The following is a 72,089-nucleotide window of genomic DNA, read 5'->3' as shown; positions in this document are numbered from 1 at the left end:
GTGTCTGAGTGGGCCTGTGACTTGGTGTGTGAGGGTTTGAGTGGGTCTGTGAGTGGGTGCATCAGTGTCTGAGTGGGTCCGTGAGTGGGTGCATCAGTGTCTCACTGGGTCTGTGAGTGGGTGCATCAGTGTTTAAGTGGGTCTAAGTGGGTCTGTGAGTGGGTGCATGACGGTCTGAGTCGGCCTGTGAGTGGATGTGTCAGTGTCTGTGTAGATCTATGCCTGGGTTCATGGGAGTCTCTGTAGATTTGTGAGTGGGTGCGTGAGGGTCTCAGTCAGTCTGTGGGTAGTAGCATGTGTCTGAGTGGGTCTGTGACTGGATCTGTGCGGGTCTGAGTGGGTCTTTGAGTGGGTGTGTTAGGGTGTGAGTGTGTCAGTCAGTGGGTGAGTCAGTGTCTGAGTAGGTCTGTGAGTGGGTGCATGATGCTCTGAGTGGTCTGTGAGAGGATGTATGAGTGTCTCAGTGGGTCTGTGTGTGGGTTCATCAGTGTCTCACTGGGTCCGTGAGTGGGTGCATCAGTGTCTGAGTGAGTCTGTGAGTATAACCTTCCAGGCACCTTAAATGCTGCACCTGTAAAAGGCCAATGGCCAATATACTGTACCAGAAAAAAACAATGTATCTAAGGTACTGCTCCCATTACTGCATGATTAACCACCCCCTACTAAATTGCATGCAGTTATCCTTTATCTTTATTGTTTGTGATAAAATAAAGTACATTATTTTCTAAAAAATCTAAGTAAAAGCTAGACAGTGATTTATTAGTTATCACCCGCTGACTTTTCCAGTGCCGTGGCATTAGCCCCACACCTCCTCCATGAGCAAATCTTGTACTGCTCAACTTTGCTACCCTGAAAGTCAAGTGCTAAATGTAAATGCTTTGTGATCAATTTGGTGTCTAACAGTAAGGGTAAGCCCTTTGACACCATGCCAAACGTTTCTGGTTGATATAATCTGAGGCCAATAACATCCTAATGCCCAGGGACTTCTGAAAAATGTCATAAACTCAATATTAATTTTACAATATTAATAAGAGTGACGGCTGCTAGGGCACATTTGATAAGTACCTTGTAGTCATTTGCACATGTAGGCCAGACCTGCAGGCACAAATAAATTAGACCCTAAGGAGCATATTTAAGAGCCCCTAGTGCCTTTCTAGCACCATATTAGTGCCATTTTTTTATGCTAATGTGGCGTTAAAAGGCCGGAAATGCTGCACCATGTTTACAAAGTAGAGCAATACATGCATTGCACCACTTTGTGACCCTTTGCTCTACATTATGCCTCCACCATGCATAATGAATGCAAAAGGGGCGTTCCCTCCCTTTTAGGGGAGCAAAAAAATGGTGCAAGAGATTTCCTTGCGTCATTTTTTTGGCACTTTTAACACCTGCTCAGAGCAGGCATTATAAGAAGGCTTCTATTGCTTACAATGGGTCTAGGGTGCTTTGCAGGATTACCTTCAGAATTTTTTACGTTAATCTTGCAAAGCGCCAGACTAGTGTAGAAAATTCAGACACTAGTCCCCTAACTAATGCCATGATGCGCCATATTTTTAATACGGCGCACACATGGTGTGCTAGGGGGACGCTAAGGGGTGCAAGAAAAGTGCCCCTAAGAATTTATTCCAGTTACTCGGCTGTCCTAAACATCTTCAATATGTTTCTATGTACCTTCTTCCTCAGAGTTGAATATTTTTGTCGCTGCTGGGTGATTTCTATGAAACTTTCTTTGAACCTATTTCTGTACATTTCTGTATAAACAGTATTGCTGGAGCTGATCAAATTCAGGAATTGGCCAAACACCAACTTGCTGACAATATTTCTTCCCTGACATCTTTCCATTCTGGCATCACTTGAGATAATAAATGTATGTTAGAGGGCAGGGGAAACTTGTACCACCATTTTTCTAATTTAAATTTGGGCGTACATTTATCAACCGTATGAGTCTTAAGCATCTAAAAGTAAATTGACAATGTTGGTTTGTGAACCTCAATGGATTCTGATGGAGACTGGTCTTATGCCGTAAAAATTATGGACATGTGTAACATGCTAAGCGGGGAGAAAAGGACAAATCAAAAGGAGAGATGGAATAAATCAAGGTAAACAGTCTCTGCTGTAAAACAAACATATTTCATTTTAACAAATAAATGTGTCATCAAATGTTTTCATATCTTTGGCCCTTTAGCAGCAGACTGAGCATTAGCCTTAAATCAATCGAGTCTGTCCTGAAAGGTCAATAACAAAGAAAGGTAGCTGGCCTTGGACTGCACCAGAACATCTTTAAATACTGGGAAAGCCAATTATGAAAGAAAAGTGGATTTGAAAGAATATTTTTTTCAAGTAGAAACTTTTTTTTTTTTTTTTTTTATACACAAAGGGGCATAGTTAAGAGTCCCTAGTGCCACCGGAGTGTCACTTTTCGTGAGGCTCCAGTGGCGCTATGCCCTGCACCATATTTACAAGGTGCTGTCAAGGCACTTTTTGTGGCTTAACGCCACCGTGTAATACGGCCCCTTGACAAGCAACACTTTGTGTGGAAGGGGCGTGCAATGGGTGTTGCTGTGGGTGTGCCACAAAACTCCTATTGCATTTTGACACTGCCCCAGATTTATGGGTTTTTGTAAAGCTGAGGCAGCACCAAAATCCAACGCCTCAACAGTGGTGACGTTAGCATGGTGCAACAAGGAAAAATACTTTTATTTCCCCTCAATTTTTCCTCTTTCTATGTGTCCTCATGCTGCAGCACACATAGAAATGGCAAATAACCATTTAAGAGTGTTTTTGTGTAGGAAGGTGTCTTTTCCTGCACAAAAAAAATCTCCCCCTCAACGCAGCCATCCTTGATCCATGGCTCAAGGGTTGCTGCGTTGGCTGCAGATTTAGCGCCGGCACAGGGGACAACACAAGGGTGCGCTATATTCAATTAAATATGCCGCATCCCTGCGTTGTGAAAATTATGGAGCTCAGCACTGCCAATTTTGTTGCAGCGTCAAGCTCCGTCATTTTCTGTTAATTATGGGCCAAAGTATTATTGATGGAACTCCATAACAAAAACAGCCGGACAGAAATATAGTGACCTTAATATCTTTTACAAAAATATCCCTGGATTGGGTTTAGAATTCCTACTATTAACTGCAATGGGGAGATATTTTTGTAAATTATATTTAGGACATATTTTTCTCAGGCGATATTTATGTGATGATATTCTGGTGAAATACCAAACATGACCCAAAATCTATACAGGGGCCTGAGTGCTGTGATAGTGAGAGCATGCAGGAGCAGGATTTTACACTCTCGTCCAATGGACGTTTTTACGATGATTAAGACAGACATGAGAATTACAATCAAAAACAATGTAATGTTCAGTGAAGTTCATATGGCCCCACAATAATAACTACCAGGAATAAACTACCTGAGGTTAAGTTGATTTATTCCTAATCAATAATCAACTGAATATATGTGCATGTCATGAAAATATTGAAAAGATATAGAATTGCAGCTGGCAAGCTGAAGTATTGCACTCTGTTCAGTCCATGTAAAAAAATGTGGAGCAATTAAACCACAGGAAAAGGGAAACTAAGAATTAGAAATAGGTCTTCCAAAAAGAAACTCCTGTTTTCTGTCTCTTAAACATGAAATAACTAATCTAGTGAGAATTTGAAGTAAGGAGTAAGGATGGTTCAGAAATTAATCTTATGAATAGTTTGAATAAAGGTGTAAGGCAATTTGGGAATGTGAGAAGGTGTCAGCATAGTGAAGAAGTCTTTCAGTTTGCAATGAGTGTTTAGCATAAAGCTTCGCACTCGCAAGAATAAAGGAAGCACAAGAAGAGAGGTCTGTACCTCTCACAGTCTAAGGAAATCTGCCTTCACTTCTAACAGTATAAACATTAATTGAAACAAACAGAACATCACGCAGGTTTCTCATCCCACAGAACTCGAGCAGTGTCTGCAACCTTGAACGTTCCACGTTTCTGATACACAATGAATAGGAGACTTCAGCTGCTCATTAAATCTTCAAATCTCATGCCAAGATTATTTATTCTCAGGCCTTACTTTCAGTGAAGGTAATATACAAGTTATACTCCTTTCCACTAGCTGCAGACGCCTTGAAACGCACCTGCATAGAAAGAACACACTAAGAAAACAGAATGCATTTCAGAATTAAGGCCTTTAGTCATGCTTACATTTAGGGCCAGATTTAAGAGAAAATGACAGTACGCGTTGCTGCACCAAATTTGGTAGTGTCACCAACCGTCATTTTCACAACGCGGGGATGCACCATATTAAATAGAATATGGTGCATCCCTGTTTTGCCCAGTGCGCCGGCACTGAATTTGCTGCTTACCATAATGCAAGGATGGCTGCGTTGAGGGGGAGATTGTTTTTGTGCAGGAAGGGACATCTTCCTGTACAAAAACAATTATAAATGCCGATTTGTTCTTTCTATGTGTGCTGTAGAATGTAGCACACATAGAAAGAACAAAGAATGAGGAGAAAGGAAAGCATTGCCATGCCCCTGGGGTGGTGTTAGAGTTTGGCGCTGCCTCAGGTTTCGTAAATCTAGTAAATCTGGGGCAGCATCAAAATGCAATGGGTGTTGCTGTGGCACACCCACAGCAACACCCATTGCACACATCTTCCACACAAAGTGCTGCATGTGAAGGGGCAGTATTTGCAAGGTTGCATTAAGCCACAAAAAGTGGCTCTACGCCACCTTGTAAATACGGTGCACTGGATGATGCCACCAGAGTGTCACTAAAAGTGACGCTCCTGTGGCGCTAAGGGTTCTTAAATATGGCCCTCAATGTCCATTTTAAATGCGTGTTTATACAAGTTGCACTTTTAGCTTTTCCTAATAAATGCAGATGTGAATATGAAATTACATTTTACTTCAACTAATATAACTTAAAGTGTAAGTGAAAAACGTGAATAATGAACACATGTAAGCATTTTAAATGAACATCAGTGTGCACATTTGTAAAGCTGCAGTCTCTCAGTGGGTACATTTCATGAACGTGTCAAGATAGGTACACATGTAAATAATATTAAACACACAGTAAGTATACTGTCAAATATGAATGCATATTTGAGCAATGAGTGCTGTGTAAAGTATGGAGTCTACATTTGTGCTACTCCAATAGTTAACATCACAAAGGTGACTCAAAGGTTATAACATATTAAGGGCCAGATTTACTAACATTAGGAATACCGATTTCCTAATTGCGATTCTCTGAGAATTACAACTAGGAAATCTGTATTTGTAATGCATGAAACTCCTTTGAGTTTGATTTGTGATTCTTAGTGGGTTACAAATGAACCTACCGCATGTATATTAGTGGGCCAAGTTGCAATTTGTGACCCATTATTAATTGAAGCAACCACAGGGATGGTGGCCTGCTAAGTTCATCTTTTTCAAATGCAGACTGTTTTTTCTTACAGGAAACTTTTAATTTTTAGTTTTAAAGCAATCTATTTAATTACCATAACCTTCAAAGTGTTAAAAAAACTTAAAAAATAACATATTGAAATCTGGTTATTACAAATATAGAACAAGCCATGCAATAATGGTAAAAGCAGTTTAATACAGCTGAGTAGTAGAATGTCAAAGCAGATCCTAATACAGAGATCGGTTTGTAAAGTTCAACAATATCATAAAATCAGCTAATCCATGCAATAACAGACTGAGGACCTGATTTAGAGTTTGGCAGATGGGTTACTCCGTTGCAAATGTGATGGATATCCCATCCACCTCATTACAATCTCCATAGGCTATAATGGAATTGTAATAAGGCAGACAGTATATCCGTCACGTTTGTGATGGAGTAACCCCATCCACCAAACTCTGAATCAGGCCCTTAGTGTGCGATGCATTGTTGTATGACCAGAAAAGTGCAATGTTTAATAAAATACTGATGATTGAAACTGTTAAAAACCAGAAATATTTAAAGAGTAATTCCCATAATGTGTACAAGTGTACAATTTATACATATGCTAAAGCTGGTTCCACAAAATATCACAGCATGGACAAGAAGGTGCAGCATTAATATAATGCAAGCGACTCAGACTATTAAATTCATAAGAACTTCTAAATTGAATTTCACAATTTATACTGGATCTTATTCTGCATAAGCTGATTGCAAACACTGCCATGATCAGATGGCTTGCTCATTTTTATGCCACTTTTGTTAATAAAATTGTTTCGAAATGTATTGAGTCAGATATTTAGCAAGAAACAACTGTCCGGGAATACAGCTGGACAGATGTGGCAGTTTATAAGATTCGCAGGACAATTAAGTAGCAAACAGCCCCCGAGATAAGGCACATCATGAATATCCATTTTCAGGTGCTATCTGTCATACTCTGAGCAGAAGAATAGAATATGTTCCTCTGTCTCAGGGGCCGAACCACAAGTTTGACACATGACAGAGGCCTGATCTTTTTCCATGTATTACTGAATAGCTTCAGGAGTAGGCTACCCAGTCTGTACCTTATGTATTATCTCTTTGAAAGGGGTGGTGTAATAGTGTTCCAAAAAATTCAACAGACAGACTTGGCTTGAATTGCTTAGTCAAACGCCTGTGAGACCCCCTTGTAACTTGTTGTTCCTAAACATAGGCCCAACAACTTTATTTCAAAGCTACGGCATCTGCCTTGCAGATTTTTCCTGGGTCTTTCCATAGTATGAGCAAGCCTTGCTTCTTGCACCAGCTAAAAACAAACCTCAGCCAAGGAACCTTAATAGCATGATCTCCTAGAGAATCTCTGTACTCTGATAACTTGGGGGTTGACCAAATACGAATCCAGAATGTTGATGGCTTCAATTGGGCCGCATCTAAGAAATGTTTTATACCTAGATCAAAGTAGAGTGGAGTGCTAATCGGAACAGAGATTAGTGATCTCATAAAGTTATTCTTGACTATTCCCAGCTTCTGAATATCTGTATAACCTCAGACTTCAGCTCCAAAAAGTGCACCACTCTGGGCCTTAGCATGGTCTGCCTCAAGTGCTGGTGGGATTGAACGGGATTAAGACCTCTGGTAAAAATGAAGTATGGCTTTTGATCTATGGTCTATTATAAGGGAACTTTTGTTGATTTGAGACTCCTATTTAAATGTATTAGATAATGTGATTCCCAAATAATCAAAACAAAAGACCCTTTCTAGTAGTTCATTCCCAACCTCTCCAGCGCTAATTGTGGTCTTGCCGAATACATATATTTTGTTTCAATTGCATCTAGTTCTAAACCTCTTGCTATACAAAATTCTAAAAACTTGTCAATCACATTTTAAAGACCTATTTGGGTGTTGAAGTAAGAAGCGAGTCATCTGTATAAAGGAGCACTGGAAATGTTTAACCATTCAAGGTGCAACTCTGTCAAACCCCTCGGGAGAAGGGAATACGATTCATCAGTTCGCCCCTGCTACCTCAACAAACCTGGGCATCATTTTTATCATGTAGTCTTGTAATGAGATGAATTAGACTTCCATGGGCCCCCATGTCTGCTAACACTCTCCAAAGATTCTCACAGGAAATGAGATGAAATGCTGCTTGCAAATTTAAGGATGCCGCGTATAGTCTTTGGTCACTAAACAGTGAGGTCCATATTTATACTTTGTTTTCACCGGATTTGCTTCATTTTTCTTACGCAAATCCAGCTCAAACTTAACTCCAAATTTATATTTTGACTCTAGATCCGTCTAGAGTCAAAAATATGAAATTAGCATAATTTTAAGGATACCTGAAACCCCCTTGCATCAATGAGATGCAAGGTAGGCCTTCCCGTCCAAAATGTGACTAAAGCAACTTAGCGCAATATTTATCCAACAGGGCAAAAATGAAGCACGGGTGGGAGGTGAACCCAAAAAATTATGCAAAACCCGATTTGCATCAAAAATTAATGCCTGGGTCAGGGCAGGCGTTAAAATGAGGCAAACACACCACTACTTAAGGAAAACACACACAAGCAACATCACTGACCAACAGGATAACAAGAAGGTGCTACTGATGTAGCTTGCAAGACGACACCGAGCACAAGACCAATGGCAGCAGCCACCACCACCCCAATGTGGCCCACAAAGGCAACGCAGAAGGCAGGAGAGGGTCTTCAGGAACAGGACAATTTTCCATGGCCTCAGGAAACAGGACATCATCCGGAGGCATTGACTGAACTGGGAAGCCATACAGCAGCTGCTGTGTCAAAATGAGCCACAAATAACAGCTAGCATGCAGACACCACACAATATACCACCGGTGACCAAGATGCTAGCTGTCCTGCATATGTTGGCAAGTGGCTCCTTCCAGACAACGGGTGCCCTGGTCACTGGGGTATCACAGTCCTCATTCTCAGCCTTCCTGCCCAGGGTCTTAGATGCCATAATCTCCCTCACGCCCGACCACATCAGCTTCCCCAACACACAGCAGAAGCAGCAGGAGATAAAACAGGGCTTCTACCAAATCCATTGCTTCCTGCATGTGCTTGGTTCAATTGAGTCCACCCATGTCCAGATCGTACCGGCTGCAGCAACAGAACACCTATTCCAGAACACAAAGCACACGCATTCCATCAATGTGCAGGCCATAGCTGACCACCCAGGATTGTTCACCAACATCTTGGCCAAGTATCCTGGGAGTGCACACAATCCCTTTCATATTCTGCCACAGCACGATCAATCAGCACTTCCAGGATGGAAAATATGGCAATGGCCTTCTTGTCGGTAAGTCCATAAACCTAGCAATATACAGATAGCACAACAACCCTGTAGGACACACAAAACATACACCACTACATTGCCACATGGGCAGGATGACACTGAGGTGTGTCACTGGTAGTAATGTTGTACACCCTGACACAATGGGACACACACCTATATACAAACGATGGCTGCCACAAACATTAGCTGCCACTCTAGAGCAACAAGGGACCAATGTCAAAGCCCACAGTGACAATGACATGGCCTGCACTGGAAGTACTACTTGGAAGATGAACCATTCACAATTACAATAGGCCACATAGTCAATCCGACACCCTCCCAAGCAGTATGTAGCGTGGAAGGGGTGTGCAATGTGTGTTGCTGCAGGTCTAACACCATGAGACACATAGCATGATGATGCTGACTCACATGTAGGTGACACGGAAATACTGAGGCCGTCTCAACATCATACATCACTCCTGGGGTGCCGTTGCCAGGTAGCAATAAGGAAGTGGACTGTGCTATGAACACATATTGATGTGACACTAATGCAAACTGCACACTGCTGCACACACTGAAAGAGCCAATTGTCGATCATAATAACATATGCACAGGTTGATGGCCCGTCCTGCACAGATACATCCACCTCCACAAGGCAGTTTGCAAGTTTGGTAGTGTAGGTGCACGGTTGCACATGAGCCACTGGCAAAGGGAACAACAAAGGTTTGCCTAGAACCAAGTCACGCATGGGACAATTATGCATTGTCAATACTGCACACCTCAGTGCTGCAAACTTATGGATATGTGTTGTGCATTGTCACCAAGCCAAATCAAAGGGCCTCACTGTTGCATTTCATCTGCAATGACATTTGTCTAATTGGATGGGATGTCCAGGTCATGTAGTGCAACTATGTTACCACCACATTGGAATCTATTGTGTGTGTGGAAGTATCATGTCTCATCCAGTGAAAGCACACTAAAACATGTAGGACACTACACAATGCATGGTACATACGTACTGATCAGCAGTTTGGAAACAAAATCATAGATCCCAGGTCAGTGAGCCAAACACAAGTTGTCAGGTCAAACAACCCACTGCAGAAAAAACCTCAGAGAAGCCTAGGATCTCACACAGATATGAGTCACAGACGACACAAGATGTCAACTGCCATGCTACATGATATTCCTGTTGCAAGCACTAACAAAATACTCACTCCTATTATCTTGTGCAGCAGATCAGGGTTACGGGATCCAGCCATGGATCATGACCCCATGCCCCAACCCAAGCACAGCAGCAGAGCGTGCCTATAATGAGGCACATCGGACGACACACACCATTGTGGAAAGGACCTTTAGCATCGTGAAGTCCAGATTCAGGGGCCTGGACATCACACGAGGCAGCCTCCTATATGTGCGCAAAATCATACTTACCTGTGCTATCTTGCAGAACATTTGTGTGAGGAGGAACAACCCTCTACATGAGCCAGAGCAAGAACTGTCTGAAGAGGAGGAGAAGGATGGTGCCAGGGAAAATGAGCGGAGCAGCAAAACATAGCTGCAGGAATGCGCCACTGACAGCTAATTGCACAACATTTTTTCAGCCAATATTCACTCTACACACCTTGTTAAGATATGTAAATAAACACCTTACTTGATCACACAGTCCTGCTCTGGTTTCTTCTTTCTCCATCACATGTTCCCTAGGAATGTGAGTATTACCTCAGGGAGCATGTTACAAAGACAAATCTGACTACCTCTGATGCAACATCACATGTGATGCATATGATTGTACAGCAAATATCACACACATCTAAGAAATACTCATCTTTTGAATTTCGCATATGAAGGACAAAGTCAATGGACTACAGCATATGTCACACATCCACATTGCCAACACGGTCTACTGTAGCTCATGACACACAGCTATGACATTCCAATCATAAGGTAAATAAGCGCCCTATAAATGGGGCAGTGGATGTGAACAGGAATGTTTGAACAGACCCCTGACATTAGTAAGTTTGGTATTTGCTATCTCCGCAATGAGCTTGTGTGACAAAGGGGGCATCATTTCTGAACATGGATAGCATGAGTGTCCCAGGTATGACAAGCAATGTTCACAACACATGCCATGCGCAGTCCATCTCTGGAAATTAGTCCTGCCACTGCCATGTGTTACGTCTTTGCTCTCCCATCTCTAGGGGGTGCTGTAAATGGACTATTTGTACCCTGGGAATCATCATTAACACTCACCCAGAGTCCCTTTCTGACTCCTGTTTGCTTCCTTTTTCCATATGGCATGCTTTAGAGGAACTACATTAGTTTTCATGCACTTTAGGTGCCATAATGTACTGCCTGGTAGTTGGTAAGACCTGTAATCTTCTGTCTATTGCTTTCTATGGGAAAAGTCTGGTTGTCCCTTTATACTGAATTCTCTCCTCCAGGACTTGTGAGAGACTGAAGCTGCACACACCTGTGACCTCTCTTGTGCAGCCCAGCCATGTGACTCTGCCTTGGCCTTGCTGCTGCCTGGAAGTGCTTAGAAGCTGCCATTCCCTGAAGCTCCTCGTCGTCCATTCGAGTACAATTCCTTTGTTCCTTGTTTCTCGTCCTTGTTCATGTTTGTTTCTGCCAGAGCCTGCTTTCTGTGTCCCAGACCTGTTCCAGCCTTTGCGTCAACCTGAGCCTGTTCCCTGTGCCTGCCTTTGCCTCCTAGTTGGTTCCCTCGCCTTCTGTTTCCTCTTGGGTAATCGTGTCTGGTAAGTGTACTATCAGTCCTCACCTGTCTAGAAGTATTTTCCTTTGTATTTGGGCTGACACCTGGTTTCCAGGAGGCAAATCCAGCCCCCATCCTTTGTCTAGTGTTGCATGTAGTCATTAGTGCCTAACAGTGATATTATGCTATGGCTGAATTCTAGGAATTGCCACTGTGTCTCCAGCTGGACACACAAGGGCTAGTCTCGTGTATGTAAGTACAATCCTTGTTTGTGCCCTAAGGGTCCAGACACAGAATCAATTCTGCTGCCTCCTTTCTATGGGGCTTGCGTGGTGACTATCTCTAAGATTAATCTTCACATAGGCACTGACGTTCCCTGTTGCTGTGGAAAGCTCTGAGCCCTACCCTTGTGGTTCTAAAAATTCTGGACCCATGTAATCTGCTTTGCCACAGCAGTACGATTTTAGTATCAAAAGACCGATAATGACTAGTACACTAAGCATGAGCATTTTCGCTCAATTCCAGCAGCGTTTTCACCTCGAAATCGCCATTTTCGTCCTGCACTCGTGGCTCCCATTTTATACACGACAGCCATTTTAAAAGTTGCCCTCACATAGGCTTATAATACAGTCAGATTTGATTCCAAGGACACGTACACCTTGATTGACTTTTCTCTGACCTGGGCAAGCTGGAACCATTGCCTCAGGCCAAACCTGTTTGGTCAGTCCCTCTCCCAGTGGCCGAATCAGATAGCATCAAGGCACACCAGGCCATAAAACCCTTATTATCGCTCACACACCCTGCCTAACTTGCTCACACCTGCACCTGCTCTTTTCTTCTTCTTACTTTACGAGGGGGAGGTGCCCGTTTTTATTGGGGGTCCACACTTATCTGATGTGAAATTCTAGGCCTTGCCGGGTAATTTATTATGGGTTGGATGACATGAAATATGAGGTTTCATCATGACACTGTTTTTTCCTTTGTAGTGAAAACATGTGAATGACCAACCAAAATGTCAAGAATGTTTGCCTGAAGCTTAAAAAACTGTATATAAGGAAACCTGACTTTGCATTGAAACACAGGTGGTCATTCTGACCCTGGCGGTCTTTGACCGCCAGGGCGGAGGACCGCGGGAGCACCGCCGACAGGCCGGCGGTGCTCCAATGGGGATTCCGACCGCGGCGGTAAAGCCGCGGTCGGACCGGCACCACTGGCGGGGTCCCGCCAGTGTACCGCGGCCCCATTGAATCCTCCGCGGCGGCGCAGCTTGCTGCACCGCCGCGGGGAGTCCGACCCCCCCTACCGCCATCCAGATCCCGGCGGTCGGACCGCCGAGATCCGGATGGCGGTAGGGGGGGTCGCGGGGCCCCTGGGGGCCCCTGCAGTGCCCATGCCACTGGCATGGGCATTGCAGGGGCCCCCGTAAGAGGGCCCCTACATGTATTTCACTGTCTGCTGCGCAGACAGTGAAATACGCGACGGGTGCAACTGCACCCGTCGCACAGCTTCCACTCCGCCGGCTCGATTCCGAGCCGGCTTCATCGTGGAAGCCTCTTTCCCGCTGGGCTGGCTGGCGGTCTGAAGGCGACCGCCCGCCAGCCCAGCGGGAAAGTCAGAATTACCGCCGCGGTCTTTCGACCGCGGAACGGTAACCTGACGGCGGGACTTTGGCGGGCGGCCTCCGCCGCCCGCCAAGGTCAGAATGAGGGCCACAGTCTCCTGAGAACATACAAATCGTGCTGTTGTACTTCTAGGACACTTGTCAATTGGTTGCAGCCAATAAATTCGATCTTTGACTTCACCTAGAAGACTCTGAGTTTCTGTAGTCTGAATCAGGAAAGTACCCGAGGTCTTTGGGTGTACCCTGGCACCGCTGGGTTACCGGATCAGTACCGGTTCTGAAAAACCCAGTACCTCAGTTGGCACCCAACGTGGGGCGATACCAGCGGTACCGGTCCAAGCCTGAGGTTCGTGAGGAGCTTCGTGTGAAAATTCTGGAGGAAGGCCGCCACTTCATCGACCCCTGCATGTCGACGTGGTCCGAAAGTCTTTGCTGCGAGGTTCCCTGCTTCCAGACGGCTACGAAGGACTGCTGCCCTGGCTATCGCCCTGATTTGGACCCTTGATTTTTGGTAGAGCGAAACGATAAGACGAGTCTTCTGGTGACGTCATTGATATTTTCAGTTAAGTATAAGTGGAGCGTCTCCCAGTCCTTAGTTGGACACTTGGTTTGGTCCTTAGTTGGACACTTGGTTTGGTCCTTAGTTGGACACTTGGTTTGGTCCTTAAGTTGGACTTTTGGTTTGGTATCCCTTCGGGATCACTTTGATTTGGAACTTGCAAGTACCAAAGCCGAAGGACTCGTGTATTCACGAGACTATCGTAAACGATAATCCTTTGAAGTTTGAAGCTAGACTAGTGAGCGAAGATGCCTGGTCTTAGCAGACTTGGAAATTTGTTTTGTCTTGGTTGTAAAAGGGACTCCCGGTTGGAGGACTCATGTCCGGTTCCTCCGATTGGAACTCCAACTTATGAACTATATGTGAAGCACGGAGTAGGCCCCATCACATATAATGAAGTATGGATCCGTTACACCAGAAAAGATGGTGTTTTAAAATGGCCCCAAAATGGTAGCTTTGACACAGAAATCTTAGATAACCTCGAAGTTAGACTTTTTAAGAAGAAAGCCCGGCCGGCAATGTTTGATTCTTTCCGCTTATGGCGTAAAGAAGACAAGCAAAAGGAAATTAAATTAGCTAAGAAAAATAAGAGAGAAAAAGGTATTTCGATTATGCAAGCTGCTATACAGTTTAAAGATAACGAAGCAGAACAGTTGAATGAGCAGTTGCATAGGCGACATAAAATGACAGTAGATAAATGCTATCCAGTTTTGTCGCCTCTTCAGCAAGATGCAGCAAAAGACTTTGAAAAAGATCCCCTAATGTCGCATTTGCTAAGTTCGCCACCACCCTATGCGCAGAATGCAACGGCACCTCCGCAACCTCTAGTTGCACAACCAGTAGTTGCATTGCCTCCTGCTCCTCCCCAGCACCCACCAGCTATTCTTCAGTTGGTTCCTATTCCTCCGGTGCAGCCTTCTCAAGGGCCACCGGCTTTGACATCTGCTCTGCCTTTACTTCCTACAACTTTGACTACTATAGCGACTACCACTCCTGGTATTGTTTCTGATACTGCTTCTGTCTCTGCCTTGTCTCATTCTGTTTTTCCTCCTGTTCATTTGTCAACCTCTCCCTCTATCCGTCAGAGAATGACAAACACTGTGACTAGTCTTTTATCCCCTCTCTTTGGGTCATTAGCTACGACCCCAGTTACAGAGCGTAAGCAATTGCGTAGCCAATTGCCTGATGGTATGGAGAAAGAGACACTGAATTATTTGGCGCATAAATGGGTTACTGAACCAGCGAGATATGAACTAGAGTCTGTTATGGATGTCTTCCATCAGTGGGAAGAACCGAAACAGAGATACGTTTTTGAGAAAATGTGTACTTTTCTTTCTGAGGATTTAGAGGAAAATGGTTTGGAGCCCAATCCGCCTAAGTTGTGTCATGTATGGTTTGATTTTTCGACAGGTTTGATTGTGGGTTCAGATGTCGAGAAAGCAGTTGCGACGTTATTGTCGTTTAGGACTGAAGGTGTTTCCAGGTTATTGTTTAAATATGATTCTTCTGCTAAAAAGAAAGGGAAACAGTACCCCATGAGAGAAGTTCCCCCACAGTGGAGGGAAGGGGACCCAAATGCTAATCCACCTGTCCTGCCTCACTTCCAGCGTGTATGGGAACACGTTCCATGGAAGCGAGCTGAAGTTTTAGCCCTTAAGCAGACATTGCCTGATCCCCGTAAGAACCCTACAGGGTATTACAAGGAATTGTCACAGACTGCGGGGTCTTGCATTATGAATTTAGCGGACATAGACATGTTGTTTGGGAATGTTGTTCCACAGCCTTTATGGGGAAAGATTCGCCATGCAGACCATGCTCAAGAATTAGGTGACACATGGGCTAATATTGCTGCTGCAGATGCCCGACAAATTGGTGGTGCTAAACCTGAGCCTTTAGTGACAGAACTTCCTGGTAGAATTATTGATTACATGAAAACTATAATGCCTGCGATGCGTGTAAACTGGGATAAATTGTCTGCATGTAAGCAAAAGAAAGAAGAAACGGTATCAGATTTCTTCACCAGGTTTGAAGAAACGTTTGTGGACCACAGTGGTCAAGATATGAGCACGGAAGGTGGTCAACGTTTGTTCGTCGATAAATTTGTGCATAATCTGCTTCCTGAGTTGTGTAAAAAGTTAAAAGATTCAGAAAGTTCTTGGGCAGTTTCCTCTTCAGCGCAGATATTGGCTACTGCACAGTACTACGAAAATAGAGATAAAGATGAGAGAGATAGAATAGAGAAGAAAACAAAAGATTTGAAAACGAAGGTTCTGTTACAACAAGCCTACCCGCCACATGGTAGTCAGAATAGTGGTGTACAGAACAACTATCAGAATAACTATCAGCCCCAACCGTTTCAGAGAAACTTGCAAAGAGCCGAGTATGCTCAACCACGTATCCCAGTAGGTCCCAATCAGTGTTCATATTGCAAGGAAGAGGGTCATTTCAAGTATAGTTGCCCTGCTTTGCTGCAGCGCGCAAATGGTACTTCCGGTTTAAGAGGTCGAGGTGTTCCACAAGCACCTAGAGGAAGAGGACGTGGATATGTTCCCCAGAACGCGCGCCCATTCCTCCCTCAAAACTCAATGAACAGATTTGATCAACAGGTTAATGCATCCGGTAGGACGGCTCAGTACTATACTGATGATTACTATACAGAGGGTGAGCATTTGGACAGTAATGATTGCTAGGACAGCCATAGACAAAGAGAGGGAGTTGTTTCAGTTCCAGTAGATCAGAGTGGGCCTTATGTTGAGGTGATTGCATCAGGTGTGTCAGAACCTTTTCTGTTGGATACTGGTGCTACCAAGAGTTCTATTATGCACTCAAAACTCCCTGGCGCACCTTTGTCTGGCGAAACAAATGTATCAGTAGGGTTTTCTGGCGCCCCAGTTAGAAATCCGATTTCTAACCCTATATCTCTTTCTGTTGGACCTTGTAAATTTGAAACACCCCTTATTTTGACGACAGGTTGTGGCGAGAACTTGTTAGGATTAGATTTGTTAAAAAGATTGTATGCGACATTGTATTGCTCTCCTTCTGGAGTGCAACTCACATTGGGTAAGAAAGTGGTTTCACCAATGTATTTGTCAAAGGACAGATTTCCACCAGAATTTTCGTCTCTTCCTAATACTCTTTGGGCTACTGGACCTAATGATGTAGGTCTTTTGGAAATTCAGCCATATGTGATAACATTAAAAGCCAATGTTAAAATGCCACGTATTCCCCAATACAAGATCTCTAGTGAAGGGGAAAAAGCGTTGATGGCAATTATTCGTGATCTGATTGAGAAGGATGTAATTGAAGAGACAAGAGGCAACGTTTGCAATAGTCCTGTTTTGCCTGTCTTGAAGCACACTGACCCTACTCAGCCACCTGTTTATAGGTTTGTAATTGATCTTAGAGAGGTGAACAAAATAGTTGTGCCACAGTTTCCAGTCGTCCCCGATATCACTGCATTGTTGACAATGATTCCGGCTTCAGCCACTTGGTTCTCAGTAATAGACCTGAAGAATGCTTTCTTCAGCATCCCTGTTGCAGAAGAGAGCAGGGACATTTTTGGCTTCAATTTGGGAGGACGAAGCTTCAGATTTAAGAGAGCTCCTCAAGGCTATTGTGAAAGTCCATCCATCTATAGTCAGGCTTTGAAAGCACAACTTGACACTCTTATGTTACCTGATGGCGCCACTCTCATTCAATATGTCGATGATTTGCTAGTTGCCGCAGATACTAAGGAGATCTGCAAAGAAGCAACATTGTCATTATTGCGTCATTTGTCTGATTTACACCACAAAGTGTCCCTTTCAAAGTTACAGTATTGTCAAAAAAAAGTGACCTATTTAGGTCATCTCTTTTCGAAGGAGGGAAGGCAACTGACCCCAGAGAGAATCAGAGCTGTTGCAGCAATGAGTGTGCCAAGAACACAAAGAGAAGTGCGTGCTTTCTTGGGTATTACATCATATTGCAGACAATGGATACCTAATTTTTCGTTAATAGCCAAACCCTTGGTGGCATTAACTTGTAAAGATATACCGAATCCCGTCCCATGGTCTGAAGATTGTCAGAAAAGTTTTGTCGAATTACGTGATGCATTATGTTCAGCTCCTGTGTTGGGTACCCCCAACTACAGCAAGCCTTTTACATTGTATGTCCATGAGAAAGAAGGTTGTGCGTTAGCAGTTTTGACACAACAGTTTGGAGACAGGGAGCGTCCATGCGCCTATTTCTCTTCAACCTTAGACCCAGTAGCTAAGGCACTACCGAGCTGCTTAAGAGCGGCAGCGGCAGCTGCTGTTTCTATCCGACAGTCTGCTGGTTTAGTGATGAATAACACATTAGTCGTAATGGTTCCACATGCAGTGGACACGTTGTGAAACAGAACCAAGACACAGCATTTAACTAGTGCTCGATTGTCAGGTTACGAGTTGACATTGTTAGCAAGCCATGTACATATAAAAAGATGCACTACACTTAACCCAGCTACGTTATTGCCAATTGTGATGGAGTTAGATACTTCTGAACAACATGATTGTCTCCGTAGAACAGAAGAGGAAACGAAAGGGAGAATAGACCTTCTGGACACTCCCATTGCAAAGAGTGATGGTACTTTGTGGGTGGATGGTTCATGCTTTAAGCTCCCGAATGGTGACACGACTGCGGCGTATGCTGTGACAACTTTGTGTACGATTGTTGAAGCTGCACGTATCCCACATAATTCAGCCCAAGCAGCTGAGTTAATAGCCCTAACAAGAGCATGTACAGTATCAAAAGGAATGAAAGTGACTATCTATACCGATAGCCAATATGCGTTTGGTGTGGCCCATAGTTTTGGGCGTTTGTGGAAGGAACGTGGGTTCCTGACCTCGCATGGAACTAAAATACAGCATGGTCAGTTGGTAAATGAGCTCCTTGATTCACTTACTTTACCGTTGCAAGTTGCGAATTGAGTGTGTGGAGAGAAAGTACGGGTAAATTGGATGCGAATGGTTGTTGGGTCGAGTTGTCAGAACATCAGAGATGGTTGCTACCCGATTCGTATGTGCTTGCAGTAGTTACAATGGCTCATGGAATGGCTCACATCAGTGTGAAAGGAATTTGTAAGTTGTTGGCCCCAGTATGGCAAAATGCAGGAATTCCCAAGTGCGCAGAAAATGTAGTTAAAAATTGCATGGTATGCCTGAAACACAACCCTGGTAGAGGAACCCCAACTCCAGCTGGTCATTTTGCACCTCCTACGTATCCGTTTGAGGTTTTGCAGCTAGATTTCATCCACATGGAGAGGTGCAACAACTTAAAATATGTACTCGTTGTTGTTTGTGCCTTTCCAAGATGGGTGGAAGCCTATCCCCTAAAAGACAATACTGTGCTATCCACAGCCAAAGCCCTTGTGAAAGAGTTCTTCCCTAGGTTCGGAATGCCGAGAATGATCTGGAGTGACAATGGAAGTGAATTTGTGGGTCAAGTGATGAAGAAAGTATGCGAAGGGCTAGGCATCAACCAAAAGTTTCACGCTGCAAATCACCCCCAATCAGCTGGATTAGTGGAGTGCTATAACGGCACTCTAAAGCTAAAATTGGCCAAGATACAAGTGAGCTCTGGTCTCAAATGGCCTGACGCTCTACCCTTAGCACTCCTATCAACCAGAATGACTGTGCATTCACGAGTGAAACTTAGTCCTTACGAAATAGTCTTTGGCCGCCCAGCCAATATATGGGGAGTGCCTAGGCCCAAGAAATTCAGCGAGATAGAGCATCCTGTCTTGCTTGACTATCTGTATGAATTGACGGCTAAATTGCGTGTCTTACATCAACAGGTCCACGACACCTTGCCTCCGGTCTCTGAATCTCCAGGTCATCCCATTGAGCCTGGATCCTGGGTTTTAATAAAGAACTTTCAGCGAACCAAAAACGAGCAGCCCAGGTGGACCGGACCGCACCTCGTTCTTCTCTCCACAAGATCAGCTGTTCGAGTAGAAGGGAAGAAACACTGGATCCATGGGACCCATTGCAAAAGGGTACCCCTACCTCTGACATGTGACCGGTGGGTCCAGGAAGGTATCGCCGACTCAGAGACTGAAACCGTGCCACGTTTTTTGCCTTTCAGCGATGCACGAATAAAAGGAACACTCACTGAGAAAGAAAGTGATGACATTTTACAATCAGCAGTATCACCGTCAGTCCGATTGGACACTACAGAACCTGAACTCCTTTTTCAGGACCACACGATACCTGGGACTAACCGTTATAATCTACGACCAAGAATAAAGGACAAATAAAACAGTTTACTTTTCTTCTCTTTAACAAAGTTCTCCAATATGGAAAATTATTTTTGAATGACTTTTTGCTTTTTGTATTTTTTGAACCTCCATCCGGGTTCAGCTGTAGGATCGTGGCTGAAAAGACTTAGGGGGGTAGTCTGTGGACACAAGGTCTACAGGTCTGGTTTGTTCTAGGGCGGCCTGGAACATTCAGAACACTCCTAAGTGAAGTAAACCAACCGCCACGAGCGGCAACGGTTAGAGGATGGAATCTTTCCAAAATGGAGAACATGTTAAAAGACTGAGGCCCATATTTATACTTTTTGACGCTAAACTGCGCTAACGCAGTTTAGCGTCAAAAAGTTTTGCGCCGTCTAACGCCATTCTGAAGCGCCATGCGGGCGCCGTATTTATGGAATGGCGTTAGACGGCGCAATCAGACCGGCGCTGCCTGGTTTGCGTGGGAAAAAACCACGTAGACCAGACAGCGCCGGCGTAGGGGGAAAATGGCGCATGTGCGTCTTAAAATGGGGCAAGTCAGGTTACGTCGAAAAAATCGTCTTAACCCGACTTGCGCCATTTTTTAACGACGCCCATCCCCCATCAACATGACTCCTATCATTGTAAAGATAGGAGTCATGCCCCCTTGCCCAATGGCCATGCCCAGGGGACTTCTGTCCCCTGGGCATGGTCATTGGGCATAGTGGCATGTAGGGGGGCACAAATCAGGCCCCCCTATGCCACAAAATATTATTAAAAAAAAAAAAAAAAAAACTTACCTGAACTTACCTGAATGTCCCTGGGGTGGGTCCGTCCAGCCTTGGGTGTCCTCCTGGGGTGGGCAAGGGTGGCAGGGGGGGTCCCTGGGGGCAGGGGAGGGCACCTCTGGGCTCATTTTGAGTCCACTTGTCCCTTAACGCCATGCCTGACCCAGGCGTTAAAAAGCGGCGCAAATGCGCCGTTTTTAGCAACGCCCACTCCCGGGCGTCTCTTTTGCCCGGGAGTATAAATACCACGTAAAGGCCTGGGAGTCATTTTTTAGACGGGAACGCCTCCCTTGCATATCATTAACGCAAGGAAGGGGTTCACGCTAAAAAATGACGCACATTCCGGGAACTTTGGCGCTATTCGCCTCTAACGCCATAGTATAAATATGGCGTTAGTTTGCGTTAGTTTTGCGTCGAAATTGCGTCAAAAAAAACGACGCAATTTCGGCGCAAACGGAGTATAAATACGGCCCTGAGTTTCAAGAAGAGAATATGTGAAACGATAACCAGGAAACGGTTTTTGCTGCTGTGCATTTTTATGTTATTTAGTATACTTAGGTTTTTTATAGGATATATTTTATTCTGTTTTAATGTGATATTGGCACCCACTACCTCGTCTGCACCTCCTCCTTCCACTGTTTCCCCACATTCTTTTCAACTCCTCCCTAAACATGAATCTGCTAGGAGACTAGAGTTCATTAATAACTCCTTCATCCAGCTTTTGCACCAACACCAACTAGTGATAAATACAACTAACTGTTGGGTGTGTGGCCTTATGCCTCACACAGCAGATAAAGGTATCCCTTATCTGATCCTGCCTTTTAGCCACAATGGTTCCGTGTGGGCATTCAGAACGATATTCATCTATGCACACTACCCCCTACGTTTTGCGGAAGACAACCCTAAGAAAAATGCTTTGGTTAAAGGAATCATAGACATGATGAAGGACAATATCTCCTACGAGACTATCCCCAGAGATGAGACAATGGCATATATAGGATGGAACATGACCGGATATGAAGCCACAATGAATGAGAAACAGCAAGCTAAGATATCTTCCCTGATTTGGGTTGTACCCCATCAGGGTCACCTGTGTCTGCAAGGTACTGGCAAGAATCCCAGAGCTCAGCTAGGGGAAAGCGTCTGCACTGAGACATATGTCTTCGCATCTCAGACCTCCCCTCCGCTTTTGGCAGCTAATGGTACCTATTTCATCTGCCATGATAGAGCCTTTACATGGTTGCCCCCTGACTTTTCGGGCACATGCTTTGTTTCGTTCCTGTTGCCCCCTACCTACACAGCAGCGGCAGATTACCACAAGACAAGGATAGTTAGAGGCGTCTTCAGTGAAGAAGACACTGCAGGACAAGAATTTGGGGACTTCGTAAAGGGTTTTCTGCCGTTCTGGGGACAAATAAGTAACAGCAGGAGTATAAGGCAATTGATAAGAGTGGTTGAATCCACTGTGGCTGAAACCGCTGGTGCCCTTGGTAACTTGACTGCTGAGCTCCAGTCGGATCGTCTTATGACCCTTCAGAACAGGGTCGCATTAGATGTCATACTTGCGGACCGGGGTGGAGTATGTACATTGATCCAGTCGAGTTGCTGTGTTTTTGTCCCAGATAACGCTCCAACAGTATACCAGGCCATCTCCAAACTGCATAGAATTTCCGAATCTATTCATTTAGATAAAGGAGATTGGTCATTAATGGGATGGCTCTGGGAACTGATATCAGCATGGGGATGGAAGATTCTGATGGTCATTGGGATGATCTTGGCCATTCTTTTCCTGTTCTGTCTATGCGTGCAGTGTGCTCCTGCGATATGTGGCCTCTGTGTTACATCATGCATAAGGAAACCTGCACCAAGAGACGAGCTAAATACTAGGATGATGTTACAGCAACATCTCAACGACTTTAGAAACATAGACCTGGACTCAGATTAGCATGAGAATAGGTTTATTGCCTATGTAAGGGCAAAAGGAGGGTTTGTGGTTCTAAAAATTCTGGACCCATGTAATCTGCTTTGCCACAGCAGTACGATTTTAGTATCAAAAGACCGATAATGACTAGTACACTAAGCATGAGCATTTTCGCTCAATTCCAGCAGCGTTTTCACCTCGAAATCGCCATTTTCGTCCTGCACTCGTGGCTCCCATTTTATACACGACAGCCATTTAAAAAGTTGCCCTCACATAGGCTTATAATACAGTCAGATTTGATTCCAAGGACACGTACACCTTGATTGACTTTTCTCTGACCTGGGCAAGCTGGAACCATTGCCTCAGACCATGAAGTCGCAAACATCAGTTATTGACATTTTACGGGTAACATATACGACATAGCACTCATCAGCCATCCTCAATCATCCCTGAGTCATCACATATTACAAACGCATATCATGACTCGTGTAGATCACTAATTGCCATCAGATGTAGATACACATTTGGAACACATTCATACATGAGCATTACGTCCAATGTATTGCATGCCGTTCCTCCAGAAACACACATATTGTTGTTACAGATCATTCACAGCCAAAACACACAGTTACATGCTCTACCTCATGTGGCCAGCCACTATACCACACACTGCAGGCCATACCATCCTATCTTCATGTTGATAGAGGGTGCATGCATTTTAAATATTTGAAAATCACACAATCACAGTTTGAGTCACAAATTTTGACCCAAATGCTTTGCAAAATCACGCAAGCGCTAATGAACCACACATGGGCCCTTAGCGTTAATTCCACCTGCGCACCACATGCATGCGTATATCCGTTGAAACTGAAGTCTACAGGTAATGCATCGTATTTTACCGCACATGTAGGTTATGCGTCGAAAATATCCACACAAACATCGTCTGCCTAAAAAAAATACACACATGATGGAAAACGGGCTGCAAAGTCGACAGGAAGTGATGTAATAGAAAATTGTGTTTACAGGCATTGTACAGTGGGTGTACTTTCTCTTTCACTTTACAGTCTGTGCTTTTTCTTGGCTGTGTGGCTGTGTCTTGGTGTTGTTGGTGTCTGGATTGTGTTTCTTGTATCTTGTGGTGTCTCTCTTGTGTATTATGTGAATTCTGTTTGTTTATTGTACCTGTGTATGTGCTTTTGTGTAGTTTAGTGTCTTTCAGATTGTATTTGTACTGTAGGGTGTCTGTCTGGGGGTGAGATTAGTTGGGTTAGTTGGGGTTCTTAGGTTTGGGCTGTAAGTTTTCTTTTTTTACATTTATTTTCCTTCTTTTTTACACTTTTTCAGTTTTGCTTTGTTGTGCAAGGACATGTCAGGAAGGGCGAGGCTGACCCGCATGGGGGAGGAAGACCTTGGGGGCTTTGTGTGGCTGGTGTGCCACTTCCTTCCATTGATGCTGGAGATGGGTGGGCATGTGATACAGGGGTATCACACTGGGGCAAGGTGGCTGCGGTGGGGTAAGGTGCTCTACCACCTTAAAAGAGTATACCACACGAGCAGGCATGAGCACCAGCTGAAGCATCGCTGGGCTGACCTGGTGGCCAGAGAGCAGGATCTGCTGGACCACCTGGGTGTGGTGATCGGTGGACCTGTTGGTGAGTATCACATTGACAAATGCATACAGTAGAATGCTCCTGAGTGACAGTAGCAGATGTCTTGACGTGCTGCAAGCAATGTTTGTGGCCATGTTGAATGCAAACAGAACAAAGTGTTAGTGTCCCAGTACTGAGATGTAGTCCACATGTCTGTACATGTCATGTACATGTTAACAATGCAGTCCTGTGGTTTGTTGAGTCATGTACGACTATCACTTAGGGCCACATGTACCAAGCTATTTTTAACTGTCACAAATGGCCTAGTTTTCAGAATTTGTGGGTTTACGTCAAGAAAAAATGTTTATTCCAAAGCACATACCCAATTTTGCCATTCTGCAATCACATTACCGAATCACAAAACAGGGTTTCCTAGTGGCATTTAGGAAGGGGAGTTCCCTTCCTATTAGCGAGTCGCAGACCGCTGATTGAGTGTTTGGTGACCGCGAATGCTGTCACTAAACAATTGCAGTTACCACCAGTTTCAAGTTGGTGCTGACCCATTTGCAAAAGGGGAGGGGTCCCAAAAATTGGACCACTGTCTGCTTTAAAAAAAATATTAAAGTTATATTATTGGATTTTGACATGCTTTCTGTTTACCCTTGATGAAAAAAGGCTGCATTTTAAAAATAAAAATACATCTCTATTTGAAAGCAGTCACAGACATGGTGGCAGGCTGAGCCCCTGTGAGTGCCGCCATTCCCAAGAGGTTTGCAAAATTAGACCGACCTCATTAAAATTCATGCGGTAGGTCATTTGCTACCCCATTAGTGATTTGCAAACAGTGTCATTGAAGGTGTTGTATATCAGATTATCCTACTCACAAATTGTGAGTTGCTAAGTCTCGCAATGTGTGACTCACAAAACCTGATCTTCGTACATGTGGCCCTTAGTCACACATTTCAGGTGCAATGACAACACATCTGCCCATGCATTCTGTCATTGATGACCAGGTAAGACACTGTCAGCATATCACATTTCACTGTATCAGGACAGCAAATTTGCAATCCATGTTTAGCGCTACATTGTCTTCATTACACACACACATGAACCCTGCCATTCTGTTGGCAAATGAGGCATACACGGCTTAGGTGACAATGCCAATGGGGCATTTGTTACCTACATACAACTGTGCGATCTGTCATGGGCCACTGAATGCATGATAATTGCAGACTGAAAATTGAGCCACATGTCCATAAAACAGTAACTCAATGTCCCTTGATGCACAAGCCACAATACCTGAGTCACTAGTATTGCAGTGCACCAGGGAAGTGCCATTGAAATTGTCACCCAAATACAAATCATGACATGGAGTACTATCTGGTGTGGATCAGCCACAAATGTTTGTGTCAGGTTTAGCACCACATGATTGTAAGGTCCAGTACATGTGTGCAGATGTGTGGTTATCACTCACTGGAGTATCAATGTGAGTTTGCAGTGGTATGACTGTTGGACTGTGTACATGCAGGATCACCAGCTCACTCATGTAAAATGTTACACACTGTGATATGTTGTCCACACGTTTGTACAGTGATCTGACATTGAGCATATATTTCCTTTCCATGTCTTACAGGTGGACCTGTCCGCTATACCATCAGGAAAGTGGCTCAATTTTAGGACACAGACGTATCCAGTAAGTGTGATAATGTCTGTCCTGTGTGGTGATTGCAGCTGTTGTGTGAATGACTCTTGTGTGTTACACTGATTGCAAGATATGATGAGCTGGCACCTGATCTGATATATTACTTGACTGGATGTTGACATAGTGTTCTGTGCAAGGGTTAGACATTCACAGGCAGAGAGTCATATATTGGGAGTCTTGTGCTGTGCAATAGGCAGCAACGTGTGAAAACAGGTGATTACTAGCCACATGTACGCCCATATGTGTCTTGGAAGTGCTCCTTTGTCAGTATATTGTCACTGGATCATACCCTCATTCTCACAACACAGTGATGTATCAGTTTTAAGCACAAAATAGACATCCCTGTATTGTAATGTACATGTAGGACTGTATGGGTAACTGTCCCCAGCATCTAGCCCCATAAGTTGTACTCCATTTACGTGACACTTATGTGGTATGCAATAGGCGTGCATGCAGGTCAAGGCCAGACGTGTGCTGCCATCAATGTGGGTGTTTTGTGAATTGTGTTGGCAGATCAGGTGTTGATGTTTGTCCACAACTGGACACATGAATGTAGATGTGAATGACCTATGGATACCTTATTCCTAGGTGGCAGCCCTCCTCACATGTTCTTTCCTCACTAAATCCATTTACAAGTGGACATGCCTTCATTGTTGTCCTCGACAGATGTGATGATGTATTGCTTGCCCATCCCCCCTGAGGCACAGGAGTAGGGGAACAACATATATGTAGGTAGAAGTAATGGTCACTGTGTAGATGACAGTCATCTCATTCAAGCATGCATGTGTCCCAAACAACACTGACCCCTTATGATTAGCAACTGCATTTCATCCTGCCAATTACATCTACAGGTCACTGGTCTTATGTGCTTTGAAGCTGACTCAGATTATAAAGATTAGTAAGCCTGGCCCATGTGAAGTAGTTGCTGCTGTTGCATTGTGACACATTGCACTACATCAATGCACAGATCACTTTATTTAGTCCAACTCTTGTTGTGCTTTGCTGTGGTGTAAAAGACATGATGGGTAGGCATCGTTGCCATTACATGCATCAATGACATTGTATCATCTGGACTGTGATTTGGACTGCATGTGCAAATTGAGGCAGACTGTTAAATTATCATCTATACATGCATCACACAATGATGACACTGATGGTTGCTTGTCTCTTTGTTACAGCTGCCAACATGGATGTAGCTGAAATCCGGTCTTTCAGAAGTGGGCAGTGAAATACAGACACATCTTGGATGTGGAGTCTGGGTACCGAAGGATGGCAAGACGCTATCAGAGAGAGAGAGCCACAGGAGAATGGCGGGCTTTCAGCCAAGGGGGACCGGCATTACCCACAAAGGTTGTAGCCACCACCACAACTGTACACAGTACCACAGCGGCCACCGTCACATCTGCCCCACCTGCTGCACCGTCAGCTTCTGCACCACAGACCACCACACCTGCTGCACCATCAACATCTGCAACACAGACAACCACACCTGCTGCAATGGACATGGCCACAATTGCTGAGCTCCAGAGGGACATGAAGAAGGTGTTAAAAAACCTTGAGACAATTCAGAAGGATGTGGGCAAAAAATACACGGAAGCTCAAGACAATTAAAAAGACACCCCTAATTCAGGCCCCTCCCTCCCCTGTCCTCATCCTGTTTTGTAGTGCGTTTAAGGGGTTTAGAGATAGGTTAGTGTAGGGTAGTTGTTTAGATAGGATAAGTACGTTAAGGGGGTTCATATTATTACATGTTAGTTTGTGGGCGGGTGGGTGGGGGTTAATGTTGGGGCTTATGTGTATTTAAAAAATAATATATATATGTACATATATATATATATATATACATATATATATATTTTTGTTTAGTATTTGGTAGTATATGTTTAGCTTAGTATATGTTATCCTACATGTGTCTCGTCATATAAGTGGGGTGGGGGAAAATGTTTAGAGTGTGTTGTTAAATGTGGTAAGTAAGCTTAGCATAGGGTAGTTAGGGCCAGTTATGGGTAACGTATAGTTAGGATAGATTAGGTTATTATAGGTGTGTTACATAGTTTTAAGTTCTGTTCCGTACAAGGTTATTAAAGATTTAGGTACTCCCTCACTGCATGTGTAATATGCTTGGGGCTCAGGGTATTTGCATGAGTTTACAGTGCCAATTGTCTGTTGGCCTGTAAATTCTGTCCTGCATCCACATCCCTGTCTTGACATGTTAATTCCCACTTCCAACTGAGCTGTCACATTGGCAGCTACAACAAATCTAAATCTCATTGCATCTGCCGTCCATTGTACCCACCACTCAACGTGACTATGGTTCCAATGTTTTGGACAGGTAGTTGTGCTTTTTAAACTGTAATTGTTTTGATCCCATGTCGTGATGTTGGGCACTGTGGGACATCAGCCTGCAGCCTGAAGTTCACGTCAACACTGCTAAACTGAGTAGTGCCAATTTCAGATGAGGACAACTATACAAATTTCACACCAATTTGTTTTACTTGTACTCGCAGCTGACTTTATTGGCCGAACACTCTTACACAGTAATTCCTGCTGTATGCTGTGGGTGAGGCATGTATGTTTTAAAGCAAATGTCACATACACAATGACTTGCTTGTAGGGGATGTGGCCAGCATTGACTTTCATCTTGTAGATACCTTTGCCCTGACTTGTACTTTTTTTTGCGCTGCATTTGCATCATTTTTTTACACAAAGGCAGCGCAAACTTACAAAATACAATGATATTTTGTAAGTTTGCACCACTTTTTGCATCAAAAATAATGCAAATGCAGCGCAAAAAAAGTATATATCAGGGCCCCTTGTGTGTAGATATCTGCCCACATTATTTCTGCACTCTGGTGTTGACACTCTGTGACCATAGACATGTTACATGCATCACAAATCTCCAGCAAAGTAGATGTGTCACATTACACAGAGACAAAGTGGGTGTTTAGGTGCTGTTTATTTTAAAGTGCTGTAGTGCAATATTTACATAGCCCAGGTCTGTGGCCCCATTTGTGTAATGCATTCTATTGTGACGCAACACAAGTGCAAGGTTGAAGGAAGTCAGTGGGCATGATGAGCTGAAGTGTTGTTCAGTGCAGAGGAACACGAATTGCCAGTTGTGTAGTGAGAGACATTTGCAGTCCATAGTGGAAAGGTTAACAGTGTGTCGGTGAAGAGTGCATGTCACCAACTGTAGCAACACTGGCATGTTGTCAAGCACAGGACAAAGGATAATCAGTGCCCATATGGCATGGGCTGGTGCTACCAGGTACTCCTACGGGTGAAGATGATCTGTGCCACATCTTCATCCTCTGATGTGTGTGTCACCTCCTCTGCCCTTGATGGTGGTGATGGTGGGTTTGAAAGGGCAACATACACTTCAGTGGTTGGAGAAGTGGACACCAAATTCCCGGCAGCTGGCATCTGTGGAACTACATATGGCATCACTGCAGCAAGGAGGAGCTGCTGATTATTGAGTGTGGCAGCAACCTCCCTGTGGTAGGCAGCCATGTCTGCCCTGAGGAAGGCCAGTTCCCTGTGCATGGAGTCCAGCTTGTTGTCATGCATGCAGCAGCAAGATTGGGAGGTGTCGTGGCAACTCTTTCACAGCAGGGGTTAGGTCCCTCACACACTGTTGGACTCAATGCAGTAGGGATTATGTGACTTGTTTGGCAGCTGTCTGTTCTGAAGACGTCATCCCCACCTGCACCTCCTTGGCCAGCTCCTGCTGCACTCCCACAACTGTCCTCTCCAAAGGTGGTCACTGTGTCATCAGAGTCCTCAGCTGTGTTTGAGCTGGTAGGTCATACTATTGGGGTGGTGGGTGGGCCCTCTGGGATGGCTGCTACATGAATGCTCCTCCTTGCGACTGGAGGTGGTGTCTGGAGGGTTCCCTGGACATCTTGGAGGGTTTCCTAGGTGATGGTTATCAGCTGGTCATCCATGTCATCAGGATAGTCCAGGACAGGCAGATACACAGGAGAGCCATCGACCTCTGGAATGAGATATTGTACAATTAGTGTGTCTGTGTTGTGCCAGTTGTAATGTGACGTCACTGACTTCCTATTGGTGGTACATTGTCATGTCGGCTCAGATGCATTGTTCTGTCATTAATGTTTGCAGTCTCTCAGCCCCCTACCCCACCTGCATGTCACATGTAGTGTGGGCAGATTGGGTAATTGTCTGCATCACATCTTCTAGGTGTGGGTTCTGTCTAAACTGTGGCTTGCCATCTTCTTGTCCTCATCAACCCTCCCTCTGCTTCCATTTTCATGGTGAGGCCTTGCAATGATTGTTGGTGTGCTGATGCCACAGCACCACACATAATAATATGGCCCTGTCACAGTCTATTATTTTTCACATACACCTATGCGTTGCTGAGACCTAGCACCACACCATGTATGGCATTTCCATGAGACAATACAGGTGTTACCATTGGTAGTTTCTCATGTTGATGTTTGTGTATGTGTGCTACATTGCATTGCACTGATGGACCTGGCAGAGCTCCATTTCCTCTTGTGACTGTGCGGGTGTGTTTGCCTTCCTACACACATATGTCATACCCCTCAATGCAGTTGTCTTAGCACTATGACACCTGAGATGTTGCATGATGGCATTGCAGCCATTGTGACACTGGCACAGGGGAAAACCCAGGGATGGGCAGCATGGGTAAGAGATTACTGCTGTGTACATCATTATGTATGTGACAGTGCCTGATGGTTATTGTGTCTATGGACATGAGCAGTTGACAGGACTTGCACTTGGATAGGGATTGATGGGGATTGATCAAGTAGTCATACTGAACCCTCATTTTGATTGTGTTTGTTACATGGGCCCCTAACTGCCATTTCCTAATTGACCAGTGCACATGACACAGGTAATAGTGGCAACTGTTGTCAATGGTGAATGCTGCATGAGCCAATGGCCTGAGACTGGGCATTGTCCTCTAGTTTACATTCTGACAATACCAGCTGTCCTGTGATACCAGACCAGTTTTACGTTCTACCCTACCCTCCTGGTCTGCTTCAGCATTTACACCAGCCTTGGCATGGCCGTGTACCCCCATGTAAAGGTTGTCGGTGTTGTGTTGTGCTGTGTCCCTGGATGCACCTGCACAGCCCATGCACCTGGCCCCCTACAACTTACCCTGCATATGTGTTGTTTCCTGGTAGTCTGCACTGTCCTGTCCTACAATACCAGTGACGATTTCCTCCGGGATGATGGCTGCAACCATCTCCTCCATCTCGTCCATGTCCTCTTGCGGTGCCGGACTACCACCTCTGGTCTGCGTTGCTACATTCCCGTTCCTTGCCATTTTTTTCTTTGTCCTCCACTTGCAGCCATGCCAGCAGTTCTTGCACTAATGACAGTTCTCCTGACCTCTGCCACACTTTTAATCTTGTCCACAATCTGTTGCCAAATTGCCTCTCTCCTCCCAATTGGCATTTTAGAGGTGATGAAGAGTTGAGGCTGGTGCTCAGTCACCTCTCTCATCAGTATTTCATGCTCTTCTGGGCTGAAGCGACACTTCATCTTCTTGTCTCTCCGCTGGGTCTTGTCTGTGTTCTCCTGGCTGACTCCTGGTTGTCTGGGTCTCCCAGGGGTCTCTCCTGGCTTCTGGGATCCATTTTGGGGCTCCTTAGCACTGGTTGCTCCATTTGCGACGTTATTTGCCGCTATTGAGGTTAAAAATGTTGCATATCCTTTTTGCAACGTTTTTCCATTTCGTAAACCAGATTAGAGTCATTTTTCCTGTGTTAACATCATTTTGCCTTATGACAAGGCGAAGTGGGTAGCGTCAGGAAAAATGACTATAACCTATTCTTAGCACTACCCAGTGTCAAAGTATACATTTAATGCATGGGTGGTGTTAAGAAATGGCTCTAGCCAGTGCTAAACATTTTGACGCAAAACTGCATTAGCGTAGTTTTACGTCAAAAAGTAGAGATCTGGCCCCAAGTGCTTCCAGTATATAAAAGCAAGTTGAAAAACTTAATCCGAGGTACTTGTTTTTGTACAAAAGTCAGCTTGGAGTGGGGACAGAATCTGTTCTTTGTCTATCCAGTTTTGTAATTTATCAAGACCCTGCCTTGAAGACTTTTTGCAGAGTGTCTTTTAGACTAAAAAGCTTATAATTTGATGGGCTATAGGCACCACCCTTCTTGAAGACTGGAACCATTTCCACCCCCCCTCCAAGAATCTGAAATTTCTCCCCCATCAGCAGTCGTTTTTGATAAAAGATTGACATAGCAAGCACAGATCTGGGGTTCAGATGTATACAAATCTCCTGGTATTCAATCTGGACTGGGAGCTTTTGATGGCTTAAGTCTGTTAATAGGAGAAGGAGTGTCCCCTAAACTAAAGAAAACCTCTAGAGACTGCCTGCAGGCCAGATTTAGTAAAGCTTCAGTAGAAACTTCAAGAGTCACACAGGAGAGCTGAGTAATGGATGTTTCTTGGGCATACAGTGCAGAGAAGTGGTCTACCCACTTCTCGGGCTGTATATGGTGGTGGCAGGTGTTCACACAACCTATACTCCCATGCAAACCTATCTGCCAGAAGGATCTACTGTCATTCCTTTTTCACAGCCTGCAACAAATCTTGTCAGTTCTTTTCCATCCAGTCCCACCTAGCTTTAGCAAGCACTGTTGGATACTTAGATCCCACTTCACTCATGTCTGTAAGGCTGCAACCTTTTACAGCTTTTCTCGGCATCTGTTTGGAAGGTTTACACTATGAAGTCAGACATTTAGGATCCCTCACATGATTTGTTGGCTTTCGCTCAGATTCTTTATAAAGGATATCCTGCAGTTTACTAAAAAAGTTCATGAATATCTAAAGTTAGTGTAGCAGAGCTGGAGTTTCCTCCATAGTCAGACATAAAGGACACAAACTACTGGTAGCTCTCTGAATTCAATGTGTGAGATGACATTATTCGGGGCCAAGAGACTCTTCTAAAATTATTAGTTAAAAGAGGCTCTGGAACCACAATATAACAAGTATCTAGAGTCCTTTTGAAGATGCCCACATAGGAACGTAATCAGAAGGTTGTGATTGCTGTCAGTATGTGTTACAAATTTCATATCATCGAGCAGTGGCCAAAGCCTAACATCAAGTAGAACACAGTCAATGACACTACAATGGGAACCCCTTTTGAATGTGAATGATCTTCCCTGATTAGAGTGGGTTCTCCTGTTACATGCTCTAAGACTCCATCCCACCACTACACATGCTAATTGAAGTGCTGCATTGGGTCAGATTAACAGAAATTTGCCTATTATTCGGTGCAAAACTAACTCCATATTTCTACTTTGGTGCTAGCCCGTCTAGTGCCAAATTTATGGAGTTAAAGTTATTTTTTGGAAGTGGAAACCTACCTTGCCTTAAAGAGATGCAAGGTAGGCGTTCCTGTGCAAAAAATTACTCTATGGCCTTAATGCCATATTTATACTCCCATGCAAAAATGGTGCAAGGGAGGAGAAGGGGTCAGAAAATGGGGCAAAGCCTGCTTTGCCCCATTTTTTGAAGCCTGGGTCAGGTCAGGCGTTAGGGGACCCGTGGACCTATTTCCATGGTGGAACACCATGGAATAAGCCCACAGGTGCCCTCCCCAGGCCCCAGGGGCACCCCCCACACACACCAGAGGGACTGCGGAGGATGGGGGACCCCATCCCAGGTAAGTACAGGAAAGATTGCATTTTATTTTTTAAAGTGCCATAGGGGGCCCTGAAGTCATTTTTGGGTGCTAAACCCTCTTCTTCTATACTACCAGCCCCACCCGACTAAAGTCTTTTTTTTTTACTCTAGCCTACCCTTTGCACCGGCTTGCACCATTCCATAAATATGGTGCCCGGCTGGTGCACAGAAATGGTGCAAGCCGGTGCTAAACTTTTTAGTGAAAAACTGAATTAGTGCAGTTTTGCAGCAAAAGTAGAAATAAGGGGCAATATTTTGTAAATTTGCGCCACTTTTGCGTCAAAAAATGACGCTAGTGCAAAAAAAGTATAAACAGGGCCTTGGTGCCACCACCAAAGTATAAATATGGAGTTCGTTTTGCACTGCATTAGAGTAAAAAAAAAAATGACGCTAATTTGGTGCAAACAGAGTATAAATATGCCGCAGAGTATAAATATGCCCCTAAATATGGCGTTAAGGCCATAGAGTCATTTTTTGCACGGGAACGCCTACCTTGCATCTCATTAAGGAAAGTTAGGTCTCCACTTCCAAAAAATGACTTTAACTCCATAAATTTGGCGCTAGACGGGTCTAGCACCAAAGTATAAATATGGAGTTAGTTTTGCACCGAATTAGAGTTTAAAACAAAATCGCTAATTCGGTGCAAACAGAGTATACATATGCCCCTCACTGTCTCAGAGCCTGAGAGAGCTACAGTGACACCTACAGCAACAGGTTTTATCAGGGTTATTCTCCTTTACAATTTGTTTTATTAGCATAGCTATTGAATCCCTTAGGTCATATAACTTACGATGAAGTATCAAAAGGCTTTCTGTGCTTCTAGATTCTGAAAAAGTGGTTGTCATGGTAGTAACAGGATCAACAGAAGTAATATTAGTCCTTGCTTCTGGTAGATCTAGAGGCTGGATTAAGAATGATGCTGTGGGATGATTAGATGTCTCTGCATCTATTAATGGGTAATACCTGTTGGAGCATGGAACGCTCTGAAAAATTATGATTTTAGGAGATAATGGTAACTCAGTTGTTGGAGGCAAGGGATCATTAACAGGCAGCTCTCCGGGTCGTAATTCAGTATTTTTACTCTAGTTGAAGTTTTCAACACACTTTTCTTGAACAATGCCAGCACTTTAGCAGAGGTCACAGTGCTTAGTATTTTCTCAACCTCTTTTCTTAGGTGGTGGGTATCATACAGTTCCTTCCAGTGTTTGAAATAAGTGAATTACCCTCCGCAATAGATTTCTCTAATTTAATAGCATTCATTTTAGGTAATTCAGGCTCCTTCCAGTTCCCTATTACTTTACCACCCGTGTTTCAATGCTTAGCATTCAGCAAAATTACCCGTAGAAGTATGAGAAAAAAACTGCCAAATAATGTAATACAAGAAGAAGAAGCCTAAATAAACTTACAGAGTCTCAGTTTTGACAGCAGCAAAGCTAAAATGAAAGAGGGTAGGCCCAACCCGGCCTCTTTTGGGTGATGACGGGTGAAGACAGGAGCTGATGGTATGTTGTTGCACTTAAAAGCGCATAACCTGCTGCCTGGCCCCCTTCCTTGGACTGCTTCCCCTTTGTGAATGGTTTACCACAAGTTTAAACAGGTGGTAAAGTATTAATGTTTTGTGATCAGAATTTAGGGCCAGATTTAAAGAAAAGTGGTACAGCGCGGTGCTGAGCCAAAATTGGCAGCGCCGCGCTGCGTCACTTTAGAAACGCAGGGATGCGCCGTATTTAAGGGAATACAGCTCACCCCTGCATTGGTGCTACATTTAGCTGCCTGGGCCAGCGCAGGCATCATGGCACCATCGTGCAAGGATGTCCGTGTTGAGGGGTGTGATTGTTTATGTGCGGGAAGGTGTCCCTTCCTGCACATAAACAATCGCTAATGATGCTTTGGCACTTCTGTGTTTGCTGCACAATGCAGCACACACAGAAGTGCCAAAGCGTAATTTTCTAATTATTGTTGATGTGCAGGAAGGGACACGTTCCAGCACATAAACAATCATTTCTGGCATTTTGCTTTTTCTATGCGTGCAACAGAATGCAGCACGCATAGAAAAAGGCAAAAAACGAGGAGGAATAAAAGTATTCCACCTCGTCGCACCCTGCTAACGCATATAGTTATATTTTGGCACTGCCTCAGGTTTACGAGATTTCATAGATTTGAAGCAGCGTCAAAATGCAATGGGTGTTGCTGTGGCACGCCCACAGCGACACCCATTGCACGCCTCTTCCACACAGTGCTGTGTGGGAAGGGGCCGCATTTACAAGGTGGCGTTAAGCCACAAAAAGTGGCTTAACGCCACTTTGTTAATATGGCACTGTGCTAAGCGCCACAGGAGCGTCACTAAAAGTCACGCTCCTGTGGCGCTATGGGCCTATAAGGAAGGCCTTGAGTTGCAAAGCAGTAATACATACTATACACATCCGGTATTTGGAAAGGACACCCTAAACACTCCCCTTTCAAATAACAAATCACAAATGCAAAATGCAATTTAGTAAGAAGTTACCAAAGTGCATTTTGCCTTTTGTACATTAGAAAAAACATGTTTCCAGTTGCAAATGGCCCAATTCTCTGAATAAGGGGATTTGAGACCAGAACCAAGCTTTGTACATCTGGCCCTATGACTCAATAGATTAGCTCATTGGAGAGTTTGGAAAGGATAGTTACATGGTTTCTACTGTAATTTGAAATTAATTGGGGTTATAAGCAGGGTTGAGCGGGATGGACACTGGCTCATAAAATTGGGTCATAGAAGGGTGAATTTAATATTGCTAGTATACTTTTTCTTTTTCTGGCATATTATGTTCATGGTATATTTATTTAAAAGGTATTGTAAGTCATGAAGGAGTTCTGCTACCAACTATAGGAACATAGCTAAAGAATGTGGGGCATATTTAAGTAAAGTGGCGCTGCCACAGTGCCACTTTCCAAGTGCCCCTTAGCGCCCCCTACTGCCACTATGTGTGCGCCATCTCTAAGATATGGCGCAAGGTCGGGGGCATTAGCATCATTTTTATTGATGTACTCTGCAGGAGTAGCGCTAAAATATTGGTGCCACTCCTGCAGAGTACATAGGGGCCCATTATAAATGATGAAAGCCCCCTTTTAATGCCTACATTGACAGGCGTTAAAAGTGCCGTAAAAAATGACGCAAGGAAATCTGTAAGAATTGAGGAATGTCCCCCCTTTGAATACATTATGCCTGGCACAGGCATAATGTAATGCAAAAGTTCAAAAGCGGTGCAATGCATGCATTGCGCCACTTTGTAAATATGGCACGAGGATTTGGGCCACATTGGCCCACAGTAGCATAAAAAAAAAGTACGCTAACATGGCGCAAGGTGGCGCTATGGGCTTATAAATTTGTCCCTGTATTTTTTATTGAGTCACAGAACTCTGATAGGAATTTTTGATTTCCTTTCTATGTGCTGTAAAGGCTACTGCATTACTTTTAATTCACAATCACGACATCACGATCAAACCCTACCAAATCCATGTTTTCTTGCTCCTTCAACTTAAGTGAATATTCCGTGTACAGATAACGTCTATTAAATATGGAAAAGGTACTGTCAAATTATAAAATAACATTAGCTTCATTTATCTTGCAAACATACTCTTGAAAATGTTAAGGTACGTCAGTATCAATCTTACTTCTTTGCTTCAGAATTTGTGTGTATCTTGAATGTAGATTTCCATTTCTGGTATTGATTTTAAACTCAAGCATGCAACAAATGAACATTTATTTAATAAATACCCAATGACGAATGGTGACTTTTTTGATAGTTTAGAAGTTTGGAATACAGTTTTGAAAATGTAGTCTTTCCTTAAATTGTTTGGCACTGAAGTGTCCCACTCAGGGTAGTTACATTTAACGCCATAATATAGATCTGTCATTGCTATAACATCTCAATTGTAATAAACTGTTACAGTACAGTAGAGCTGACGATATCCTATTAAAGATGACAAGAGAACTAGGCCGTGATGAGAAAAATTTCGACAGAAGTGTATATAAAGGTGTATATAAAGTTTTCAGGCTTCCATGTATTATTATAGAATACATTTACAGTAGGCAATGTCCTAGACACACATGACCTATGCCCCCCCACCACCTCTAGCCACGGTACGGCTTTGTGATCACCGATGCTCTCCCATAGCTTTTTCTCACTGCCCTTCACTGGCATAAATTACATTAGTTTCAAAGGAAAGGATGCAACACCTATACCAAATGTGATCTGTAATATTAAACAATATGAAAAGTAAGCTAAAGATATGAACCTTTAGTGCATTTAAGAACCTTAATGGCAGCTCCTCGTCCTCCGCAGAGCCTGTCACTGGATGAACCAGGGGACGTCGTTCCTGGCCTCTGGCTAACAGATTTGATAATGGCTATACATGCCGAGTCTGTGAGACTGCTGAGAGAGGGTTTGACAAGTTTTTAATGAACCACACATCAACACGTGCGCATTAATAATTAACCCTTTGTCAAAGTCCATGCTGGGACATTGGCTGTTTCCTCATAGATAATATTAAGGGGATATTTATACTCTGTTTGCGCCGAAGGTGTGTCAAAAAATTGGACGCACAATCGGCGCAAACCCCGCCCCATATTTATACTTTGACGCCCGACCCCGCGGGTGTCAAAATTCCACCATGTGCGTCATTTTTTGGAAGTGGGAACCAGCCTTGCGTTAATTATATGCAAGGTAGGCGTTCCCTTCCAAAAAATGACTTTAAGGCCTGTGCCCCTTATTTATACTCTGGCGTCATTTTGACGCACAGGAGGGGGTGGGCCTTAAAAAACGGTGCACAGCCTGATGTGCGCCGTTTTTTAACGCCTGGGTCAGGGCAGGCGTTAAGGGACCTGTGGGCTCGGAAGGAGCCCAGAGGTGCCCTGCCCTGCCCCCAGGGACACCCCCTGCCACCCTTGCCCACCCCAGGAGGACGCCCAAGGATGGAGGGACCCATCTCAGGGAAGTAAAGGTAAGTTTGTGTAAGTATTTTTTTCCGATTTTTTTTTGTGGCATAGGGGGGCCTGATTTGGGCCCCCCTACATGCCACTATGCCCAATGACCATGCCCAGGGGACATAAGTCCCCTGGGCATGGCCATTGGGCAAGGAGGCATGACTCCTGTCTTTGCTAAGACAGGAGTCATGTCAATAGAGGTTGGGCGTCAAAAAAAATGGCGCAAATCCGGTTTGAGGCCTGAATTTTGCCTCAAACCTGACTTGCACCATTTTTTTACGCACAACCCCCATTTTCCCGCCGGCTAACATCAATCCATTAATAAGGCGCCTGCATGGCGCGTTGGAATGGCGTTAGCCGGCGGTAAAATGTTTGACACACAGCTGCGTTGGCGCAGTTGTGCGTCAAAAAGTATAAATATGGGCCTAAATATCACTTTGGCTCGTAGGACCAGTCTGTTAAGAGATGTTATCCTTCAGCAAAGAGAGGGTGTTTAGTAGGTACGTTCATACATTGAAGAAGACCTTTTTCCAAAACATCATCTAACAGCATTCATGGACAAATAACACGAAAGCACCCGAAGTCCAGGAATTGTGTTGTGTCACCATGATGCCTTGTAGCTATTTAACATTTTTAAATATGTCTATGTCTTTGGATCAATGCTTAATTTGCACAGTGATTCAAAGAAGTAGACTTATAAAAATAAGCTGACATGGCTCACGCTAATTTTTGCGGCCCAGTACATATTTTTACTCATCAAGGGGCGTATTTATAGTCCAGTAGCGCCACCTTGAGCCACATTAACGTCATTATTTTTGACATAATGTGATGTAACGTATTTACAGAGTGGCGCAATGCATGCATTGTGCCATTCTGTAACCCCTTGCGCTACATTATGCCTGCGCCAGGCATAATGTATGCAAAGGGGGCATTCCCCCATTAGAGGAGCAGGAAAAATGGTGCAAGGAAATCTATAAGATTTCCTTGTGCCATTTTTTATGACACTTTAAATGCCTGCTCAAGAGCAGGCGTTAAAAGGGGTCTTCTGTTTTTTAGAGTGGGTCCCTATGTACTCTGCAGGAGTAGCGCCAATATTTTGGCACTACACCCCCAGAGTACATCAATAGCGTCATGAGAAATTATGTATTGCCCTCTACCCAGCGTCATGGTGTGCCGTATTTTAAATACGGCGCACACATAGTGACGGTAGGCGGGCGCTAAGGGGCGCAGGGAAAGTGATGCTGTACTCAGTGCAGCACCACTTTCCATAAATCTTCCCCCAAATATTTAGTTAAAGCAAGAGATGAAAAAACACAGAAATGGGAAAGGAGGACGAGAAAGGCAGAAGAAACATTACAAAGGCAAAAACCAGGGGGACTATTTACACTATATAGACCAAATTTGCGTCTTTTTTTACGCATGTTCGGTGCAGAACTAACTCCATATTTATATTTTGCCGTTAGACATGTCTAACGGCAAAATGTTGGGGTTTACATCATTTTTTAGATGCGTGAACCTACCTTGGTCAATGAGGTACAAAGTAGGCATTCCCATCTAAAAAATGGTGCTAACTCCATAGCTCTATATTTATCCCCTGTGCTAAAATGACACACTGGTGGGAGGAAGTGCTAAATAGTGGTGCAAAGCTTGCTTTGCACCATTATTTAACACCTAGGTCAGACCATGCGTAAGGGTACCTGTGGACCCATTTCCATGCTTAAACACACCATGGAATGGGTCAACAGGTGCCCTCTTCAAGCCCCAGGAACACCCCCACTTACACCAGATGGACACCGGACAATGGGGGACCCCATCCTAGGTAAGTATAAGTAAGTATTTAATTTTTTTAAATTAAAGTGCCATCGGGTGCCTAACTTGGGGCCCCTGCATGGCACAGGGTGGAATGGCCATGCTCAGAGGACACTGGTCCTCTGTGCTGGCTATTGGGGTGGTGGGCATGACTCCTGTCTTTTCTAAGACAGGAGTCATGTGGGATGGATGGTTTTGCATCAGAAAATGACACAAGGCTGGTTAGAGGCATTTTGTTTGTCTCTAACCAGCCTAATGTCATTTGTTTTCGTAAAACCCCCTTCTCCCATACTGCCACCCCCACCCAGCTAACATCATTTTTTTATATACTAGCCCACCCTTTGCACCGGCTGCGCCATTCCCCTGCTGGCACTCAGGAATGGCACAAGCCGGTGCTAAACGTTTTGATGCAAAACTGCATTAGTGCAGTTTGGATGAAAAATTATAGATGTGCCCCAAGGAACCTGCAAGAGTGAGATAAAGATGCAGGGAGTGTCTGGTAGTGCATTATAAAGGCATAAGGGGGATTCAAGACTAGCCAGCCTTATTCAGGGGAATATTTATAGTATGTTTGCACCAAATTTGTGTCATTATTTTTTACGCAGATTCGGTGCAAGCTTAAATCCATATTTATAATTTGACACTAGGCACGCCTACCGTCAAAATATTGGAGTTTGCACCATTTTTTGGATGCGTGTACCTACCTTGTGTCAATGAGATGCAAGGTAGCTGTTCCCATCTAAAAAATGGTGCTATCCTCATAGCCCCATATTTATTTCCCATCCTGAAATGACGCATGGGTGGGAGGAGGGGCTAAATAATGGTGTAAAGCTTGCTTTGCACCATTATTTAACACCTGGGTCAGACTAGGCGTTAGGGGACTTGTGGACCTATTCCCATGGTTAAACATCATGGAATGGGTCCACAGGTGCCTTCCCAAGCCCCAGGAACACCCTCACCCACACCAGAAGGACTGCAGAGGATGGGGAACCCCATCCCAGGTAAGTAGGCTAAGTATTGGTAAGTATTTGTTTTTTTTTCAAGTGCCATCGGGGGTCGTACCTTGGGGCCCTCTACATGGCACTGGGTTCAACGGCCATGCCCAGGGGACCCTGATCCCCTGTGCTGGCCAGTGGGGTGGTGGGCATGACTCCTGTCTTTTCTAAGACAGGAGTCATGTGTTAGGATGGTTGTGCATCAGGAAATGACGCTAGGCATGTTAACGGTGTTTTTTTGCTTCCCACCAGCTTAGCGTCAGTATGTGAGGCAAAACCCCCTTCACCCATACCGCCACCCCCAACCAGCTAATGTCATTTTTACTGACTGTAGCCCAAGCTTAGCGCCGGCTTGTGGCATTTGGCGCCCGGCTGACACTTTGGAATGACGCAAGCTGGCGCTATACTTTTTGCTGCAAAACTGCATTTGCGCAAGTATAAATCTGGGCCTGAGTGTGCTGACATTTACTAGACCAGTCTGCGGCCCTCTGGGCTTTGGTCATGGCACTCTTGTACAAGCTAATCATTGCTTTAGAAATTCTAGACCACAATGAAGTCCAGACGTGCAGGAAAGTCTGGAAATCTTCATCAAATGAGGGCCACCTTCATTGAGACAATTATACAATAAGAAGGTGTCTGCTGCTTCAAAAAACAGTGGTCGAGTTTTATTACCTACTTGAGTAGGAGCTGAATTGTTCAAAAAACAAAAACAGATAATTATGTCTGTCACACCCTTAACACTCGAAGAACGATATCTTGCATGTTAATGTGCCTTTGTGTAATGTAATTGGTGCTGGTGTAAAGCGCCCCAATATCTTCGGGTCCAGCTTGTGCTAGCTAAAACTTTGGAAAAGACAGAACACGCTATTGTCGGGGTTCTTTTTGAAGGCCTGTTGGCTGCTGTACATAGAGCACTAGGGGGCGGATTTAACAGCCCATTGCACCACCTTCGCGCCACCATAGCGTCATTTGTTTGATGCTAAGGTGGTGCTAAAGTGGCATTTTCCCCATGCCAAATTTACAAAGCAGCACAATGCACCACTTTGTAAACCCTTGCGCCACATTATGCCTGTGCCAGGCATAATGTATTCAAGGGGGGCATTCTGCCATTAGGGGGGCCATAAAAATGGAACAAGAAATCTAAGAGATTTCCTTGCGCCATTTTTTTGGCACTTTTAACGCCTGCTCAGAGCAGACGTTAAAAAGGGGCTTCCATTATTTATAATGGGCCCCTATGTACTCTGCAGGAATAGCACTAACATTTTAGCATTACCCCTGCAGAGTACATCAATAGCATAAAAAAAAGATGCTATTGCCACTTATACTGCATCATGGTGCGCCGTATTTTAAATATGGCGCCCACATAGTGGAGGTAGGGAATGGGGCGCAAAGAAAGTGGCGCTGCAATAGGTGCAGTGCCACTTTTCTTAAATCGGCCCCTAGGAATGCTGTTCCAACAGGACATGACCAATCACAGAGGTGCACTGAGGGATAAAGGCATCAACTGTTTTTAATATCTAACTCTCATCATATGGTCCGGTGAGAAATAAAACAAAGAAATGTGCAGTGTTCATCATTGTACCTTTTTTTGCTTTCTTCTCATGACTAGAAATCTGAAGGAATTGAACAGGGCCTGCACATGCACTCAGCCTGCAGATAACTTTTAAAATAGTTTTTTAGGTCTCAACTAAGACAGAGCAAGCACTGTCTGTTGCAAGACATTTTGTTGGCCTATATTGGGTTTATGTACGGCCCATTGTTTCTCATTGATTGGGGTTATCACCACCCTCACTTGCTTGTTGTTTTATTTAATGTCTTGTGTTGCCTTTACTTTCCTTTTGTAAGTTTGTCTTAGCCCTAGACATGGAAGCATTTCTGTGTCTTTAACTGATCATTCTTTTTAGGTAAGCTGCATGCAAGATTGCGGGTGTTTTCCAGTTGTCTATGCTTGTTTGTCCCTAATCTCTGTGTTGCTCTATCTCACTGTGTGCTTCTCTGCCCCTATGTTTGTGTTGCTTTCTTTTTATGGGTGCTTTTGCACCCTGTATCTCTATGTTGCTCTGTATCACCATGTGCTTCTCTGCCCCTACTACAGGTCTTTCTGTTGCTCTGTAGTAACATTGGCCTTGTGCTTCTGTGTTGCACTCTCAAGTCTCCGTGTTGCTCTGTCTTGCTATGTGCTTCAGCAGTACCCCATCTCCATGTTGCTGTGTCTTAATGTGTGCTTCCATGTTCTCCCTCTGTCACAATGTCATTTCAACCAGGCACTTAAAGCTCCTTGCCAAGCTTTAAACTTATCTTCTATTACATATACGTCATCCCGAAGGTAGGCCCTAGGTAACCCGTAGGCTAGGAACTGTGTAGTTAAAATGATGGCCACGCACTTTTAAGTTTTACGTGACCTGGTAGTGAAAAACTCTCAAATTCCTTGTTCACTACTGTGAGGCCTACCCCTCCCATATGATAACATTCAGGATTCCCTGAAACATTTAATAAGTGCTAATACCTGACTGAGAGGGGGTAGCTATGTCATGTTTGGTACCTATGAAATTGTAATGATAAACTCTCTTCAATGGTAAAGTCCTATTTTGCATTAAATGTTTAAAAATGCCACTTTTAAAAAAATTCAAAAAAACAAGGTGATAGTTGGAATGCTTGCATTAATTTCAACCACTTCCAATCGCTCGAGCCACATCCCAAACCATAATTTTTTGCCTACCATGGCACCTCATTGTGGACCCTGCCATGTGAAAATCAGTCTTGACCCTGCTTTTCATGGGAATAGTCCAGCCTGAACTGCCAGTCAGGTCCTACCTAGGAACACAAGCAACCTAGGACTGGTTTCACCCTTGTTAGGGTTCTTCAAACAGGTATAGCTTGGTTCTCATGGCACAGTGAGCCCGGGATCCATTTCTGAGTGTATCCAGCACAACAACAAGGTGATGGATGGGATGCTTGAATTAATCTCAGCCATTGACCATTCCTTGGGGTGCATCCCAATCTATTGCTTTTTGCCCACCATGCCATCTTTGTTCTGGATAAGCCAAATTCAAATCCGTCTTGACCCTGTTTCTCATGTAAACAGTCCAGCCCGAATTGGCAGGCCTAGTCCTCCCTGAACCAGATCACAAGCAACGTATGATTAGTTTTGCCTTAATTAGGTCTCTCCAGCCACGTATAGTTTGTTTCCAAGGGTACAGTGAGCCCAGGAACTATGTCTGGGCATACCTGGCACACTTGGAGCAGCAATTGCAAATACAACAAGGTGATGAATGGAATGCTTGAATTACTTTCAGCCATTAGCAATCACTCGAGCCACATCCCAAACCATTGTTTTTTGAACCATGGCATCACAGCTTAGACCCAGCCATATGTAAATCATTTTTGCCCCTGCTCCTCCTGGGGACAGTCCAACCAGAATTGCCAAGCCAGGTCCTCCCTGAACTCAAACACAAGAAACCTAGGACCAGTTTCACCCTATTTAGGGCTCTTCAGCCAAGTATAGCTTGATTCAAGTAGCACAGTGAGCCTGGGACCCACATCTGGTCAAACTCGTCATAGTCATCATACTTAGGGCATAAGCTGCAAAAACAACAAGGTGATGGATGGAATGCTTGAACTGCTCCCATGAAGAGAAGGGTCAAAACTGACTTGCATATGGCTGGGCCTAAACTGAGGTGACATGGTGGACGAAAGAAAGATGTATTTGTATACCGTCCTGAGCGATTGCCAGTGGCTGAGATTATTTCAAGCATTCCATCCATCACCCTATTGTTTTTCCTTTTAGAAAGTTGGCATGCTACTTCCCTTGTCCTTTTGCGCCTACAGTCTGTCTTGGGTCATATGACTGAGTGTAGCTAACAGTTAGACTTTGTAAATTCCTCCCAGTCACACAAAAGAGGGATTAGGTGTGCTTCTATAGGCCATAAACTGGCAGGATGATGGGTGTTGTTGATGCTAAGCACAGTCTCACTTGCACCTGAATAGGTTGTGTCCTGTCTCCTCACAATAGGTCTATTGACCCTTCATTCTAAATGCAACCAGCTTGGAGCCAGGACAGGGGAGTCACGTAATTCCAAGAACTTCAAAGAACCTTTCCACAAGCTTCTCCCTCTTTCCAGGAGAAGGGCACCAGGGTATAAAAATAGGGCCTTCAGACCTACACAGTTTATTATTTGATCTGCGGAAGGAGTCTCAGTGGACTGCCTTCTTCTGTGACCTGCTGTGGACTCTGACAGACTCCTGCTGTACCTGGAAGTATTGTGCTGCTGCCTGGAGCCTGCCTTGAGCCTGAAAGGAATGTCTTGCTTCCTTGAGCCTTCCTAAACCCTCAGAGAGCAGACCTGCTGTTGAGCCCCTCATCTACATCTACACCCAGGACTACTTGAAATGACACCAAGGGCTTGCTTGCTGGGCTCCTGTTCAAAACCATAGGGACATAACAGACTCCCACAATCTTGAGCCCTCATCTGGGCTCCATGTGAGTGTGTCCTGAACCCCAAAGAGGTCTCCATTCACTCCTGGCCTCTTGGTTGTGGTGTTAAACGTGACCAGGTGGACATTTTCCAAAACTATGGACTTTGACAAAATTTGGCCTAAAAGTGCTGTGAGATTCAGGGGGAGACCGGGTCTAGCCTGCTCTGTCCAGAGGCGGACCAGAAAAATGACACTAAATCCAATTTGTGTCAATTTAATTTACTGGGACAGGGCAGGTGTTTAAATGAGGCTAACACAACACAAATTAAGGAAAACACACACAAGCAACATCACTGACCAACAGGACAACATGGAGGTGCTACTGATGCAGCTTGCAAGATGGCGCAGAGCACAGGACCAACAGCAGCAGCCACCACCACCCCAACGTGGCCCCCAAAGGCAATGCAGAAGGTAGGAGAGGGTCTTCAGGAACAGGACAACCCTCCGTCACCTCAGGGAACAGGACATCATCCGGAGGTATAGACTCAACTGGGAAACCATACAGCAGCTGCTGCACCAAATTGACCCACAAATAACAGCCAGCCTGCAGACACCACACAATGTACCACCGGTGACCAAGCTGCTAGCTGTCCTGCATATGTTGGCAAGTGGCTCCTTCCAAAAAACTGGTGCCCTGGTCGCTGGGGTATCACAGCCCTCATTTTCCGCCTTCCTGCCCAAAGTCTTAGATGCCATCATCTCCCTCACACCCCGCCACATCAGCTTCCCCAACACCCAGCAAAAGCAGCAGGAGATAAAACAGGGGTTTTATCAAATCCATGGCTTCCCGCATTTGCTAGGTGAAATTGACTACACCCATGTCCGGATCATACCACTTGCAGCAACAGAGCATCTGTTCTGGAACAGAAAGTACATGCACTCCATCAATGTGTAGGCCACAGTTGACCACCAGGGATTGTTCACCAACATCTTGGCCACGTATCCTGGAAGTGTACATGATTCCTTCATATTCCGCCACAGCATGATCAATCAGCACTTCCAGGATGGACAATATGGCAATGGCCTTCTTGTTGGTAAGCCCATAAACCTAGCAATATACACACAGCCCAGCAACCCTGTAGGATACACAAAACATGCACCACTACATTGACAAGTGGGCAGGATGACACTGAGGTGGACACATGTATTTATGTTGTACACCCTAACACAATGGGATACATACCTATGGACAAATGACGGCTGCCACAAACACTAGCTGTCACTCTAGAGCTACAAGGGACCAATGTCAAAGCACACAGTGACAATGACATGGCCTGCACTGGAAGTACAATTTGGAAGCTGAACCATTTACAATTACATTAGGCTACATAGTCAATCCGACACCCTCCCAAGCAGTATGTAGCGTGGAAGGGGTGTGCAATGTGTGTTGCTGCAGGTCTAACACCATGAGACACATAGCATGATGATGCTGACTCACATGTAGGTGACACGGAAATACTGAGGCAGTCCCAACATCATACATCACTCCTGGGGTGCCGTTGCCAGGTAGCAGCAAGGAAGTGGACTGTGCTATGAACACATATTGATGTGGCACTAATGCAAACTGCACACTGCTGCACACACTGAAAGAGCCAATAGTCCATCAAAAATAATATATGTACAGGGAGAAGGCTCTTCTTGCACAGATACATCCACCTCCACAAGGCAGTTAGCCAGGTTACCTGGAGCAAGTTTGGTAGTGTAGGTGCACGATTGCACATGAGCCACTGGCAGAGGGAACAACAAAGTTGTGCCTAGAACCAAGTCACACATGGGACAATTGTGCACTTTCAGTACTGAACACCTCAGTGCTGCCAACTTATGAAGATGTGTTGTGCTTTGTCACCAACCCAAATCAAAGGGCCTCACTGTTGCTTTTCATCTGCTATGACATATATCAAATTGAATGGGATGTCCAGGTCATGTAGTGCAACCATGTTACCACCACATTGGAATCTATTTTGTGTGTGGAAGTATTATGTCAACTCCAGTGAAAGCACACTAAAACATGTAGGACACTACACAACGCATGGTACATACATACTGATTAGCAGTTTGGAAACAAAATCATAGATCCCAGGAAAATGACACCAACACAATTTGTCAAGTCAAACAACCCACTGCAAGAAACCTCACAGATTCTCAGGATCTCACACAATAGCACAAACACATATGAGTCATAGACGACACAAGATATCAACTGGCATGCTACATGACATTCCTGTTGCAAGCACTAACAAAATACTCACTCCTGTTAACTTTTGCAGCGGATCAGGGTTGCGGGAACCAGCCATGGATCATTACCCATTCCCCAACCCAAGCACAGCAGCAGAGTGTGCCTATAATGAGGCACATCAGAGGACACTCTCCATTGTAGAAAGGACCTTTGGCATCCTGAAGTCCAGATTCAGGTGCCTGGACATCACAGGAGAACCCCTCCTATATGCCCCACACGTTGTTTGCTAAATCATATTTACATGTGCTATCCTTCACAACCTTTGTGTGAGGAGGAACATCCCCCTATAAGATCCAGAGCAAGAACTGCCTGAGGAGGAGGATGGTGCCAGGGAAAATGAGGGGGAACAGCAAAACACAGCTGCAGGAATGCGCCGCAGACAGCATATTTTTGTTAGGATATGTAATTAAACACTTTACTTGATCACACAATCCTGCTCTGGTTTCTTCTTTCTCCATCACATGTTCCCTAGGAATGTGAGTATTACCTCAGGGAAAATGTTACAAAGACAAACCTGACCACTTCTGATGCAACATTACATGTGATGCTGATTGTACAGCAAACATCACACACATCTAAAAAATACTAATCTTTTGAATTTCACAAATGAAGGACAAAATCAATGGACCACAGCATATGATACACATACACATTGCCAACACGTTCTACTGTAGCTCATGACACACAAATATGACATTCCAATCATAAGGTATCATAAGGTAAATGAGGCAGTGGATGTGAAATACCAGTGGAAACAGGAATGTATGAACAGGCCCCTGACATTAGTAAGTGTGACATTTGTTATCTCTGCAAGGACCTTGTGTGACAAACATCATTTCTGAACATGGATAGCATGAGTGTCCCAGGTATGACAAGCGATGTTCACAACACATGCCTTGCACAGCCCATCCCTGGAAATAAGTCTTGCTACTGCCATGTGTTACGTCTCTGCCCTCCCATCTCTAGGGAGTGCTGTAAATGGACTGTCTGTACCCTGGGAATCATCATTAACTCTCACCCAGAGTCCCTTTCTGACTCCTGTTTGCTTCCCTTTTCCATATGGCATGTTAAAGTGGAACTACATTAGTTTGCATGGATTTTGGATCCATAATGCACTGTCTGGTAGTCGGTAAGACCTGTAATCTTCTGTCCATTGCTTCCTATGGGAAAAGTCCGGTTGTCCCTTTATACTGGATTTTCTCCTCCAGGACCTGTGAGAGACTGAAGCTGTACACACCTGTGACCTCTCTTGTGCAGCCCAGCCATGTGACTCTGCCTTGGCCTTGCTGCTGCCTGGAACTGCTTAGAAGCTGCCATTCCCTGAAGCTGCTCTTCGTCCATATGAGTACAATTCCTTTGTGTTCAGACCCCTTGTTGGATTGTGCTACAGTCCTGATTCAGCCTGAACCTGCTCTCTGTTTACCCAGTCCTGTTCCTGCTTGTTCCAGAAAGAGTATGCTCCCCGTTTCTCAGCCTTGTTCATGTTTGTTTCTGCCAGATCCTGCTTTCTGTTTCCCAGACCTGTTCCAGCTTTTGCGTCAACCTGAGCCTGTTCCCTGTGCCTGGCTTTGCTTCCTAGTTGGTTCCCTCGCCTTCTGTTTCCTCTTGGGTTATCATGTCTGGTAAGTGTCCTATCAGTCCTCACCTGTATAGAAGTGTTTTCCTTTGTATTTGGGCTGACACCTGGTTTCCAGGAGGAAAATCCAGCACCCATCCTTTGTCCAGTGTTGCATGTAGTCATTAGTGCCTAATAGTGACATTATGCTATAGCTGAATTCCAGGAATTGCCACTGTGTCTCCAGCCAGACCCACAAGGGCTAGTCTTGTGTATGTAAGTACAATCCTTGTTTGTGCCCTAAGGGTCCAGACACATAGGGGCATATTTATACTCCGTTTGCGCCGAAATTGCGTCATTTTTTTTTACGCAATTTCGACGCAAAACTAACTCCATATTTATACTTTGGCGTTAGACGCGTCTAGCACCAAAGTTCATGGAGTTAGCGTCATTTTTTTGCGTGAACACCTTCCCTGCGTTAATGATATGCAAGGTAGGCGTTCCCGTCTTAAAAAATGACTGCGATGCATATGCGTCGTATTAATACTCCCGGGCAAAAATGACGCCCTGGAGTGGGCGGGTCTAAAAAACCTGCATTTGCGCTGGATTTTAGCGCCTGGGTCAGGGCAGGCGTTAAGGGACCTGTGGGCTCAGAATGAGCCCAGAGGTGCCCTCCCAAGCCCCCAGGGACACCCCCTGCCACCCTTGCCCACCCCAGGAGGACACCCAAGGATGGAGGGACCCACCCCAGGGACATTAAGGTAAGTCCAGGTAAGTATTTTTTTTTATTTTTTTTTGTGGCATAGGGGGGCCTGATTTGTGCCCCCCTACATGCCACTATGCCCCATGACCATGCCCAGGGGACAGAGGTCCCCTGGGCATGGCCATTGGGCAAGGGGGCATGACTCCTGTCTTTGCTAAGACAGGACTCATTTCTATGGGGGATGGGTGTCGTAAAAAAATGGCGCAAATCGGGTTGTCGCGAATTTTTTGCCTCAGCCTGACTTGCACCATTTCTGGACGCCCATACGCCATTTTCCCCCTACGCCGGCGCTGCCTGGTGTACGTCGTTTTTTTTTTACGCACACCAGACAGCGCCGGCGGCTAACGCCGGCTAACGTCATTCAATAAATACGGCGCCCGCATGGCGCTTCAGAATGGCGTTAGCCGGCGCTAATTTTTTTGGCGCAAAACTGCATTGGCGCAGTTTCGCGTCAAAAAGTATAAATATGGGCCATAATCACTTCTGCTGCCTCCTTTCTATGGGGCTTGCGTGGTGACTATCTGTAAGATTCATCTGCACAGAGGTACTGACGTTTCCTGTTGCTGTGGAAAGGTCTGAGCCCTCCCCTGTGTGCAATCTTAGTGATAATCCCAGCGTGTATGTCCATTACTGACCCGTTCAATATTTGTTCACACTAAGGTTGCTATGCCTTCACATTTTGTTTTCTCTGCCCTACCATAGGTGGCCTTTCCCCTTGTATGCCTTTAGCTGCTCTTCTGCTTTGGTACAATACTTCCTTGTGAGATACTCTGTGAACTCAAGGGGTGCCCATAACAGAGTCCGGACTAGACCCTCCTGAAACCATAACACCATGTAGCCCAATCCTGAAACAGGGTACACATGCCCACACACTTGACATGGACACTTCTGTGGAATGCACATCTGAAAATATGTTCACACATGCAGCCAAGGAGTCAAGTCCACCACAGCAACATAAGTAACAAAGGTAATTCTTCTGAGTAAAACTGACGTGTACCAAACATTATATGGGTGGAATTTAGGCACAGTGTCTCAAACACAGTGCATACTAAACATGCACACATGGCTGACATATGGGTAGTTCACACACAAGTCACCATGAAGTTGGAACCAACAATTAATGACATCTGAGATGTAACATATCTGACTTAGAACTCATCAACCATCCTCAATCATCACTGAGTTGTGTTTGTCATGTGAAATGTAATGTTCCCAAAGTCAAACAACTACACACATCACATGAGTCAACACATATCACAAACACATATCATTACGATGTAGATCACTAATTGCCATCAGCTGTAGATACCCATTTGAAACACATTCAGACATGCGCATTACGTCCAATGTATTGCGTGCCGTTCCTTCAGAAACACTCATATTGTTGTTACAGTTCATTCGCACACAAAACACACAGTTGCATGCTCTACCATATGTGGCCAACCAATATACCACACACTGCAGGCCATACCATCCTATCCTAATGTTGATACAGGGTGCATGCATGTTAAATATTTTAAAATCACGCAAACACAGTTTGAGTCAAAAAATTTGACGCAAATGCGTCACAAAATCACGCAAACGCTAACTAACCATACATGGGCCCTTAGCGTTAATTCCACCTGCCCACCACATGCATGTGGATATCCATTGAAATTGAAGTCTACCGGTAACGCGTGGTATTTTGCCACACATGTAGGTTAGGTATAAAAAATATTCACGCAAACATCCTATGCGTAAAGAAAATACACACCTGAAGGAAAACGGGCCGCAAATGGGACAGGAAGTGATGTAATAGGAAATCCTGTTTACAGGCATGGTATAGTGGATTTTATTTCAATTTCACTATACAGTCTGTGCTTTTTCTTGACTGTGTGGCTGTGTCTCGGTGCTGCTTGTGTCTGGTTTGCGTTTCTTGTATCTTGTGGTGTCTCTCTTGTGTCTTCTGTGTATTCCATTTGTTTATTGTATTTGTGTATGTGCTTTTGTGTAGTTTAGTGTCTTTTGGATTGAATTTGTACTGTCGGGTGTCTGTCTGGGGGTTAGATTAGTTGGGTTAGTTGTGGTTCTTAGGTTTGGGTTGTAAGTTTACTTTTTTTACATTTTCTTCCTTTTTTTTTTTTTTTTACTTTTTCTGTTTCGCTTTGTGGGGCAAGGATATGTTAACAATGCAGTCCTGAGGTTTGTTGAGTCATGTACAACTGTTACTTAGGGCCACATGTACCAAGTTATTTTAAATTGTCACAATTGGCCTTGTTGTCATATTTTGTGTATTTACGTCAAGAAAAAATGTTTAGTCCAATGCACATACCCAATTTTGGCATTCTGCAATCACACTGCCGAATCACAAAACAGGATTTGCTAATGGCATCTACGAAGGGGCGTTACCTTCCTATTAGTGAGTCGCGGTCCACTGATTGATTGTTTGGTGACCACGAATGCTGTCATCAAACAATTGAGGTTACCACCAGTTTCAAGTTGGTGCTAACCCATTTGCAAAAGGGGATGGGTCTCCATGGGATCCCTTCCCCTTTGTGAATGCATGCCCACAATTTGTCTCCCACGGATCACTGTCTGCTTTAAAAAAAAAAAAACTTATTATATTGGTTTTTGACATGCTTTTTGATTACCCCATGATGAAATAAGGCTGCATTTTAAAAAACAATCTACATCTCTATTTGAACGCTGTCACAGACATGGTGGTCTGATGAGCCCAGCAGGCCAGCATCCCTGTGAGTGCCGCCATTCCCAATGGGTTTGCAAAATGAGACCTACCTCATTAAAATTCATGAGATAGGTCAGGTGCTACACCATTTGTGATTCGCAAATAGTGTCTGTAGGAGGCTGGACTGGCTTGTAGTGAGTACCAAGGGGTACTTGCACCTTGCACCAGGCCCAGTTATCCCTTATTAGTGTATAGGGTGTCTAGCAGCTTAGGCTGATAGATAATGGTAGCTTAGCAGAGCAGCTTAGGCTGAACTAGGAGACGTGTGAAGCTACTACAGTACCACTTAGTGTCATATGCACAATATCATAAGAAAACACAATACACAGTTATACTAAAAATAAAGGTACTTTATTTTTATGACAATATGCCAAAGTATCTTAGAGTGTACCCTCGGTGAGAGGATAGGAAATATACACAAGATATATATACACAATAGCAAAAATATGCAGTATAGTCTTAGAAAACAGTGCAAGCAATGTATAGTTACAATAGGATGCAATGGGGAAACATAGGGATAGGGGCAACACAAACCATATACTCCAGAAGTGTAATGCGAACCACGAATGGACCCCAAACCTATGTGACCTTGTAGAGGGTCGCTGGGACTATTAGAAAATAGTGAGAGTTAGAAAAATAACCCTCCCCAAGACCCTGAAAAGTGAGTGCAAAGTGCACTAAAGTTCCCCTAAGGACAAAATAGTCGTGTTAGAGGGAAAATGCAAGGACAACACAAATCAGCAATGCAACAACGATGGATTCCTGACTGAGGGTACCTGTGGAACAAGGGGACCAAGTCCAAAAGTCACAAGCAGCTCGGAGATGGGCAGATGCCCAAGAAATGCCAGCGGTTGGTGCAAAGAAGCTCTTACTAGGCTGAAGAACTGTGAATACTGCAGGAACGACAAGGGCTAGAGATTTCCCCTTTGGAGGATGGATCCCCCACGCCTGGGAGAGTCGTGCAGAAGTATTTTCCCGCCGGATGGACGCCAACAAGCCTTGCTACACGCAAATCGTGCGTTTGGCGTTTTTGGACGCTGCTGGGGCCCAGGAGGGACCAGAAGGTCGCAAATTGGACCTGCAGAGAGAGGGAACGTCGAGCAAGACAAAGAGCCCTCACTGAAGCAGGTAGCACCTGGAGAAGTGCCAGAAACAGGCACTACGAGGATGCGTGAAACGGTGCTCGCCGAAGTTGCACAAAGGAGTCCCACGTCGCCGGAGACCAACTTAGAAAGTCGTGCAATGCAGGTTAGAGTGCCGTGGACCCAGGCTTGGCTGTGCACACAGGATTTCTGCCGGAAGTGCACAGGGGCCGGAGAAGCTTGCAAAGTCGCGGTTCCCAGCAATGCAGCCCAGCGAGGTGAGGCAAGGACTTACCTCCACCAAACTTGGGCTGAAGAGTCACTGGACTGTGGGGGTCACTTGGACGGTGTCGCTGGATTCGAGGGACCTCGCTCGTCGTGCTGAGAGGAGACCCAAGGGACCGGAGATGCAGCTTTTTGGTGCCTGCGGTTGCAGGGGGAAGATTCCGTCGACCCACGGGAGATTTCTTCGGAGCTTCTGGTGCAGAGAGGAGGCAGACTACCCCCACAGCATGCACAAGCAGGAAAACAGTCGAGAAGGCGGCAGGATCAGCGTTACAGAGTTGCAGTAGTCGTCTTTGCTACTATGTTGCAGGTTTGCAGGCTTCCAGCGCGGTCAGCGGTCGATTCCTTATCAGAAGGTGAAGAGGGAGATGCAGAGGAACTCGGCTGAGCTCATGCATTCGTTATCTGAAGTTTCCCCAGAGACAGAGACCCTAAATAGCCAGAAAAGAGGGTTTGGCTACCTAGGAGAGAGGAAAGGCTACTAACACCTGAAGGAGCCTATCACAAGGAGTCTCTGACGTCACCTGGTGGCACTGGCCACTCAGAGCAGTCCAGTGTGCCAGCAGCACCTCTGTTTCCAAGATGGCAGAGGTCTGGAGCACACTGGAGGAGCTCTGGACACCTCCCAGGGGAGGTGCAGGTCAGGGGAGTGGTCACTCCCCTTTCCTTTGTCCAGTTTCGCGCCAGAGCAGGGGCTAAGGGGTCCCTGAACCGGTGTAGACTGGCTTATGCAGAATTGGGCACATCTGTGCCCAACAAAGCATTTCCAGAGGCTGGGGGAGGCTACTCCTCCCCTGCCTTCACACCATTTTCCAAAGGGAGAGGGTGTCACACCCTCTCTCAGAGGAAGTTCTTTGTTCTGCCATCCTGGGCCAGGCCTGGCTGGACCCCAGGAGGGCAGCTGCCTGTCTGAGGGGTTGGCAGCAGCAGCAGCTGCAGAGAAACCCCAGGAAGGGCAGTATGGCAGTACCAGGGTCTGTGCTACAGACCACTGGGATCATGGAATTGTACCAATAATGCCAGGATGGCATAGAGGGGGCAATTCCATGATCATAGACATGTTACATGGCCATATTCGGAGTTACCATGGTGAAGCTACATATAGGTAGTGACCTATATGTAGTGCACGCGTGTAATGGTGTCCCCGCACTCACAAAGTTCAGTGAATTGGCTCTGAACAATGTGGGGGCACCTTGGCTAGTGCCAGGGTGCCCTCACACTAAGTAACTTTGCACCTAACCTTTACCAGGTAAAGGTTAGACATATAGGTGACTTATAAGTTACTTAAGTGCAGTGAAAAATGGCTGTGAAATAACGTGGACGTTATTTCACTCAGGCTGCAGTGGCAGGCCTCTGTAAGAATTGTTAGAGCTCCCTATGGGTGGCAAAAGAAATGCTGCAGCCCATAGGGATCTCCTGGAACCCCAATACCCTGGGTACCTCAGTACCATATACTAGGGAATTATAAGGGTGTTCCAGTAAGCCAATGTAAATTGGTAAAAATGGTCACTAGCCTGTTAGTGACAATTTAGAAAGAAATGAGAGAGCATAACCACTGAGGTTCTGATTAGCAGAGCCTCAGTGAGACAGTTAGTCACTACACAGGTAACACATTCAGGCACACTTATGAGCACTGGGGCCCTGGGTTACCACGGTCCCAGTGACACATACAACTAAAACAACATATATACAGTGAAAAATGGGGGTAACATGCCAGGCAAGATGGTACTTTCCTACACAACCCCCCCCCAAACGAAGGACAATAAGACTAGCCATTACCTGATGAGTCTTCATTGTCTAAGTGGAAATATCTGGAGAGTCCATCTGCATTGGAGTGGCTACTCCCAGGTCTATGTTCCACTGTATAATCCATTCCCTGTAGGGATATGGACCACCTCAACAATTTAGGATTTTCACCTTTCATTTGTTTTAGCCAAAGTAGAGGTTTGTGGTCTGTCTGAACAATGAAGTGAGTGCCAAACAGGTATGGCCTCAACTTCTTCAGAGCCCAGACCACAGCAAAGGCCTCCCTCTCAATGGCAGACCAACGCTTTTCTCTAGGGGTCAACCTTCTACTAATAAAAGCAACAGGTTGATCCTGGCCCTCAGAATTAAGTTGTGATAGGACTGCCCCTACTCCTAATTCAGATGCATCAGTTTGGACATAGAATTTTTTTGAGTAACAAGGGCTTTTCAGGACAGGTGCAGAGCACATGGCCTGCTTCAGCTCCTCAAAAGCTTTCTGACAGTTTGCTGTCCATAATACCTTTTTAGGCATTTTCTTGGATGTGAGGTCATTAAGAGGGGCTGCAATGGAGCCATAGTTCTTAATGAACCTCCTGTAATACCCAGTGAGGCCTAGGAAGGCTCTCACCTGAGTCTGAGTGGTAGGGGGAATCCAATCAATGATTGTTTGGATTTTCCCCTGAAGTGGTGCAATCTGTTCCCCACCAACAAGGTGTCCCAGATAAACCACCTTACCCTGCCCTATCTGGCACTTTGAAGCCTTGATAGTGAGGCCTGCCTTTTGCAGGGCCTCCAAAACTTTCCATAGGTGGACCAGGTGATCATCCCAGCTGGAGCTAAAGACAGCTATATCATCCAAATATGCTGCACTGAAAGCTTCCAGCCCTTGCAGGACTGTGTTCACCAACCTCTGAAAAGTGGCAGGTGCATTTTTCAAACCAAAAGGCATTACAGTAAACTGGTAATGTCCTCCAATGGTAGAAAATGCAGTCTTAGGTTTAGCATCTTCTGACATTTTGATCTGCCAATACCCTGCAGTCAAATCAAAAGTGCTTAGATACTTGGCAGATGCCAGTGTATCTATTAGCTCATCTGCCCTGGGTATAGGGTGAGCATCTGTTTTGGTTACCAAGTTGAGACCTCTATAGTCTACACAAAACCTCATTTCCTTCTTTCCATCTTTAGAATTGGGTTTTGGTACCAGTACCACAGGAGAAGCCCATGGACTGTCAGAGTGCTCAACCACTCCTAGTTCCAACATCTTCTGAACTTCTTGCTTTATGCAGTCCCTGACATGGTCAGGCTGCCTATAGATCTTACTTTTGACAGGTAAACTGTCTCCAGTATCTATAGTGTGCTCACACCAAGAAGTGGTGCCTGGCACAATGGAGAAGAGTTCTGAAAATTGTCCTAGGAGATTTATGCAATTATCTTTCTGCTCAGCAGTAAGACAATCAGCCAAAACTACACCTTCCACAAGAGCATCTTGTTCTGTGGAAGAGAAGAGATCAGGTAGAGGATCACTGTCTTCTTCCTGTCCCTCATCTGTTGCCATGAGCAGGGTGAGATCAGCCCTGTCATAGTAGGGTTTCAGGCGGTTGACATGGAGCACCCTAAGGGGACTCCTGGCAGTGCCTAAGTCAACCAAGTAGGTGACTTCACCCTTCTTTTCAACAATTGTGTGGGGTCCACTCCATTTATCTTGGAGTGCTCTTGGGGCCACAGGCTCCAAGACCCACACTTTCTGCCCTGGTTGGTACTGAACCAAAACAGCCTTCTGATCATGCCATTGCTTCTGGAGCTCTTGGCTGGCCTGAAGGTTTTTACTGGCCTTTTTCATGTACTCAGCCATCCTTGATCTGAGGCCAAGTACATAATCCACAATATCCTGCTTAGGAGCTTTTAAAGGTTGTTCCCAACCCTCCTTTACAAGTGTGAGTGGACCCCTAACAGGGTGTCCAAAAAGAAGTTCAAAGGGGCTGAAGCCCACTCCTTTCTGGGGTACCTCCCTGTAGGCAAAAAGGAGGCATGGTAGAAGGATATCCCATCTCCTGCGGAGTTTTTCAGGGAGTCCCATAATCATGCCTTTGAGAGTTTTATTAAATCTCTCCACCAGTCCATTTGTTTGTGGATGATAGGGTGTTGTGAACTTGTAGGTTACACCACACTCCTTCCACATGGCCTTTAAGTATGCAGACATGAAATTGCTTCCTCTGTCTGATACTACTTCCTTTGGGAAGCCCACCCTGGAAAATATTCCCAGGAGGGCCTTTGCCACTGCAGGAGCTGTAGTGGTCCTTAAAGGAATAGCTTCAGGATATCTTGTGGCATGGTCCACTACCACCAAGATAAACCTATTGCCTGAAGCAGTAGGAGGGTCAAGGGGGCCAACTATGTCAACCCCTACCCTTTCAAAGGGAACCCCAACCACAGGCAGTGGGATAAGGGGTGCCTTTGGAGTGCCACCTGTCTTGCCACTGGCTTGACAGGTTTCACAGGACTTACAAAATTCTTTTGTGTCCTCAGACATCCTAGGCCAATGAAACAGTGGTACCAATCTGTCCCAAGTTTTCATTTGACCCAAGTGCCCAGCTAAGGGAATGTCATGTGCCAGTATTAGGAGGAACTTTCTGTACTCCTGAGGAATCACTAATCTCCTGGCAGCTCCAGGTTTAGGATCCCTATGCTCAGTGTACAAGAGGTTGTCCTCCCAGTAAACTCTGTGTGAGTCACTGACATCCCCATTAGCCTGTTTGACAGCTTGCTGTCTGAGACCCTCTAATGTGGGACAGGTTTGCTGTGCCACACTCAGCTCCTCTCTGGCAGGCCCCCCTTCACCCAAAAGCTCAGCAGTGTCTGCTTCCAGCTCCTCTGGTGTAGGTTCTGCACAGGGAGGGAATTCTTCTTCCTCAGAAGTAGAATCCACTGTAGAGGGAGGGATAGTAGGAAGTGGTTTTCTTCTACTAGCCCTAGCTTTAGGGAGCACTTGGTCCATTGTTCCAGGATCCAAGCTTCCCTGTCCTTTTTGCTTTTTGGCCTGAGCCCTTGTCAAAGCAAAAATATGCCCTGGGATGCCCAGCATTGCTGCATGGGCCTCCAACTCCACATCTGACCAAGCTGATGTCTCCAAATCGTTCCCTAATAGACAGTCTACAGGTAAATCTGAAGCTACCACAACTTTCTTTGGACCAGATACCCCCCCCCAGTTGAGATTTACAACAGCCATGGGGTGGCTTTGTGTTATGTTGTGAGCATCGGTTACTTGGTACTGGTGTCCAAGTATGTGTTGTTCAGGGTGCACCAGTTTCTCAATCACCATTGTGACACTGGCACCTGTGTCCCTGTAGGCCTGGACCTCAACACCATTTATTAGGGTTAGTTGCTTGTACTTCTCCAAGTTATGGGGGCAAGCAACCAAAGTGGCTAAGTCAATAGCCCCTTCAGAGACTAAAGTAGCCTCTGTGGTCTCCCTAATCAGACCAACCCCAACTAAATTACCAAAAGTGAGCCCAGCTACTCCCTTGGATTGGCTATTAGTAGGTTTGCTCCCACCACCACTGCTATTAGTAGGGACACTAGGTGTAGCAGTAGGGGTTGTAGTGGTAGGAGCTGTGGTGCCTTTCTTTGGACAACTGGGATCTGTTGTCCAATGGCCTTTTATCTTACATAAATAGCACCATGGTTTCTTTTCCTTGTTCTGATTAAAGGAGGATTTGGGCCCACCACCCCCACCAGTAGTGTTTTTGTGGGCCCGATGAAGACTCATTTTTAGATTTGTCCCCACCCTTGTCAGAAGACTTACCATCCTTCTTTTTGTTGCCATCTTTGTCACCCCCTGTATGAACTTTTCTGTTCACTCTTGTTCTGACCCAGTTGTCTGCCTTCTTTCCCAATTCTTGGGGAGAGGTCAGATCAGAGTCCACCAAGTACTGGTGCAACAAATCAGACACACAATTATTAAGAATATGCTCTCTCAGGATCAAGTTATACAGGCTGTCATAATCAGTAACTTTACTGCCATGTAACCACCCCTCCAAGGCCTTCACTGCCTGGTCAATGAAATCAACCCAGTCTTGTGAAGACTCCTTTTTGGTATCTCTGAACTTTATCCTGTACTGTTCAGTGGTTAAGCCATAACCATCCAGGAGTGCATTCTTAAGAACTTGGAAATTGTTAGCATCATTTTCTTTTACAGTAAGGAGCCTATCCCTACTTTTTCCAGTAAATGATAGCCATAGGATAGCAGCCCACTGCTTTTGAGGGACATCCTGTACAGCACAGGCCCTCTCAAGTGCAGCAAACCACTTGTTAATGTCATCCCCCTCCTTGTAAGGGGGAACTATCTTATGCAGATTCCTGGAATCATGCTCTTTTGCAGGATGACTATGGGGAATACTGCTGCTGCCACCATGGGTATCTAAACCCATCTTCTGTCTTTCCCTCTCTATTTCTAAAGACTGTCTATCCAAATCCAGCTGTTGCTTCTTGAGCTTCAGTCTGGTTTGCTCCACTCTCAATCTATTGAGCTCCCTTTCTAACAATCTGTCATCAGGGTGGGTGGGAGGGACATTTCTAGATACAGAGGTGTGATGGGAATGAACAGAAGGAGACCTGTCCCTTACAGAGGGCACCCTAACAGCTTGGCTACCAGTATAATGTGAGAGCACATCATCAGTATGATGTGATTCAACCTCTGTACCAACTATGCTAGACTGTCTAGTAATGGGCAGGCTGAGAAGTTTCTTTCCTGAACCTTTTCCTGGGGGAGTCCCTGGATCAGATTGAGAACCATTAGCTACTTTTTCTACAGATTGGGCACTTATGGCCTTATCCTGTACTCTAAGCATATTAATTAACAGTTCTAAGGAAGGATTCTTCCCTACACTCAAACCTCTCTCTATGCAGAGACTCCTTGCTCCTTTCCAGCTAAGGTGATCATATGCAAGTTTGGACAGTTCAACTTTTTGGCCTGTGCCAGACATTTTTAGAGAGAGTTAAAGTGATAGATAAAGAGAAAAAAGTTTTCAGAACTTTTTGGAAAGACAGAAAAACTTTTTAAACTTTTAAGAACTTTTTGAAGGTTTAGAAGTACTTTTCAGCACTTAGAAAAGAGTGAAAAGAGGAAATGCAAAACTTTTTGGCTATGTGTATATACACTGACCTTGTTTTGTATATTTTTCTCTTATGAAAAGTACAATGACAAGAGTGGTAAGTAGTCTCAAAGCACTTATCCCACCGCTGCACAACCAATGTAGGAGGCTGGACTGGCTTGTAGTGAGTACCAAGGGGTACTTGCACCTTGCACCAGGCCCAGTTATCCCTTATTAGTGTATAGGGTGTCTAGCAGCTTAGGCTGATAGATAATGGTAGCTTAGCAGAGCAGCTTAGGCTGAACTAGGAGACGTGTGAAGCTACTACAGTACCACTTAGTGTCATATGCACAATATCATAAGAAAACACAATACACAGTTATACTAAAAATAAAGGTACTTTATTTTTATGACAATATGCCAAAGTATCTTAGAGTGTACCCTCGGTGAGAGGATAGGAAATATACACAAGATATATATACACAATAGCAAAAATATGCAGTATAGTCTTAGAAAACAGTGCAAGCAATGTATAGTTACAATAGGATGCAATGGGGAAACATAGGGATAGGGGCAACACAAACCATATACTCCAGAAGTGGAATGCGAACCACGAATGGACCCCAAACCTATGTGACCTTGTAGAGGGTCGCTGGGACTATTAGAAAATAGTGAGAGTTAGAAAAATAACCCTCCCCAAGACCCTGAAAAGTGAGTGCAAAGTGCACTAAAGTTCCCCTAAGGACAAAATAGTCGTGTTAGAGGGAAAATGCAAGGAAAACACAAATCAGCAATGCAACAACGATGGATTCCTGACTGAGGGTACCTGTGGAACAAGGGGACCAAGTCCAAAAGTCACAAGCAGCTCGGAGATGGGCAGATGCCCAAGAAATGCCAGCGGTTGGTGCAAAGAAGCTCTTACTAGGCTGAAGAACTGTGAATACTGCAGGAACGACAAAGGCTAGAGACTTCCCCTTTGGAGGATGGATCCCCCACGCCTTGGAGAGTCGTACAGAAGTAATTTCCCGCCGGATGGACGCCAACAAGCCTTGCTACACGCAAATCGTGCGTTTGGCGTTTTTGGACGCTGCTGGGGCCCAGGAGGGACCAGAAGGTCGCAAATTGGACCTGCAGAGAGAGGGGACGTCGAGCAAGACAAAGAGCCCTCACTGAAGCAGGTAGCACCCGGAGAAGTGCCAGAAACAGGCACTACGAGGATGCGTGAAACGGTGCTCGCCGAAGTTGCACAAAGGAGTCCCACGTCGCCGGAGACCAACTTAGAAAGTCGTGCAATGCAGGTTAGAGTGCCGTGGACCCAGGCTTGGCTGTGCACACAGGATTTCCGCCGGAAGTGCACAGGGTCCGGAGAAGCTTGCAAAGTCGCGGTTCCCAGCAATGCAGCCCAGCAAGGTGAGGCAAGGACTTACCTCCGTCAAACTTGGGCTGAAGAGTCACTGGACTGTGGGGGTCACTTGGACGGTGTCGCTGGATTCGAGGGACCTCGCTCGTCGTGCTGAGAGGAGACCCAAGGGACCGGAGATGCAGCTTTTTGGTGCCTGCGGTTGCAGGGGGAAGATTCAGTCGACCCACGGGAGATTTCTTCGGAGCTTCTGGTGCAGAGAGGAGGCAGACTACCCCCACAGCATGCACAAGCAGGAAAACAGTCGAGAAGGCGGCAGGATCAGCGTTACAGAGTTGCAGTAGTCGTCTTTGCTACTATGTTGCAGGTTTGCAGGCTTCCAGCGCGGTCAGCGGTCGATTCCTTATCAGAAGGTGAAGAGGGAGATGCAGAGGAACTCGGCTGAGCTCATGCATTCGTTATCTGAAGTTTCCCCAGAGACAGAGACCCTAAATAGCCAGAAAAGAGGGTTTGGCTACCTAGGAGAGAGGAAAGGCTACTAACACCTGAAGGAGCCTATCACAAGGAGTCTCTGACGTCACCTGGTGGCACTGGCCACTCAGAGCAGTCCAGTGTGCCAGCAGCACCTCTGTTTCCAAGATGGCAGAGGTCTGGAGCACACTGGAGGAGCTCTGGACACCTCCCAGGGGAGGTGCAGGTCAGGGGAGTGGTCACTCCCCTTTCCTTTGTCCAGTTTCGCGCCAGAGCAGGGGCTAAGGGGTCCCTGAACCGGTGTAGACTGGCTTATGCAGAATTGGGCACATCTGTGCCCAACAAAGCATTTCCAGAGGCTGGGGGAGGCTACTCCTCCCCTGCCTTCACACCATTTTCCAAAGGGAGAGGGTGTCACACCCTCTCTCAGAGGAAGTTCTTTGTTCTGCCATCCTGGGCCAGGCCTGGCTGGACCCCAGGAGGGCAGCTGCCTGTCTGAGGGGTTGGCAGCAGCAGCAGCTGCAGAGAAACCCCAGGAAGGGCAGTATGGCAGTACCAGGGTCTGTGCTACAGACCACTGGGATCATGGAATTGTACCAATAATGCCAGGATGGCATAGAGGGGGCAATTCCATGATCATAGACATGTTACATGGCCATATTCGGAGTTACCATGGTGAAGCTACATATAGGTAGTGACCTATATGTAGTGCACGCGTGTAATGGTGTCCCTGCACTCACAAAGTTCAGTGAATTGGCTCTGAACAATGTGGGGGCACCTTGGCTAGTGCCAGGGTGCCCTCACACTAAGTAACTTTGCACCTAACCTTTACCAGGTAAAGGTTAGACATATAGGTGACTTATAAGTTACTTAAGTGCAGTGAAAAATGGCTGTGAAATAACGTGGACGTTATTTCACTCAGGCTGCAGTGGCAGGCCTGTGTAAGAATTGTTAGAGCTCCCTATGGGTGGCAAAAGAAATGCTGCAGCCCATAGGGATCTCCTGGAACCCCAATACCCTGGGTACCTCAGTACCATATACTAGGGAATTATAAGGGTGTTCCAGTAAGCCAATGTAAATTGGTAAAAATGGTCACTAGCCTGTTAGTGACAATTTAGAAAGAAATGAGAGAGCATAACCACTGAGGTTCTGATTAGCAGAGCCTCAGTGAGACAGTTAGTCACTACACAGGTAACACATTCAGGCACACTTATGAGCACTGGGGCCCTGGGTTACCAGGGTCCCAGTGACACATACAACTAAAACAACATATATACAGTGAAAAATGGGGGTAACATGCCAGGCAAGATGGTACTTTCCTACAGTGTCATTGACAATGTTGTACCTCAGATTATCCTACTCTCAAATTGCAAGTTGCTAAGACTCGCAATGTGTGACTCACAAAACCTGATCTTCGTATATGTGGACCTTAGTCACACATTTCAGGTGCAATGACAACACCTGTGCCCATGCATTCTGTCAATGATGACCAGGTAAGACACTGTCAGCATACCACATTTCACTGTATCAGGACAGCAAAGTGGCCAATTCATGTTTAGCACTACATTGTCATCATTAAACACAGATGATCCCTGCCATTATGTTGGTAAAGGGGGCATACACGGCTTAGGGGACACTGCCAATGGGACAGTTGTTACCTACATACAACTGTGCCACATCTGTCATGGACCACTGAACACATGATAATTGCAGACTGAAATTTGAGCCACATGTCCATCACACAGTAACTCAGGGGCATATTTATACTCTGATTGCGCCGGATTTGCGTCGTTTTTTTTTACGCAAATCCGTCGCAAAACTAACTCCATATTTATACTATGGCGTTAGACCCGTCTAGCGCCAAAGATCTTGGAGTTTGGGTCATTTTTTAGCGTGGACACCTTCCTTGCGTTCATGATATGCAAGGTAGGCGTTCCCTTCTAAAAAATGACTCCGAGGCATGTGCGCCGTGTTTACACTCCCGGGCAAAAATGACGCCCGGGAGTGGGCGGGTCAAAAAAAATGACGTCCAGCCGCTTTAGCGTCATTTTTTAACGCCTGGTCAGGGCAGGCGTTAAGGGACCTGTGGGCTCGGAAGGAGCCCAGAGGTACCCTCCCATGCCCCCAGGGACACCCCCTGCCACCCTTGCCCACCCCAGGAGGACGCCCAAGGATGGAGGGACCCATCCCAGGGAACTTAAGGTAAGTTCAGGTAAGTCTTTTTTTTTTTTTTTTGGGTGGCATAGGGGGGCCTGATTTGTGCCCCCCTACATGCCACTATGCCCAATGACCATGCCCAGGGGACATAAGTCCCCTGGGCATGGCCATTGGGCAAGGGGGCATGACTCCTGTCTTTGCTAAGACAGGAGTCATTTAAATGGGGGTTGGGAGTAAAAAAAAATGGCGCAAATCGGGTTGAGGTGAAAAGTTTTGCCTCAGCCTGACTTGCCCCATTTTTTGACGCCCAAGCTCCATTTTCCCCTACGCCGGCGCTGCCTGGTGTAAGTCATTTTTTTTTACGCACACCAGGCAGCTCCGCCGGCTAACGTCATTCCATAAATAAGGCGCCCGCATGGCGCTTTGGAATGGCATTAGCCGGCGTTAAATTTTTTGACGCACAACTGCGTTGGCACAGTTGTGCACCAAAAAGTATAAATACGGCCCTCAGTGTCCTTTGATGCACAAGCTACAATACCTGAGTCACTAGTATTGCTGTGTACTAGGGAAGTGCCATTGAAATTGTTACCGAAATGTAAATCATGACATGGAGTACCATCTGATGTGGATTAGCCACAAATGTTTGTAATCTGGTTTAGCACCACATGATTGTTAGGCCCAGTGCATTTCTGCAGATTTGTGTCTATCACTCATTGGAGTGTCAATGTGAGTTTGCAGTAGTATGTCTGTTGGAGTGTCCACATTCAGGATCACCAGCTCACTTCTGTAAAATGTTACACACTGTGATATGTTATCCACATGTTTGTACAGTGATCTGCGCATATATTTCGTTTCCATGTCTTACAGGTGGACCTAACCACTATACAATTGGGGAAGTGGCTCAATTTCAGGACCTAGACGTATCCAGTAAGTGTGGTAATGTCTGTCCTGATTGCAGCTGTTGTGTGATTGACTTTTGTGTGTCACACTCATTGCAAGATATGATGAGCTGGCACCGGATCTGATATATTACTTGACTGGATGTTGAGATAGTGTCCATGCAAGGGTTACACATTCGGAGGCAGAGAGTCATATCTTGGGAGTCTTGTGCTGCGCAATAGGAAGCCGGGTGTGAACCTGGTAATTAGTATCCACATGTAGGCCCACATGTGACTTAAAAGTTCACCAGTGTCAGTATATTGACACAGGGTCATATCCTCATTCTCACAACACAGTGATGCATCAGTTTTCCACACAAAATTGTGCATCCCCATATTGTAATGTACATGTAGGACTGTATAGGTAACTGTCCTCCAGCATCTAGACCGATAAGTTGTTCTCCATTTATGTGACACTTATGTGGTATGCAGTAGGCGTACATGCAGATCAATGTGGGTATTTTGTGAATTGTGTTGGCAGATCAGGTGCTGATTGTTGTACACAACTGGACACATGAATGTAGATGTGAATGACCTATGAATACCCTATTCCTAGGTGACAGCCCTCCTCACATGTGTTCCACTCACTAATCCCATGTATAAGTGGACATGCCTTTGTGGTTGTCCTCAACAGCTGTGATGATGTATTGCATGCCCATCTCCCCTGAGGCACAGGGGTAGGGGAACTACATATATGTAGGTAGGTGTGATGGTCACAGTGCAGATGCGTAATCTCATTCAAGCATGCATGTGTCCCAAACAACACTGACCCCTTATGATTAGCAACTGCATACCATCCTGCCAATTATAGCTACAAATCACTGGTCTTTGGTGCCTTGAAGTTGACTCAGATGATAAAGATAAGTCGGCCTGGCCCATGTGAAGTAGTTGCTGCATTTGCATTGAGACACATTGCACTTCATCATTGCACAGATCACTTTATTTGGTCCAACTCTTGTTGTGTTTTGCTGTGGTGAACAAAATATGATGGGTATGCAGCGTTGCTATTACATTCATCAGGGACATTGTATCATCTGGACTGTGATTTGGACTGCATGTGCAAATTGAGGCAAAGTGTTAGATTATTATCTGTAAATGCATCACACAATGATGACACTGATGGTTGCCTGTCTCATTTTTACGGCTGCCAACATGGATGTAGCGGAGATCCGGGCTTTCCAGAAGCGGGTAGTGAGATACAGACACATTTTGGATGTCGAGTCTGGGTACCAAAGGATGGCAAGTGCTATCAGAGAGAGTGAGTCACAGGAGAATGGCATGCTTTCAGCCAAGGGGGGCCGGCATTGGCCACAACGGTTTTAGCCACCACCACAACTACACCCAGTACCACAGCGGCCATCCTCACATCTGCCCCACCTGCTGCACCGTTGACCTCTGCAACACCGACCGCCACACCTGCTGCACCATCAATGACTACAACACCAACCACCACACCTCCTGTACCATCAACGTTTGCAACACAGACCACCACACCTGCTGCTATGGACAAGGCTGCAATTGCTGAGCTCCAGAGGGACATGAGGAAAGTCTGAAAAAAACTAAACACAAAACAGAAGGATGTAGGCAAAAATACCCAGAGGCTAAAGGCAATTAAAAAACACTGAGGAGGGCAAACCTGTGAACGCTTGCCTTCCCTCACCCTTAATTCAATTCCCTCCCTCCTCACTCCTCATCCTGTTTTGTAGTGGGCTTAAGGGGTTTAGTGATAGGTTAGCGTAGGTGAGTTGTTTAGATAGGATGAGTAGGTTTGGGTGAGTGTTTCATATTGTTACATGTTAGTTTGTGGGTGGGTGAGTGGGGGTTAATGTTGGAGCTGTTGTGTATTTAAGACAAAAATAAATAAATAAAAAATATATAATTGTTTAGTATTAGGTAATATATGTTTAGGTTAGTATATGTTGTCCTACATGTGTCTCGTCATATAAAGGGGGTGCGAGGGGGGCAAATGTTTATTGTGTGTTGTTAAATGTGGTAAGTAAGCTTAGCATAGGGTAGTTAGGGCCAGTTGTGGGTAATGTATCGTTAGAATAGATTGTAGGAGGCTGGCCTGGTTTGTAGTGAGTACCTTGGGTACTTACACCTTACACCAGGTCCAGTTATCCCTTATTAGTGAAATGTAGTAGTGTTCTAGCAGCTTAGGCTGATAGAGGTAGCTATAGCAGCTTAGGCTGAACTAGGAGACATGCAAAACTCCTGCAATACCACTTATAGTTACACAGTGCTTATACACAAGTAAAGGCAATACTCAGTGTTACCAAAAATAAAAGTAGTTTATTTCTTAGAGGCATTACTCCTTCTGGAGGTAAGTATTATACACAATATATACACTAGACACCAAAATAAGGTAAGCTATTATACATAGGATAGTGCAAACAATAAGAAATGCTACAGAATGTAATGGGAGAAAATAGGTCTAGGGGTGACACAAACCATACTGTATACTAAGCAAGTGGAATGTGAATCACGAATTCCCCCCCTAGATAAGTGTAGTGTGTAGAGAATCACTGGGAGAGTAAGAATACAGCAAAGGTAAGTAAATTACCCCACCCTAGAGCCCAGAAAAGCAGGAGTAAAGTACTGCAAGTTTCCTTAGGACACTACAAATCGTGATTAGAATTATTGCAAGAACCAAGCAAGACTGCAAACAACAAATGGTGGATTCCTGGACCTGAAGACCTGCAAAGGAAGGAGACCAAGTCCAGAAGTCGAAAGAAGTTCCAGGAAGGACAGGAGCCCCTGCCAACCTAGAAGAGGGTGCAAAAGAAGAGTCCTGGTTGGACGAAGACTGCAGAAATGCACCCCAGGAAGATGTCAGCAGGTTCCTGCATGATGCACTGGATGTCCCACGAAGAGAAGTTGGATGCAGGTGAGTTTTGGTGCTCGATTCCTCCAACAAGCCTTGGTTCTGGCAAAGTGGCGTTTTGCATCAACTTGGCACTATCTGGACCCAGGAGGGACCTGGGTGCCTCAACTCTGTGTGAGGAGGAAGAGTGGGCTCTCAGCACTACCGAGAGCCCTCAGAATACCAGATAGCACCCACAGGTGTCCAGGACACAGGGACAAAGGAAGTGCAAAATGCGGTTGGTACAGCACTACAAAAGAAGTTCCCACACTGCCGGAGAACAACTCAGCGAGTTGAGCATCGCAGGATAGAGTTCTGGGGAACTGGGCCAGGAAGTGCATGAAGGAATTTTGCAAATAGCGCACAGAGACCTCAGGAGGTGAAGAAGACGCGTGCACAGGGGTACTGTCGTTCTCGGGGAAGGCAAGGTCTTACCTCCTCCAAATTGGGACAGCAGGACTTCAGGACAGTTTGTGTCGATGGGGTCCACCTCTGTGTTCCAAGGAGCATGCTCATCACCAGGAGAGGAGTCCAAGAGAACCAGACGTCGACTTAGAAGGTGCCTGCGAGAGCAGGGAAGTGACTCCGTCACCTCACTCGAGATTTCTTCGGTCCTTCTGGTGCAGGGTGAAGATAGGGAGTCCCCAGAGCATGCACACTGTGGAAACTGTTGCAGTTGCTGGCTGGAGCTGAAGTTGCAGAGGAAAAGTAGCCCTTCTGGATACTTTGTTGCTATAACAGCAGTTCCTGGAGCAGTCTGCGGTTGATCCGAGGTCAGAGGATGAAGTAGTAGTTACAGAGGATTCCTACTGGAAACTTGTAAGTATAATCTGAAGTGATCCCACAGGAGAGACCCTAAATAGCCCTGGGAGGGGGATTGGCTGCTTTATCAGGTATGGACCTATCAGGAGGGGTCTCTGACGTCACCTGCTGGCACTAGCTACTCCGAGGCATCCAGAGTGTCCCCACATCTTGGAAAGCAAGATGGCTGAAGTTAAGGACACACTGGAGGAGCTCTGGGCCCCACCCCTGGGCTGGTGATGGACAGGGGAGTAGTCACTCCTCTTTCATTTGTCCAGTTTCACGCCGGAGCAGGGACTGGGGGTCCCTGAACTGGTGTAGAATGGCTTATGTAAGGGGGGCACCATCTGTGCCCTTTGAAACATTTCCAGAGGATAGGGGAGGATACCCCTCCCCAGCCTGTTACACCTATCACCAAAGAGAGAGGGTGTATGTAGGAGGCTGGCCTGGCTTGTAGTGGGTACCAGAGGTACTTACACCTTGTACCAGGTCCAGTTATCCCTTATTAGTGTAGAAGAGGTGTTTCTAGCAGCTTAGGATGATAGAAGGTAGCTATGGCAAAGCAGCTTAGGCTGAACTAGGAGACATGTAAAGCTCGTACTATACCACTGGTGTCATATGCACAATATCATAAGAAAACACAATACACAGAAGTACTAAAAATAAAGGTACTTTTTTTATGACAATATGCCAAAAGTATCTCAGTGAGTACTCTCAGTATGAGGATAAGTTATATACACAAGATATATGTACACAAACCAAAATTATGCAGGTAATAGCAAGAAAAGTAATGCAAGCAGTGCAAAGTTACAATAGATTGCAATAGGAGCACATAGGTATAGGGGCAACACAAACCATATGCTCCAAAAGTAGAATGCAAACCACGAATGGACCCCAGACCTATGTGAGCTTGTAGAGGGTCGCTGGGACTGTAAGAAAACAGTGAGGGTTAGAAAAGTAGCCCACCCCAAGACCCTGAAAGGTAGGTGTAAAGTGCACCTACTACCCCAGAGAGCACAGAAGTCATGACAGGGGGATTATGCAGGAAGAACAAACACCAGCAATACAACAACAGTGGATTTCCAGACCTGAGTACCTGTAAGACAAGGGGACCAAGTCCAATAGTCGCAACAGAGTCGAGAGTGTGCAGGAGCCCAGGAAATGCCAGTTGAGGGTGCAAGGAAGCTGCCACCTGTTGGAAGAAGCTTGGAGTTCTGCAAAAAAGAAGAGAACTAGGAACTTCCCCTTTGGAGGATGGATGTCCCACGTCGTGAAGAAGCTTGCAGAAGTGTTCCCACGCAGAAAGAATGCAAACAAGCCTTGCTAGCTGCAAGGGTCGTGGTTAGGGTTTTTGGATGCTGCTGTGGCCAAGGAGGGACCAGGATGTTGCCACTTGGATGAGGAGACAGAGGGGGCGCCCAGCAACGTAGGGAGCATTCACAGAAGCAGGGAGCACCCACAGAAGTACCTGAACAGGCACTTAGAAGAAAAGTGAACCGGAGTCCACCCGAAGTCACAAAAGGGAGTCCCACGATGCCGGAGGACAACTCAGAAGGTTGTGCACTGCAGGTTAGAGTTTCGGGGACCCAGGCTTGGCTGTGCACGTAGGAAATCCTGGAAGAGTGCACAGGAGCCGGAGCAGCTGCAAATCACGCTGTACCCAGCAATGCAGTCTAGCGTGTGGAGGCAAGGACTTACTTCCACCAAACTTGAACTGAAGAGTTACTGGACTGTGGGAGTTACTTGGACAGAGTTGCTGAGTTCCAGAGACCACGCTCGTCGTGCTGAGAGGGGACCCAGAGGACCGGTGATGGTCTTTTGTTGCCTGCGGTTACAGGGGGGAGATTCTGTCAACCCACAGGAGATTTCTTCAGAGCTCCTGGTGCAGAGAGGAGGCAGGCTACCCCCAGAGCATGCACCACCTGGAAACAGTCAAGAAAGCCGGCAGGATGAAGCGATACAAGGTTGCTACTTTGTTGCGGTTTTGCTGGCGTCCTGAGCAGTCAGCGGTCGATCCTTTGGCAGAAGGTGAAGAGGGAGATGCAGAGGAACTCTGATGAGCTCTTGCATTCGTTATCTGGTGAGATCCCCAAAGCAGAGGCCCTAAATAGCCAGAAAAGGAGGTTTGGCTACCTAGGAAGGAGGATTGGCTGCCAAGAGAGTTAAGAGCCTATCAGAAGGAGCCTCTGACGTCACCTGCTGGCACTGGCCACTCAGAGCAGTCCAGTGTGCCACAAGCACCTCTGTTTCCAAGATGGT

Source organism: Pleurodeles waltl, chromosome 3_1 (genome assembly GCF_031143425.1).
Source record: "Pleurodeles waltl isolate 20211129_DDA chromosome 3_1, aPleWal1.hap1.20221129, whole genome shotgun sequence".
Classification (NCBI taxonomy): domain Eukaryota; kingdom Metazoa; phylum Chordata; class Amphibia; order Caudata; family Salamandridae; genus Pleurodeles; species Pleurodeles waltl.
This window is presented reverse-complemented; position numbering follows the sequence as displayed.